A 72,089-nucleotide genomic window follows, 5' to 3' on the forward strand; every position below is an offset into this window, starting at 1 on the left:
ATCGGTAGCTCAACGCCTCGCAGCACACAGACCCTAAATGCCCATTGCTCAGCCTTGGAGAGCCTTATTGCACTAGAGAGTGATCAAAGAGCCATAGAATCAGTAAGGTTGGAAAAGACCTCATGTCCAACCCCAGCCCATCCCCACTGTGCCCACTGACTCCCATCCAAACGATGTTGATGATGTTGCAGCCATTATCAAAGCGTAACAAGTGTTTAAATTAATGTCTGAAGCCTCTTTCTGTTTTGGGGGTCTTTGAAAGCTTAGGTGATGTATCAATGACCAAAAGTAATTGCTTGCTCTAAAACACGCCTTTCTAAAAGGAAATTTGACTTGGGTGTGTATATAGTGATGGATTTAATTTATGTGGAAGCAATGAGCTTGGAACAGGAGGAGGAGGAAAGGTGGTGATATGGAGGGTGAATTCATCTGAAGTTATGAATAATAGATAACTAACTTGGGATTATTTTTTGCTAGATTTAAATGAAATCTCATCAACTATGTGATAATTGGATATATTTCTAAATGAGCAAGGCCTACTCAAGGGGATTCCAATAATACTGCCAATAGTACATGTTAGCCATAAAACTGGGTGCAAGCAGAGCTCAGAGGGCACAGAGTGATGGAAGGCTGAAGTTCTGACCAAGAAATCCAAAGCTTGCTTGGATTTACTCTCTTGGTCAGGGAAATCTTTGAGCTGAGGGCCTCCTTCACACAGGGCTGCAGGAGCTGAGCATGGAGGTGATCTGCACAGCTCTGTGTGTGCTCATCTGCATGCAGGGACGTGCTTCCCCATAGCTTTAAGGACCGTGGCATTCTCTACTGATGAAAATGGTTAGATACTTAATTTTTTCTCTCCTACAAATTATCAGGTCATTTAAAAAATGAACTCATTTTAATCTAATTCTGCATGTGCAACAGTCTGGAGAGTTATTTTCAGCTCCAGTAGTTGCAGTTTGCAATTATTACGCTTCTTTTAAGAAAAGAAAAGTAACAGCTCTATATTTTATGTGAATTACTGGTGATCTTTCAGAACGACTTGTGTTTGGGGTAAGTAATAGAAAAAATAAGAGGCCAAATGAATAGCAATGTAGACTTGAGAAAGCAGAGAGGAGGTGGGAACATATGTAAAGATTACAAAAATATTAACATTTGACCACTTAGGCATGAATATTTCAATTAAAAAACATGCGATTTTTGTTGAAGTGAAACCAGCAGTCCCTTACCAACCATTGGTTCGGGTTGGAAAAAGACAGCATTTTTATCTTTGTTTGTTTAACTGCTGTGGTTCAGCTCAGTGATGTGATGCTCAGACATTCCTGCAGCCCAGCCTGCCCTTATGATGCTCTCAGTGGGGTGGCAGTGAGTGCCCCGTCCCCTCATCCTCTCCCAGCAGGGACTGGGGCTGCAGTTCTTCGTGTGTTTGCACCCAATGCTCTGAGCAGGTTGGAAAGCAGCACTGCCAGCACATGGCTTGGCCCAGTGCTGCCATTTAGACGTGGCCGAAAGTCCAACCTGATCCCAGCATGCTTTTAGGTCTGAAGCTTTGGGTGCCCTGCTTTTAGGTCTGAAGCTTTGGCGTATCCCCACTTGGGTGAAAGAAGACAGGATCTCAGTGGCTTTGTCGTGCTCCTGCAGTTCATCCCGAGATGCTGAGCGGGGTCCCAGCTCAGGGCAGGCTCTGGGTGGGCTCATGCCTGGCCCTACGCAGCCAACACTTGCTGACCAGGGGAGATGTCCACATTGGGGCAGCGTTCTGGCACTGTGGGTTAACTGAGATGGGATTTGGAAATCACACCAACGCCTCTTTGTGTAACAAAGCAGTGTGTAACAAAGAGGATGAAGTATTTCCAGCAAGTTGTTTCCACACGTGCACATTCTGAGACGGTTTCTGAAGGGACTCTGCTCATTGTCCTCATTATGTCAATTCCAGCCAAAAATCAAGGCCAGGTACTCCACAGCACGAATGTCAAGTGAATTGTTTAAGGACCACTTGTGTCATGTGTGAGCTCCTCCTGCATCCCTGACACGGCTCCTGGGAGCGGCAGTAGCAGCAAGGCTTGCTCTGAGGCTAAGGTGGCAAAGACAGGAGTGGCAGAGGGCAGGACGTGGGGATGCTGCTCTTTGAGATGCCAGCTCCAAAGGATTTAGGAAGGACGACGCCTTTGGTGTAGGGGTTGGCATGAAATCACATACTGAGGGCGAGGGAAAAGCTTCAGGGAGTTCAGCATTATGTTATGCAAAAGATGTCAGGCCTAACTTTGTGAATTTTGGTGACGCCATTTTTGACAAGCTTCAATTTTAAAATAATTTAATGATGACAGTAGAAAAGCCAACAATTTTGACAGCAACAGGAATGGTAAGGATAAGGCCAGACCCGAGGTGGGGAGGTGGCGCAGGGCGTAAGTGATGTGTGGAATCCTAAGTGCAGAGCTCCTGGGGAGGTGCAGAAAGAGCATCACAAAGTGAGAGTCCTTAAGGCAAAACAGATAATTGAACTGTGATGGTATGTGATTCTTTCTCTTACGTATCTAGGCAACTATTTTCTTTAGACCTAATGGCTATTATAAATCACAGACTGCAGTTTCTAACCCCAACACACGCCTGGAATGGAGCTGCTGACTCTACCTAGCTAATAAAGTGCATTCCTTGAAGCAAAACCCAGGTACCTATCGCTGTGTCACTCGCCCTCGTGTCGTGATAACAGCTTAAGCAGGGCTCAATTTAGGTCACCTTAGAACAGCTCTAGTCCTGTGTTTAGAAACAGCAAAAAGGTGAAGGAGCAGTGAACACATGGCATCGTGCAAACAAATTGTATCTACTAACTGCCAAATTTCTGAATGTCACATGAAGATCTGAGCTGGCTCCATCTCTCCCATTGCTTTGGCTGGGGTGACAGTTGGGGATGGGAGGCACACACACCTCTGAAACCTGAAAAGGAATTTTCTAGGGGAAAAAAAATCCCTCTTGCAATGCTGTGTATGCTGTACCATCATCTGGCCCTTTTAGGTCTGAATGAATTTTTGATCCACTGAATTACCATTTAGCTTTTGGGATCCATGGCCACAAACGAATAAAGCCCTAAATGGCACTGGAACATTGATGGAGCTATCTGAATTTAAGGGTATCAAGGTTTGGTATTTGGCAATATGATCTGAATTTAAAATACAACGACACGTGCTTTGGCTATTTGAGAAAAATAATGCTGTTTTTCCTCTTGTCTGCGAAAAATGGGTGACCTGTTGAAATGAGAGATTGCTGCACACTGCTGTACGTGTTTCTTGCATATTCACAAAGAAGCAGTTTTGAGGAATGTACTGCTGTGTTTGCTGCTGGAGGGAGAGGCATATATTAAAAATCCCATTTTTCCCACTGCTTCATTTCTGCTGCCGTATAAACGTGGAGCGTTTGCTGTCCTGCTGGGATTAGCTAATGTTTGCTCAAGGTGGGAGAGGTGTTTTTGGAAACAGGTGTTTTGGTCTGGATTTTCCCCCTAGGAACTGGGGAGATGGATGTTAATTTCAGATTGTTCTCTGCAATTTTTACTACTGGCTCTAATGGAGAATAGCCAAAGCAAAGAGGTTGTGCAGCAGGCAGTTTGCCTTGATCATCCCCTCCAGGCAACAGCACTGTCCTGTGTGTGCCACTGCCCTTGGTGCCCTCCAGGAGATCCTTCTCCCCTCCCTTCCCCATGTTGTATACTCCATAGATACTCCAAAATATGTGTTAAGACCTCACTCGATGTTGGGGTATTTTTTGACTTTTGATGCTGGACTTTGCTGGGGATTACAATATTACCATATTGCACTGAATGCTGTTACAGACAGGTGTACTGCTGGGATATGAAGCAGACAGCATCAGCGTTGATGCCATAGAAAATATTCCAAGAGAAATCACTAATTCCCGGCATGGCTGGCATAAATGCACAGCACAGCAGTGGGGATGGAGCAGGGCTGGCATGTCTGCTCAGCACCCACTTCTGATGGCCCAGCAGGCACACAGCTGCTCTTGGCTACTTATCTTAATTTTAATTATCAAGACACAGGAATGATGAGGTCTGGGTTACCACTGGTGTGCAGCACCTACAGATCTCTGCCAGCCTTCTTGTTGTTGGGACAAATAATGAAGAAAAATTAAAATTGCAGCCTTGGGAAGAGAATGTGCTGAGTGCCTCGTCAGCTGTGCATCAATGCAGCTCTGCTATGTGCAATGACAGCTTCTCCTGCAGAGAGGATTTGAGAAACGTTAAACGTATCAGTGCTGGTGGGGGGGTGGAGAAAAAAAAAAAAAAGAAGAAGAAATTATTACCATAATGATAGCCATCACACCAAAGAGCGAGGAAAAGTGCAGGGAACCACAGAACTGCTATTCCAGCTTTCAGAACTGTCTCCATGTTACAGATGGAAAGAAAAGCTTCTTGGAGGCGTGGGGCTCATTTGATGTACGAGCTGTCTGCAGGCAGCCAGGTGGGGAGGAGAGCTGCCGGTGCTGAGCACGGCTCGGTGCTTTGGGAGATGCTCCACGCCAGGGATGCGGGATGGGATGTGGCAGCACCTCTGTGAGTGTTGCTGCTTTTTCCCCCTGGGATCGCTTTGCTTGGAGGCAATGATAATTATAAATCTGTTCTGGTGCTCAGCCTGGGTGATCTTCCTTCTCTCCCGTTTCAGGAGAAAAAGGGACTACAAAGCTGATGGGGACACACTCCTTTGATCACAAATAGAGGGATGGCGCATGACAGTAATTAAATTTTTACTCTCAACTAATCTAATTTGTTAGCAAAATAGGGGGAAAGGCTTCACTGTGGATGGGAGGAGGCAGCTGCCTACACCTGATGTACTCACACGTTAATGGCTTCGTTAGAACACGGGCCAGGCTGGTGACAAAGTGCTCATTTCCATGGATGTGCTCTGGGAAACCAAGTGCCGGTAGGAGTCTGGCCTGCCATGCTGACACTCATTAAAACTAAGCCGTAAGTCTGTTCTCATGCTGCCTTTGTCACGTTATGAATTCATTGCTTAAATGTATTAAGACAGCAAATACAAAGAGAAGAGATTACTGAGCACTAAGGCAAAGGGCAGGGAGGGGGTGGTGTTCCACTGGGACCAATCATTAAGCTGGAAAAGACTCTGAGATCACCTAGTCCAACCATCCAGCTTCTGTTGGACGTGTGATACCTCAGTGCTACAGCAGCAGCCTACATAAGAAAGCACACAGCGTTTATTTTCCTCAGCTATTAGATCATTAGTGCCCTTGTTTGTGTTATTGCAAAGCTGCTAGTGGAAGCTGTGGAAATCTGTGCTGGCTCAGCTGCACCGTGCAGCCATTTCCTGAAGGGAATGGCATCCTTTCTCTTTCTACCTGTTGATAATAACATTTTTATTTCTGTTTGTAACTATTTTTCTTTACCTTTATTTCTCAAATCCACTTCAGTTGTCAATAAAACCCACAGCCAGTAGCACTGGAAATGTCATTTTCACGGCAGAAAACATTCTGCCCAAACGCGCTGTAAAATTAGAAGGGATGCATTGTTTTTTGAAATACTCAGACATGAAATTTGATGGTAGCACTTCAAGCTTCACTCACCTCATTCTGGGCTCTGCTAGAAGTGCCATTAATGGAAGATGTTTTCTGAGCAGCTCTGTTCCTTGTTTTGGTGGGAGTGGTGGAGGGATGCTGCAGAGCACGGGAAGAAGAGAGAACGCCATTGCCCACACCACATCTGTCCTCTGCTGAGATGGAGGGAGCTGCTCCATGTGAGCCATGGGAGATACAGCCCTAGCTCACACACACAGGTTTCAAGGGTCTCGCTGGTACAAAGGCAGTTAGAGTACTTTGCCAGACTGGTCTCAAAATTGTTATAAGATGAGGTATGATGCAGCAATTTACCCCCCCAGACTGAAGGCTGGCAGTAGTGAACACAACGGTGTTTACCATTCGCAGCCTCACAGAGGAATTTGTTGGTTTGCAGAGCACTTAAATTGATTTTATACCTTTATGAGCACACAAAATAGCAATTAGTCAGTGGTGTATATTGGATTTTTGACAGGTATAAAATTATAGTGCCAATTATTTTATCCAAGTCAATGCACAACAGCCATTGCAAACAGCAGAGGTTTCAGAGCAATCTGTAGGACGACACAGAGAGCAGAAGCACGGCAGCTCACAGAGGTTCTCAAGGTGCAACTGCCTTTCACCAGACAGCATTGTCTGTGGTGCTTCACAGCCACATCTCTGCCAGCCTTTATCATCATGCTGGCTGCTTCTCTCGCAGCACACAGGAAAAGGGGTTAAGTACTAATTGTTTGAGAGCGGTGTAGCAGCGTGTGAGGTCTGTGTGGTCTTTGCACTTTGTAAGGTGGAAAGAGAATTGAGCATCCTCAGTAAGAGAAATAACGTGCATCACCTGAGCACAGGATCTCTCCCCGGTTGCAGCAGCTGTGAGCTCTCAGGCAGCTGAAGCGTAACACTTAACTCCACAGCAAGTATAACCTGCCTCCTCCGGAAGGGTTGGGACTGCACAAAGGCTCAGTCTAATTGGTATTTAATGCCAATTATTGAATCTATTTGCTTGTCAAATGAGAAGACGACAAGCTCAACCAGCAGCACAGCTCGGCCCTGCGCATGCCTGGTGGTGCCGGACAGCCACCAGCTGCACCCCCAGCCACACGAGAACAGAGTTTTTAAAACAGAAATACTTTCTATCGGAAGCTCCTGAACTTCTACACCTCTCAATAGAACAGCCACATCAATTACAGTAATTTTGTAAATTACATATTTCGGAGATTGCCTTCAAAGTTTGCTTCTCTGAAAGCGGAATTGTGAAGGAACACGGCGTTCTTCATCGGCAATATTCCTCTAATAGAAGCATGCAAATAATAGAAACTGTTATAAACATGATTCCTGTATAATTTGGAGGCCTGGCTGAAGCAAATTTCTTTTATTGCTAACAGGGAAGATGCACACCGTGGGTCATGATGAGTACAGCAGGAAATGGGTTTGTTGCACCTTCAGATGGAAGCGCGGCTGTGTGCTGCAGATGGAAGTGGGGCTGCAGGGCCATGGGTGGAGCAGGCAGGTCGTGCAGGGCAGTGCTGCTCACAGAGCTGGCCTTGCCATGCACCAGCGTGACTAGGATGACTTTTTTCCCCGTCTCTTTTCATGGTGATGCCAACAGAGATTGAGGAGCATCGTGTCACCAGCATGAGTTAACAAAGCTGCTCAAACAAGCTGGGGTCCAGCTGCTCATCTGCCTCGGGGCACACATTTAACTACCTATGCGTGCAGGAAATTCGATCTGAAAGGCTTTCCCTTCCTAGCAGAGCCTTAATTGGATAGCAGTTCTATATTTATTTTATTTTTCTGACATAGGGATTAGGGCAGTAAGAAATGATTTGGCAAATTTGGAAAAAACACAGCGTATCACTTCTTTATTAATCATTCCTCTCCTGAGGTTAAACTTGGTTCTATCAGCATTACTGTTAAATAGCACAGAGTTTCATCACCAAAAAAGTTTCAGACTTCTATCGCAGCTTTGACTTCTGGGATCGAACTGTCCCAACTAATGGCATCATCACTTTTTGCAGACAAATGAGGACATTAGAGGCATGATTTATCATTTCTCCAGAGAGTTCTCCCAGACAGGATCTCTAACCGCATCGCCTGGTTTTTAGAAACTTCATTAGGTTATAGGCAATGCATCTGTGAGGCTGAGGGAGACGAGAAGTATGATCTCTTATTCTTAACTGCCATTGTAAGTGTTTATTAAGGCACGCATTTCCTGGTAGGGCATTATGTGACAGAAATATTGAAAAACAGCAGGCATCCCACAGGGCAGGGCTTGGTAATCAAGATTGCATTAATGCTAATGACAGTGGCTGCACAGCTTATTTCCTGAGAGGCAGAAGTTGTTTTAACCATCAGCTCTTGAGATGGAGGTGGAGATTCGGAAAATTTAGACAGCTTTTGCATGGATTCTGGTATATTGTCTGGGGAAGGAATTCACTCAGAATGAGGAGAAGTGCTGGTGGCAGCTTCAGAGTTCTCTAAGGATGGAGAGGAACCTTATGGGGTTCAGCAAGGGCAAGTGGGAAATCCTATACCTGGGGAGGAATAACCGTGTGTATCAGTGCCATGTGGGGCTGAGCTGCTGGAAAGGTGTTCTGCAGAGATGGACATGAGGTCTTGGTTGACCATCTGGTGTGTCCCTGTGGCCAAGAAGGCTGATGGCACAGGATGGGGCCAGTAGGGCAGGGAGGTGCTCCTTCCCTCTGCTCTGCCCTGGAGAGGTTCAGTGATACCCAGATACAGATCCCTTCCAACCCCATTGCACAGTGTTGTTGACTCCTGTCTGGTTTGTGCCCTATTCTGATCCCAGGCCATTCTGAGCAGCACTGCTGCTTAGCCTTGTTCTCACGCTCCTCATTCTGTATTTCTATTTTATGAGAAGCTAACAGGAGAATTTTGCACTTGTTTTGATTAAATTTTATCCCTTTCATGTTTCTTTTTTCTCTTTCCCTTTAGGCTGTTTTTGATGTTTGGCAAGGTCACTTTGAATTCTGATCTTGTCTTTCAGCATATTTGTAGTCGCTCTTAGATTGCTGCCAACAGGAAGTTTAATGTGTGCTCTATCCCTTCAACCAAATCGCCAGTGAAAATTTGGAGCAGTACCAGGTGCCGTGCAAACCTGGTGGGCTCGTTTTGGTGGTGCTGGCAGTGAGCTGCTCATTACTGCTGTGTGTGCATCCTGAGCATGGGGCTCTGCCCTCACCCACAGCAATGGCACACAGCACAGAATCAAAGCCTCCATCCTTTCCCTGTCCCCTCATCCCAGTGCCTGGCTGCAGGATGAAGGCAGGTGGGCCTGATGGAATTTCTTCTTAACCAGCTCACATCAGGTGCAGCTCATGCTTTGTTTTAGCTGGAGGCTCCTTAGCTGGGTGTTCCCACAGAGGCAGAGCAGAGGCTGAGTGGCTGCTATGTAATGTCCCAGAGCCAATATGTGCATTTCACTGCCTGTGGGCCCTGTTCTTTCTAAGCAGTGCCTTGTGTTTTCCTTGCACAGGTGAAAAACCCTTGTGGGTTTTCAGAGGTGACTGCTGAAGGTGCACATACCCAGCTCATACCCAATGGGGTACTTTTATCTGACCCAGGCTGAATGTAAGCATTCAATTCAGAGAGGCATTTCCAGATGAGAAATAAGGACAAGAAAAGGATATGTGCAAACCAGCTGGAAAATACTTCCATATGAAGGTGATGACTGTTTAGAAATGAATGTCACTCTGATTTGGCATTGGCTGCTTTGGTGGGAAGGTGATGCTCCATCTAACACCAGCTACTGTTTTTCAGATCAACTTTTAGTTTTAATGAAGTGGAATAAATGATTTTGAATTAGTTATGCTAAAAAGAAGAAAGAACATGGAAGTCAGTTGATTTGACAGGTCAGGCAAAATATCTCACAAATTAGCAGCACATTTAACTGTAACAAGATGTGATGAGTCAAATTTCTCTGTGTATTGGTATCAGCTGGAATGGGATTACAGCAGCCTGTGCTTCTCAGGGCAGGTTGGCTAAAGCTATGTGGTCTTAAATTCTTCCAAAAACACAACAGGATATAAAAGCCAGGTGCAGGGGGGTGTTTTTTCTGAATTAAAAATTAACCTGATTTGTGTGGGAGATCTTAGCATGCCTGGTTTGCAATAGTTTGGAGCTGTGCCTGAGCCAGGTGAGTGCAACGCTTTGTTTGTGTTCATCTGCAGTGCTATTGCTGGGATGGGGACCAAGGAATTAGAGTTGTGCTGCTTTGTTCATGTTAGCAGTTTCCAAGTGAAGCTGTTGGGGGATGTGTGGCTTCTGAGTGAAATCTTATTGCTTACCTGTATTTTTACATCTGCTGTGATGAAGTTAGTTACCTAACATTGTTCCTCCTCTGCCCTTTGCTAAAGCAAGGCAGTGCTTGAGATTGAAAGGTGTTCTGTACTGCTTAAAATATTAACTTGTTCAAGATGTGCATGCAACAGACTGTGGTGAGAAAGGATAATACAGACACCTGCTCCCAACCCACCCTGCAAGAAGGTCCTGGTGGCTTGTATGAGGAGCAGCTGCCCAAGGAATGATGGAATCATAGAACAACCTGGGTCGAAAAGGACCTCAAAGATCATCTAGTTTCAACCCCCTTGTTGTGAGCAAGGTCACCAACACCAGACCAGGCTGTGAGCGCTGCCTGGCTCCTTGAGGAGCAGCTCTGCTGTCCCCGAGTAGCCTGTGATCCCCATGGCTGCAGGGTTGATGGAAGCAGTGGGAAGGCAGCTGTGGGCCTCTTCCATCCCTGTGTTGGGGTGCCCCAATGGGGGTCCTGCTTCATGTGCACTGAGGTGGCATCCAGAATGCAGTATGTTTGTGCTCGGTGTTGTTGCAGCCGTCTGGTAGCTGTGTGTGCTCCTGTGCAGCCCCTGCATCCCAGCGGATGGGTGTCAGCAATCTGCAGCTGTTTCCTTAACACAAGCAATCCAAGGCACTTCCAGTGAATGGATCCCATGAATAATTAAGGATTTCTTCTTTGTTGTTTTCAGAAAGCAATGAGAATTTGAAATGGTTCGACTGAACGCTTAGATCTAATTAAGAAACAATTCAGCAAAGAAAAACCTTGATGCTTATTTTTCGTATTTGACTCTGTACAATACGAATTAAAATGTAAATTGTGCTTTGGAATAGAATGCTTCCATGGAAAGCTGAGAGCATGTTTTGTGTGCTGAGTGTTTTGCAAATGGATTAGCTCAGACCTGGGTTTGTAGTTCCTGCAGATGGGCTAAATTCTACCTTGGGGCTTACGTTCCTGTTAGTCACACAGCTGTTTGTATATTTTTCTGCTCTACATGTTGTTGATATAACGGAGTGATTAAATATGAAGTACATATATACATATTTTCCTGCAAGAGATCGTGATTAATGTATTTAGTTTTGAGTTCAGATGAAAAAATGAGAAATAGTTGGAGAACCAGTGGGTGAAGGGCTGTTACGGTCTGAGCTGTTATCAGCAGCACTGAAGTGCTGAGAGATCTGCAGTGCTCTGAGGCTGAAGGATTAGTGCTGTCTTCAGCAATCCTGAGCAGTTCTTGATCTCAGGTGATGAGCAGTGCTCAGGGCTGTGTTTTCCAAGTTGAGAGCAGAGAGGTTTGGCTGTGCTCAGCGTGGTCCTTCAGAAAGCTCACACATCTGACTTGTATTGGAATGCCTGCTTCTGCCCATAAGGCTGCCTGTTGGTGTTCTGCCTGAAGTGGCAGCCTTATTTCGCCTGGTCCAGCTCCCATTGTGGGTCAGAGTAATACCTGAATCGTTTGTGCGCTGATAAAAATGGTATTGGTGGTAGTAGGTGATAAAGTGTGCTGTCTTAGCTGGAGATCACTGAACCACTAATGTTGGAAAGGACCTCTAAGATAAAGTCCAAGCCCTTCAGATCCCCACCATGCCTGCCAAGGCAAAGAGCTGTCCCAAAAATCATGACATGGCTGTCATTTTCAGAGACTTTTTTCCAAGTAATTAAGCTTCTGAACGAGTTTCAGAAAAGCTATGAGGCTTATGTCTCTTCAGATGCAGGTCTCTCATAAGCTTGGTTGTGCATGGACACCTGGAGCAGATGCGTTCTAGTCTGGCTGTGGTAGCTCTGAGCAAATATTAAGAACAGATGGGCCTTAACTAAGGTTGTGAAGGAGAGGAGCTTTGAAGTTTGCATAGCTTCCATTCCATTTTCCCACATGACTGTGCTTGCAGCAGGCTGGAGGTGGGCTGCCATAAGAGCGACCCAAATGCCCACCGCGTGGCTCCAGGCAGAGCTGTGCCCCTCCAGCATTTTGGGGCACGAATCTTCCCAACTCTTCAACCCAATGGATGGTTTGCCATCCATTAATCAGAAACAAGGGCTTAGGCAGAAGGACTTAAGGAAGTGTTAGAGTATGTGGTTTTCTGGTAGAAATCAGCTCTCTGCCTCAGGATGGAGTGTCTGATCCCAGCCAGAGACCTCTCCAGGAATGCTCGCAGCTGAAGGGTGAGGCTAAGAGCTGTGTTCCTCCCCAGCAGGGCTCAGACTCAAAGCTTCCAGTCCCCGTCATTCTGTGGCATTTAAGGTTTGGGACATCAAGTCAGCTTGCTTCTCTTATTGACTGTTTAACAGAGGTACACATGGACATCAGCTACTGCTTGACGATTTGGGAATTGCCTTGCACTGTCCTGCAACTGTCCTATCTTATTTATCTATCATGTCTGAATCATGTTGCCCTATAAGGTTATTATTTTTTTCCCTTCTGCTTCTAGAAACTTTATATCCCAGGTTTGGCATCCTCTTTTCTGAGCCTTGCTGTTGTATTCTGGTAATACTTCTAAAGGATGTGCTCTACATCCAGAAAATAAATGCAGTGATGGAGGGCGCTCATGTGAAACAGTCCTGCATCTCAGGTGTCAAAGGTAGATAAAATATGTACCGGCTCCTGACAAGCATTAGATTTTGTCACTGCGTTAATGCTGGTTACATATCACTCAGATAGGAGGAATTCTTGCTTCTTGATTTATGTTCACTGGCAATGAAATGTCCACGATGATTAATTACGGCCCCGGATGATAGCGCCCTTACTCATACCTCCCTGCCCTGAATGATTGAAATTAATACATATATTTGTATTGCTGTGGAATTTGCCATTAGCTGTTGAAATATTTGCACACTTGACAGGCTGTGAAGGGATTTAGTTGAGACTTATTTTTGTAATCAGTAACTTGCTACTTTTTAATCGTGGTTTATAGCTGGGAAAGAATAAGGTTAAGGATGAAATGATGGAAGTATTTACAGAAAAATTGTTATGACAGCTTTGGCAATTTGAGTTCTTAAACCATCATTTTCTGTGAGCATTCTTAAAGGCTTTTGCCTTTATATTTTGTCATAATTAAGTCTATAAATTGCCCTTAGAGTCTGTATTTCTGAAAGATCAGATCCAGATACTTACCTGGACAAAGCGGAGGACTGCTGCCCTGTCAGGAAAGCATGCAGCCAGCAGAGCATCCAGAAATACCTCTGTTGCCTGTGCAGACGTGTAGCCACCTACATTTATCCATCATTTGGGTGATGCTTTTTTTTTTTTCCTCTATGAAATTCATTTGTTTTGAGAACTCAGCCGAGAAGGGGTAGAATCGTACCTGGTAACGGTCTGAGATAGTTTGTATTAACATTGAGCAGCTGAAAAAACATGGGGGAAAATCAAACCCAACCCAAACTCCCTTTATCATATACTCATAGAATGGCTTGTGTTGCAAAGGACCTCAAGGATCATGAAGCTCCAACCCCCTGCCACACGCAGGGCCACCAACCTCCCCATTTAATACCAGCCCAGGCTGCCCAGGGCCCCATCCAACCTGGCCTTGAACACCTCCAGGGATGGACGGGGCATCCACAGCCTCTCTGGGCAGCTGTTCCAGCACCTCACCGCTCTCTCTGTAAAGAACTTCCCCCTGACATCCAACCTCAATCTCCCCTCCCTCAACTTCAAACCATTTCCCCTTGTCCTGCAGTTATCTACCCTGTCAAAGAGTTGACTCCCCTCCTGTCTGTAGGCTCCCTTTAGGTGTTGAAAGGCTGCAATGAGGTCACCCTGCAGCTGCCTTTTCTCCAGGCTGAACATGCCCAGCTCCCTCAGCCTGTCTTTGTAGGGAGATGTTCCAGCCCCCTGATCATCTTTAGTCACATTGCATCTCTTTGCTAAACAGGAATGTGGTATTTCCCATGCCTGGAACAGCCAGCTCCTCCCTCTGATTCTGTGCATTCTTTTCAGTTCTTCATGTGTTCTTACTCAGAGGTGATGCTTTCTGGTTTTTTTTTTGCTTTTGTTTGTTTGTTTTTTTTTTTTTTTTTTTTTAATTTGGTTTTTACTGGGACTAAAATGCTCCTCTGAAGTTCCTGGCCAGCTTCGGTTCTGACTTTACCTTCCCTGCCTCAGTTCCCTATGTGTGAAGTGGAGATAATGCTGCTGCCTTGACTTGTCAGCATAATTAATGCCATGAAGTGCTCAGGTAGTGACAAACAGCAGAGAAGAGCCCGAAGGAAATGAAAAATCCTTCATTCAGAGCAGTGTTTGGGCAGCAGGCAGGAGATAAGGCCTCTGACATACTGGAAATACTGAATACGTGCTCAGCGAATGCAGTGCACATCCTGTGTGCGAGGAGGTGGGAGCACATGCAAAATGCTGATGGTGCAATGGAAGGCATGCAAATAAATGGGATGCATGAGGTGAGGGTGCAGGGGCAACAATGCCAAGTGTTTCTGTGTTCCTTGGGTGTCTTTCTGTAAAAATGGATGTGTTGAAACGGCTACAGCAAAAACGCTTTTAATAAAAATGGTGACCGCTTCAATTAGAAAACTATTTCTTTGGCAAGATCAATAGAACTTCTCATTACTTCTGAAAGTGTAGCATCTTATGGATCACAGGGCCAGGTGTCCTATGAGGGCATCGCGGAATATCCTGAGTTGGAAGGGTCTCATAGGGATCATTGAGTACTGTTGCCTCTGGACTTAATTTGTAAGGGGAAAAAAAGGAAACTTTCACTCCCCGACGTGCCTAGAAAGGCACATGCATGAAGGTGAATTGGATTTGCCATGCATACAGTTCAGTCAGTGGCATCACGGAAACCATATTCAGATCTCTGGGGCTTCCAGAAGGATTTCCAGAAGCTTCTCCTTGAGAAGCTCAGAAGCATGGAGGTCCCATTGATGCTGGGAGGACAAACTGCACCCAGTGGAGGCCCCGGCTGCTGCTTATGAAGGGCTCTGGGAAGCATGCATGGGGCTCATTGCTGCCATTTGAGTGTTACTGAGATTGATGGCAATGCGACTCATCCCCTTCCCCAAATGATTTTTAATTTTCTTCAAATGGAAGCAATTACAGCTTTTTTTTTTTCTTTCCAGGAGATCAAATGTCTTTGAAATTCTTTCAGATATAGAGTCAAACTGCACCCTTAATTAAAGGATGTACAAAGTCTGGTCCGTCATTCTGCTCCCAAATTTAAATTAAATATCTTACTGCAGATTTCCACCTTCTGAGCCCATTGCACCTTTTTCAGCTGTTTGGGGACAGATGGTGACCTTCTTCACACATGAAGGCATCGTCCTGTTACCGCCTTCTATCATCCTTGCCAGCTCTTTCTCATTTACATCAAGGAACATGAAAAGTGATAAATGTTAAGAGCAAAGCCCTGTGTGAGCAACGTGGCATTGCTGTCACCAGAGAAAGAAAACTCTGCGTTTAGAGAATATCTCTGAAATGTTAACGAGAAAGCCCATATAAATCTGTACCTGCTTAAAATGCGCCTTCGTAAAATCATTGTCACAGATGGTGAGGAAAATAATTTAAGTACTGTATATATGCACAGGAGTGTGCTCATTTACATGGCTTTCTGCAGCAATAGATTCTCACAGCTCTTATGAATTTCACCGGCTTCTGTATTTGCAAGCAGATCAAAACAAACCCATACAGCAGCCCCTGGATTGCCTTCAAGGAGAAATTTGTTTTCTGTTGAAATGATCATTTAAGAGGCTAACAAAGTAGTTAATGTGATGCCAAACATCTTTGGCAAATAACAGCTCCTTCTGATGTTTATTAAATGGATTTCCTTCAGCTCTTTAGATCTTGTGGTCAGCCAGATGTGCTGTTCCAGTGGGATTTGTGCATGGCACATGGATGAAACCAGCCCACAGTTTTTCCTCTGACACAGAATTGCTTGGGTTGGAAGGGACCCCAAGGATCATAAAGCTCCAACCCCCCTACCACAGACAGAGCCACCAACTTCCATATCTAGTACTAGACCAGGCTGCCCAGGGCACCTCCAGGGATGGGGACACCTGGGAATGCAGAGCGTGGCGAAGTGAGATCTTGCACTGGGTGCAGTCACTGTGCATCTCACTGCAGCTGTGTGGTGTGCGGTGTGTCAGCTCCCAGCCTGCCCCTGTGCCAGCACTGGTGGGTTGTTCCAAGCACTGTCTGCTTTACTTGCTGGTTTGCTGAAGGTTTTCAAAAGTTGTTAGGAGAATGCGAAGCTGCTGAAGCAAATGAGGTGGCTGTGTGCTCTGAAGAAGCACAGGGCTGCTGGAGAGGGTGCAATGTGCTCAGCTCTCTGTAGGCTGGATTTAATCTCTTCTCATGGTTACACTGGAAAATTGCATTGAAAGGGGGCTGGGAGACTGTGTTTAGCTTAATTACTACCCAATGAAATGCACAGTGAAACCTGTGGGTTGAAGGATAGGGGAGCACTTGGAGCTGTTCTGCCACATATCTCAGTGCTCCACTCCTTAGACTCTGTGAAGTGGATCCTGCTGCTTTCTTTATTTCTATTTTTAAGTTGTAAAGTCTGTAAAGTAGTGGGGTTTTTGTTATTGAGTTATTTTCCCCCTCTCCTTGGTAATATGGACACGCCTCTGGTGTCTCCAACAATGGTTCCTTGGTTCCAGTTGTGTTCTCAGAAGGGCAGCGGACAAATCTTCTACTGTAATACTGCAGCAGGTTTCTTTCTTGCATGTGAACTTGTGCTGTGGGCTTGGACTGGGATCTTAGAGCAGAAATACTGTTTGTGTTTGGGAACTGTTTCTGAAGTGAGCTGAGGGCTCTGACTTTCACCAGGCTCTGGAGAGGTGGGAGATGCGTTTGATGGTAACTGCTGCTTTCAGGTGAGGTGTGCCTGACAAACAGCTCAGCGCCTGAGTTTTACAGCTCACTGCTGCTTCCTACACTCAGCATTGCCTTCTCTCCCTGTGTTTGCATCGACCCTCTGCACTGATTTATTGCCATTGCTGATCAAATTCCTTGTGAAAGAACAAATTCCTTGGCTTTTGACACAGAAACCTTTTAATTATAAATGAGTTTGAGAGGGGCAAATCCTGCACAAGTTGCAAATTCACTAATTGCGTTTCTTATGAATGATTCTGTTGGAAATGTAATTGCAGAGAGGAAGAGATGGTTCCATAGGTGTCATAGGTGAAGCTTACAATGACTTGTTAATTCTCTCTTGTATCTGATGTGTCAGTGAAACTGCGCTTGCTGTCTTTATGGATGTCCCCCACAAGCTCATTTGAGACACATGCCTATAAAATTCCTGGTGTGCTGTATAAGTCTGAGGAACATAACTCATGTTGTTCTGAAACTTTTTTAAGTTCTCCAGTTCTCTTGTCATAAACTGGCATCACCTGGTTGTCGATGTGCCTGGAGATGGGGATGGCAATCCGGAGCCCAAGGCTCCAATCCTTGGGGTGGAACTGCAGCAAAGGCACAGCTGGGGGGGGGGGGGGGGGGGGGGGAGTTATGCTGCATGAAAGTAAGGCCAACAGTAACTTGGCATTATTTAATCTTGAACTGATGTGCCAGAGGTTTAGCACGCTGCTGGAAGCTAAATTCAATTATGATTTCGTTTCATGCATAATTACTAAATATGGTTTAATGCCGTTCGCATAGCTTCAAATTAGCTGTGCTACAGGATAGGTGAGGCTCCTGCCTGCTGAGACAGCACTGAACCCATCGTGCTGCTTAAAAGCAGTTGTTCTCATTGTTATTCACCAATAGTCACAGTTGCCCTATGCAAACCCAAGGATGGCTGTGAATTCTCATGGCTTAGCACGACATTCATAGTTAGATTAGCACCTGCTCTTCCTTCTTCAGGGAAATCACAGAAATCGCAGCTCCCCCGATTGGTAACATAGATGCTTTTCCAAAAACACTCCGCATTAAGATAAAAAGGAAAGATCCCTTTTACAGCTCGTTACCGCGTGCCTCATAAAATTATTTCTTAGAACCTTTATCCTCTGGAGTTTCTTCTCCACGGAGATGATCTGTAAGCTGAAATGCTGTTTGCATGGCGAAAGGGGAGCAAACAGAGAAGCGGGCGGAGCGGACAGCAATGGGATTTGAGCTCCGTGCTGCTGGGATGGGTCAGGGAGGGCCGGGGTGAGGGGGCTGGGGGTGTAGGGCTCCTCCGGGGTCCTGATGTGCCCCTCCTCCGGGCACCTCGACCTCCTGGAACTCTGCAAATGCTTCTCTGCTAAAGACGGAACGGACTGCTGAGATGCGAGCTTTGTATCCTGGACTGAGGTGACATTTAGAAAATTAATGAAAACTTATAAACCAGAATGATCAGTGCCTGGGGGCAATGGGACAAATGATGCTGGAGCTTTTCATCTGAACTAACGCTACTTATGGCAGCAAAATATCCACGTGTGCGGGCTAAAGGGGATTTAACAAAACCCTCCATACAGCTTTTCAGAGAGATAACCTGTCCCGTTGCAAAGGTTACATCTCTCACTTTGTTCTCTTCGTACAGCAGCCCAAGGCTGGCCTACAGCTCGCTGCTGTGGCACAAATAACAGGAAAATGATGGTGAGATCCTTCAAGCTGAATAATAGAAGTATTTGTGGGCACAAAAACGATGACTATATTTAATGAGCTAGAAACTGTGTGCTGCTAATTTATTTCCGGAGCTGTTTCAGTGATAGAGATACAGCAGTGTTAAACTTCTCTCTACATTCCCCTTCTAATCTCAAGTAGCAGTAAGTATGGTAATTAGCTTTTACAAAAAGTAGGTATTCAAGGGAAGCTTAATTGCATAAAGTCAAGTGCATCGAGGCGCTGATAACTCGCTTACACAAAGCCCTGTGCAGGGCAAATATTTGTGGTTTGCACGGCTGTGGCACCGGGCGGCGGGGCTGAGGAAAGAGGCTCACGCAGCGCCGAGGATAAACAATAAAGCAGAGTTATTCCCTGCCGGGGATTTGGAGTCATAGCTCATTAAATTCTCTGGCATAATACAAGTTATTCCTTTATTGTGCACGACGCAGGTACTGCTTTGTTTTGGGCTGATGGATGTGGTGCACGTTGCTCGTCCCAGGGGCTCTAATTGAGAGCAGCTCGTCAAAGCCAGAGTTGTGCTGGCACTGCCTCTGAAGCTGCCACGTCAGAGCCCGCTGGGTTATCCTCCTTCTTTATTTCACTTTATATTTTGCTTTATATTGCGGCTGATTATCATTAAAAAGATGGATGTTTTCCTTGGAAGATGAATGAATACAGTCAAATGAGATTTAATTTTAGATTTTAAATGCAGTTATTGTCTTCTGGCTTCTATGACAAACAACCAAATACCTGACTCCTTCCCAGACTGTGCTCGTCTCCCCTGGAGACATCAAGCATATCGATATCCATATTTTACTCTAAGGTATAAGAACCAAAAAGGCCCCACAATGGCTGTAGTGATGCCATAGGATGTGACCAGCTGCCCCTGGCCTTGAAGGTTAACCATCAGCAAGGTGAGATGCCAGCAGCCCTCCTTCTAGCACTAAACAAGGCATGGGCACATCTGAGATAGCAAGGCTGCTTGGCTTTCTGTTAGAAGAGCTTTAACTCCCCTAAGATCTGCATAGAGCATCTCACAGCTGAAATTCTCTCTGATCTACTGCACAGATGATGATCTAATGTCTAATTTGAAGGTGAACAAAGAGTTGGTTAGAAGTGAAACCTCTAACTTTCTTAGAAGTACCTGTGGTGTCTCTCTTCATTCAATGCTATCATCCACCAACAGTTAGATCTGAAAGAAGAGAAACCCACAGCTAACCCCAGCAGTGGCCCAATCCCGATGTGCTGAGGAGTGCTGCTTCAACCCGGTGGGAGGCAGGTAGACCTTGGTGTGGCTGCAAATGTGCTTTTCTTCTGAAGCAAATTTTGGATCATTTCAAGGTATTACCATTTCTGTCACGCTGTTAAGTGATTAATTAACAGACAAAAGTGTCTACTTTATCTTCATCTTCTCATAATTACTAAATGCTCGGATGGAGCTGATTCAAACCTTTTTATTACGGCTTTTTTTCCCAAGTTGTTGAGAGATAAACACATGCATTACTGTAAACCCACAGCTTTATTCTAAACGATAGTTACTGCTTTTTGCATCTAAAACTATAACATTTGCATCTTCAGTAAATGGTTACTATAAAATCCAGCATTATTTTTCTATTTGGGATTTATATGGTACATAATACGTGATTTGAATTGTCACTTAGGCTGCAGAACACACGTGCTATGTCACACTTGATGGCTTCCTTTGAGATCAACTGAAAGAGTGAAAGAGAAGAAATAATTGCGTTTTGGGTCAAGATAGCAGTGCAATGATTTGGCTGTTGCTCGAGGGTATGGCAACTTCAGCATCAATAATACATAACATGCAGTTATATGAATAAATCTCTGCTAGCATTCAGTTCAGTGGCTCCTCAGCCTTAGAAGATCACTTCTGTATGTGCGTTCTGCAGCGGTGTGGCAGGTATGGTCCGTTTATGGAGAGCTCCTGGTGGGGTTCAGTGGTGTGCTCTGCGGTACTGTGTGAGATTCACTGGTCCTGGAGACAGGTAGCAGGGTCAGCAACCCTGACTGACGTACTGTAGGGTGAAATGGACTGCAGGGCTCACTCCTCTCATTTTGGGGATCCTGTTGGCCTGTGAAAAAAGTGAACCAAGTTCCATATTTTATGTTCTGTCTTACATCTGAATGATATGAAGGTTGGGGGTGAACTTGCATTTTATTGCAGTCGCATTTACTTGATGTAAGCTGCTAAAGCATGTTCTTTGCTTTATTAAAGGACTCAAAGAGTGCTTTCTGAGATAGCTGTGTGAAAGGATCCCTTAATGAGCCGCTGCTGAAAATCCAATCGATCACTTCTGAAACATCAGCATATACAGAGTGGTCATACAATGCCAAGTGGGGCAGGAGCCGCAATCTCTCCCAAACACAAATAAATCATGATCAGCACTCTTAATAAAACTGGATTCCACTTGGCAGTGTGACCTGAGATAGGGATGGCAATTACTGCTTAGCACTGCCAGTTTTTGGCTGCTATGCTGGTTGCAGCCTGGGGAGCAGTGGGTGTTTCCTCCTCCAGCTCAAGGACTTACTGAGCTGACTGTCAGACCCTTGTACCCCTCCTAGACTCCCCCCAGGACAGCTCACCAGCTCCAGCTCTGCTTTGCAAAGTGCTGCAGAAATGTGCTTTACTCTAAACTGGCTTCAAAGCTGGGATTCTTTTTCCTCTTAGGAGTTGTGTGGTCTTCTCATCTCATCTGCAGCAGTGCCAGGTTAGAAATATTTTGTGGGAGATGCTGCAGCAATGTGCAAATGTTAGTGGGGGTGTGGCAGAAAAAACTTCAGTTTGTTGCTGATTGCCTTGAAATGCTGTGTGTGGTGATAACACAGCTTTGTGGTTCAGTGTCTGCCTTCATTATTCCTTCCCCAATCTTTCAGAGACTCATTTGTCAGTTGTGACTCTGCTACTTTTCTCACTCTCTGCACTTTGGAGCACTGCTGAGGCTCACAGTGCTCTGTCCCCAGTTCCAGGACACACCTATCCTCATGCTGCTTATTTAGGGGAATGCAATCTCTATTCAGTATTTCATAACCTCTCTAAAGGTACTGTGCACTTCTTGGAATGCCATTCAGCAGCATTCACAGTGTTCTAGTGAGATATGTGACGCAGGAGCTTTTCCACAACAGAGATCTTGTCGTTCTTCAGCCTCAGCTTCACACTGAAGTGCCTCTTCCAAATTCCATGTGGATATTGAAATAAGTGCCACCGCAGCAATCAGATGCTGTGTACACAAAGGGCAGAGCTGGGACTGACAATTTGAGCAATAATTACTTACCAGCAATGTTTCCCAAACCTAGTAAGCCAGAGGTGATATTTCAGTCCTAAAATATTTATAGAAGTGTTTGGAATAGAATACTAAGACTATTCTTTAATAGTGACTTCCAGTGAGAAACTACGGTCCGTGATAAAGGATGCAGTACAAATGCATGTAGGGTTGAGTAACTCATGGGGAGGTGCATCTTCTCCTCTCCAAGCACACAAAGCCATCTGATGCATCCCATTCAGGCTATAGAGTGAGGGGAAGACTTCAGACAAAACTTGGTTCTAAATCCATTCATTACAACAAAACAATAGGAGATATTTTTGAAAGTGACAGCAGCTTCTGAGACTTTGGGTGAATGCATCTGAAATGAGGGAACAATATTTTAGTTCATGGGCTAAAGAGCCATTTTAAATTTAGGTGAGATTTTTACAGGAAGAACATGTCATTCCCTTCAGACTCCCTCTAGAATCATTGTTAGCAGAAATCCATGGAGCATTTGTCATTAATCTGTGATGAAAAGGTGAAAACTAACTCTGTGCTCATCTCTAGGCTTAAGAAAATGTGGGGTGAAATGCCAAGCATTGTTATCACGTTGTGTCCAAAGGTGTGTGTGTCCTGAAGGGTTTGCAGATTCAGAGCACATTGAAATGGTTTGGAAGTCGTATTGCAAAATGCAGGAATCTGATTTATGAATAGGAGGAAATTAAAGTGATATGGCATACCTAATTATTTTTGTTTTTGACTTAGAAATATCATAACTGTCATAAAACCAAAATTGTCTTTTGATTGTAGTAATATGCATCGAAATAATGTGTCGGAAAGTTAATCTTCTGAATCTTATGAAATAGCTTATGAAATAACTTTTTCTTTTTTTGTACCAAGGATACATTTCCTCTAAAAGTTCTCGTTTGTTGGAAGTACCGTTAGGAATGAGATGAAGCTGTGCCTCTCACAGAGACCTGGCGGGTTGTCCATGTGCAGCAGGAAGGCTCAGCTCCTTGCTCAGGCCTGGCTTCACTGCAAGGGTTTGTTTGTGGGAAGTCCTGTGGCCCTACTGCCTCTGTGCCAGGAGAATGAGCCGTGGAGGGCAGCCCCATATAGCGAGGACAGGTCTTTGAGTAGTTTTCCTCCATGGCTTTGGGCCAGTCCCTTCACAGAGTTATAAGATCATAGAATTGTTAATGAAAAGATTGTTGGGAAAGACCTCTGAGATCCCCAAACCACCCCCACCGTGCCCACTGCCTGCGTCCCTCCATGCCACGTCCCCATGGCTCTGGAACACCTCCCAGGACCCACCACCCCGCAGGCAGCCTGCTGTGCTCAGGATCTGCCCTTGGGAAAGCCTGGGAACATCTCTTCATAAGGGCTTTTGTTCTTTTGAGAACGTGAGAAGAACATCCAGGAAAAGTGGGGCACTATGTATGAGAGCTTATTGGGATGCTGGAGAAGCAGAGCCCATCCCAGTGGACAGCCCTCACTGCAGGCTGACGCCTTACAGCACAAGAGGAGCTTCACATTTTCCATTTAGTGCACTGTTGGCCAACTCAACATTGACTGATTTATATTCAACAGGAAAATTGGATTTCAAAGTACCTCAAGGAGTGCTGCAAGAAGGCAGCCAGCCTAACAGGAAGATTATTCTGCAATATCAATGAATAATGTAGCTAATGAATTAGATCTAACCACCTAAGGTTCAATCTGTTCAAGATGTGCAAAAATGCACATGAAAATGAGTTTTTGTATTAAAAATACCATAATTCAATTTTTTTTTATTTCCAACAGAATATACATTACTTGAGTACATCATTTTATGTACAGTTGTAGGGTAAATGTTATTACACCATGCGAATTTAGTCTAAATAGTAAAAGAAATATTGAGTTATCTCACATTTGTCATAAACCTGTTCTTTTGGTTATTTGTTTTTGCAGTGCATCCACACCAGGCGTCATAGGAAAAAACGATACTCAATATTTACTCCATTAATAGGAATATTAGTCAGAAGTGTTGGATTATTCATGATGAAGAAGAGCATAATTCTGACTAACATCAGTGGTCACCGTTATCCATCGTTTGTCTTGGAACACTTGGGGTCATTCTGGTCGCCTTGAGATCCCGCTTGCAGTGGCTTCTTGCTGGTGAGGTGGGTGGGAATTCTGTCATGGATAGGAATCATCTTTGAATTCCTGCACTTTCTCAGGTTTTTTCCTTCATTGGTAAATATTCTTAGCTTGACATTTTATGCACAATAAGTTTAATTTTAAGGGAATTTGTCATTTTGTTTTAATGACTCATTAAAATGCCATTTTGTTTATGGCTTGCCTTCACTTGAGGCAGAATTTGGGAAGTTTTATGATTTATAAAAATGAAGTTACACTACCTTAAGCTGAATGATTTCTACCTATGAAATCTCCATGAGGAAGGTGCAGTGATTGCTGGCAGCTCGGTGAGTATCCGACGTTTGAATGTGCACAGGCATTTTTCAACAAGAGTCCCCTGAAGTGTTCTTCTGTTGTTTTTTAACTTCTTAACATTCTGTTTTAAATAGAGAAGTTGAAGGCTGAAGTGGGATGGTGGGATTGAGATGGCAGGCAGCAGCAGCTCGGGGTGATTCAGTCTGACTAGCAAGAAATGATCTTTGTATAGAAATGGATTCACTCACTGAACTTTCACAGCTTCTTCCAAAAGCTGCTCCAGCTTTCAAAATTAATAAGAATATACCTTTAAAAATCATCAGTATAACCAATGTTTAAAAGAAAGCATGTGCATCCATAGGCCAGGGAGAGCCTGGTGGGCTCAGGTGCCACCCATCCATGTTGGGGACCACTGGCAGATTCCAGGCAGCATTTGCCCACTGAGTGCCTTCTTCCTTTGTGCCCTTATTCCCAGTGTCAGCAATGCCACGGATAACTGCAGTGTGTCCTTGAACCTTTTTCTTTCTGGTTGTGTTTCGTGACTAGTGAATTCAGTACTAGGGAGTTGAGGCTGTTGTGCCTTCCATGGTGAGATGCAGCAATAGGCAGAGGCAGGAGTTACTCCTGGAGAGATGAAAACAGAAGGAAAAGTTCATCTATTTCAATGAGAGGTGAAGTAGAATATACAGGCTGAGGCTAAAGTATGCCAACAGGGCTGGCTGTAATGAGGCTATATGTCTTACAAGCACTAACAATTATATTCCCATTACTAAAGCACACGTAAGCAATGAAGACAATTGTGCTGCAGTCGCTGTGGGGCTGTGTTACTGAGTGCACCCAGGAATCAGTCATGTATTTCATATACTGACAGCTGTACTTCAGCTCTCACCCTGGCACATATCAGGAATCTCTTCTGAAATCAGCACAATGAGAGGAACTGGAAGTCAAGAGAGAAAACAAGCAAGCCGACCTACTGAGTAGTATTTGAGGAGGGGATGCAGGATAAAAGCATTCCTTTGCTAACGATCAGCAGCTTGGTAAATCCTGGCTTGCAGCAGGCATCCCAGCCTGCCCGAAGTGCTGTCCCAAAATCAGTGCGGGCTCAGGTATCCCAGCCAGCACAGCCCTGTATTTCCTCAGGCTTACCTTTCTCCTGGCTGTCATCTGAACTTTCCTGTTTTTTTTTTTTTTTTTTTTTTTTGCTTTTCAGAACAGGAAACATATTTTCCTTCTGCGGCTGTGACGTTTACTGCATAATGAAGCCACGGTGCGGGACTTGAGCTGCAAATCACTCGATAACTGCCCAGTTACGTGGCTGCAGGAGAGGATCTGTGCACACACGGGAAATGGATTTTCTGGAGGGCGGGCTGGGAGCAGCATCCCTGCTCCAATGTAGAGCTGTTGGGTGGAGCATGTGGCAATGTTGTGGCTTTGTTTTGGTTTTGGTGATTTTTTTTAATACATTTTTTTTTCATTGGAGGGTGCCACCCACTCACTTTGAATCTTTATACATAGACTAGATGAAATCATACTCGGTTTTGTTGATTTAAATTAAGCCTGTGTATTGGAACGTGATGTGTATGTACTCTGTGCTGCCCTGTGGCTGTTCTACATGGTGCTTCTGCAAGCTTTCAAGACACAAACAGATGTACGTGCTTTATAGTTACGCTATGATGCAGTGTGATTGCTGTGTTTCACTTCTCAGCAAGGGGAAAAATCCCTCGTTATTCTCAGGAACTTGTTTTTATCTGGAAAATATATATGTTAGCACAACAACATCAGCGACCTCCTTGTGCTGCTTTCACAGCTGGGTTTGTCTTGTCTTGGGGTGACGGTGGCCGAGGAGAATGGGAGTGCAAACTGGGAACCTCATCTCAGTGCGCAGGGGAGGCTGGGCTTTTAAATTCGGAATTGTATCCATGTGAGCATTACTCAGATGTTATCATGTACTTCAGGAAACTTTGAGCTCTCAACCATCCTCCCTTGGAGAAGCTGCTGCACGCCTGCCTTCTGGCTACGTGGGATATCTATTGTAGCACCCAGTGTTTGTTTTTCTGCTTTGGCATACCAAAACATCTGCCGCGTGTTTGCCACTGCTCTCCTGTCTCACAGCTGCCCTCTGAAGCAGCTCCAGGCTGCACTTCCATGCTGTCCCCACACGGTGGGTGCGTGGATGCGCCCGGTGCTTCCCTGCAGGAGGAGCAGCTCTGGGGCTGAGCTCTGCGCTTCCACCGTCGGTGCGGCCTCAGTGAAGGTATTCCCCCGGGGCTTTAATCCTTATTTAGCGTCCGTGGGAAGAGTTCAGAAGGTTTTTGTTTCACGTGAGCGATGGTTGGCTGCATTCTGTGTGACGGTTGATTACCACTGAGCATCTTCAGCAAAGTTTCGTTTCTAATTAACTTGGCTGCCAGGAGACTTCTCCTTGTCTCTCAGAAGACGTGTATTCAGACCATCAATCCATCTGTTCCAGTAAAATGTGTGCCAGTGTGTACACAAATAAGAGAAACAGAGCTCTGACTTATTACATTTCTAGTGCAGGCCTTGGTGTTATAAGCTTTTGATCAGATGCAGCCTTTTCTCGAGCTCAATGCAATATTCCTGGGTGGCAGCTCTTTCTTCAGGCTTTTTATTTATCATTTATTTCTTTATCTTAACCCTTCTTGTTTTATGCAGTGCTTTCCCATCAGTTTTCTCCCAGCAGGCTCCCCTGCTTGGCTCACACTGTTGGAACTGTAGGTGCTGTGCAGGAGCTGCTCTTGGGTCAAAGAACAGCTGGGTGCGTCTTTAAAAGCATATATTTCCTTTCTGCAATCAATGTAATTAACTTAGGCATAAATGAGTAAATTGATTGTATAAACAAACGACTCTTCTCCAAGTCCCACCAGCTCATTAAAATAAGATTCCGGAGAGGCCTTCTCCCCATGGAGGTGTCTGTGCTGCCAGGTCACATTTAGCAGAGGTGCTCGGTCTCACCAGGAGGATGTGATCTTGCACAACACTTTATTTTTATTGAACAGCCGTTCTGCACGTAGCCTGCTGTGGTGTTCGCTCCAAGGATTCCTTCTGAACCGGGTCCTTAAAGATCCATATGCAGCTGGAGGTGCAAGCAGAAGTGCCAAGCTGCCGTGGAAGTCAGCTGGAATTAGGAAATCAATTAGCACCAGAAAGCGTTACCACTTCGCTCAACAGTTCGCTTCTCTGCCTCTTTTTATTCTCTGTGGCTTCTCCCATCTTAGATGTGCAGATAATTTAAGTTTTAATTTGTTACCCTGTATTAGCACAACAAAAGGGTTTCTAAATTCACCAGAGTTACCTTGCAATTAGCTCCAGGCTGCACTTCTGCATAAGCATGGAAACCCAGCTGCTTTATGAGGAGTTGTTCTTGCATAATAACTTACTCGTATGTGTGTCTGAACTCTTAGAAAATTTAGCCTTGGGGACTGGCTTTCTAAATGAACCATGAAAATCCTCTTTGTTAGGCAGGAAAACTGGAATGTGGGTCCTGTCCTCAGCACACCTGGGCAGTCTGGACAAGAGCTCTGGGCAGCCGCTCAGCCCTGGAGCACGGGGATCAGGAGCATCATCTGTGTGATCTGTGTCTGCTGAGTCTCCTGTGGATAGGTTAATGAACCTGCCTGCATCTATTTCTAACATTTTTAAGTTTGTCCATCCAGGAGCTGGAATTCCAGAAAGGCCCTGAAGGTGTTGGAAGGCCACACATGGTTCCACTCAGCGGCAGTCCCAGCATCTCTTCTCTGCCTGAAGTCTGGAGTGGGATCTTCAGCCATCCTGGGAGATGACGTTCCACTGGGCATCCGTGGGGCTTCCACACTTCTAATGACTGAAATACCTTCAGAAATCCCATCCTTAGCATTCCTCATTGCTGTCTCGTTTCCAGAAGTGCTTAGCAGCTTTGCCTGAGCTTTACTGCTGGATATCATTCGGATGAAATCTCAATCTCCTCTCTTAATGATGGTAAGTGCTGAGGACACTTAGAACCAGGGCTGACATTTGTGGATTAAATCTTTGAAACACCTGCCAAAAAGCACTGAGTAGAGATGAAGCCTCCTGCTATTCCAGCATTCCCCTTTGTCAAGCATTCCCTGTTTGATCTACAGGATCCAAATGAATGAGCGTTTGCCTGTTTTATCCGGTGTCTAATTAAATATGAAGATTACAGATGTACTCCAACTGAAAAATGAATGCTGGTGTTTTTTCATTGAGATCTGGATTTATAATGAAATGATTACTTTCAAATTAGGAGAATTAGAAGTTGCAGTGTTTGTACTTGTGATTGCTACCAACTGCTTGCATTTGCATCTCATGTTTTTTACACAAACTCTACCCCTCTTTTGTAGAGAATTGCTCTGAGATGACGATGGTACCCTTCTGGGGTTTTGTTTCCTGTACCTTTTGACTGAGTGCAATGCATAAGGGAGAAGCTGAGGTTAATGTGTCACGTTTCCAGTTCCAGGAACTGAACTCCATCTGAAGTCTCAAATGCCATCCTAACAATAAGATTTGGGGTTGTTACAGCTGCCTTCTTACCTACAGCTTTAATTTCTAATGAGTTTCACAAACTTAGCATTAATACATAGTTTGATATTTTTCCTTTTGAGAATATTTTTCAGTCACTCCTTTGGTTTAGAACATCTGTGGAAGCCTTCAGCGATGTTCTTCCATCCAAATGGCTGCTGATAAAGATAAGGTGAGATGATAACCACCTGCAAAAATCCCCATTCCTCTGAGAAGAGGGAATAATGGGCAAAGTCTGCCACCTGGTAAGCAGGGCTTCATACTCTGCAGCTGGCATGTCCAAGCAAGGAAGCACTGCTCAGCTGCTTTTCATGGTTCTTAAAACAAGAAAGCTTTGAGGCAGATGATCCTTAAGGTCTCTTCTGACCCAAGCCATTCTATGATTTCATGAAGCAGGAAAGAGAAATAGTTGCAAACAGTGATGGAAAAGGTCTTCTGCAATTCACTTGGTATGCAGAGCCCAGAACAGCTGAGCGTGAGCAGAGCATGGTGGCAGATGGAGCTTTGTTTCCTGCAGATGAAGCAGAATAGCAGAGAAGGAAGGCAGGGCCACGCTGTTTGCGGGCAGAGCCCCTTGGTTAGAGCATTGGCTGCTACTGTGAGCCTTCATTGTCTTCCAGGAAACCTTGGGTGAGCTGCAACCAGAATTACTGGCACTAGAAAAGACTTTGCAGGCTGGTCTGCCTTGACTCATGCACGTTGTCTTCAGTATCGAATAGATATTTGACAAATTAATGGAAGGAAGGAAGAGATCTTGTTCATTTAGTTAAGACCTATCTTCAGAACATCGTATTAATATGGGGGGAAATGTCTGCAATCTTTATTGCAGGCTTACCATAACTTGGCATAAAAGTAATGTGCAATATAAATGTGTTTATACATTAGTGTATCTTGTTAAACCATTTAAAGTTAACTAATGTTTGGCCTTTTTGAAACTTTAATTAGCATTTAACAAGAAAGCAACGGTATAGCCAATTAGAGATCTAAGCAATAACACACACATACATACTTCAATTTTCTAGCAATTAATTGATAACTAGTTTACCGTGGGCTAATAATTAAACGAGAAAACATTCTGAGCAAATTGAAAGCACTGATGCAAATGAGTTCTGCATTTATTCTTTTCGAATTCACTGACCACATTATCTAATCTGTCAGGAACAGAGAAATCCTGAATTATGCTGAGCATTTACTCAAGCTGAGTAACCAACCCTTATGGCAGCGCTTGTCGCTTTCTGGAAGCTTTCATTGCCCTGCTGAAGGAAAGCCTTAGAGTGCAGCATTGAGGCTGATAGGGGAGGGGAAGGTGGGTGCTCAGCTCCTGCCTCTGCACCTTTCCCAAGGAGAAGTCATCCAGCCAGGCCTGAAGATGAAGGGATCGCCATTGCAGATGCGCTGTGCTGGCAGCACCGTCTGTGTTCTGCCAGTGGAGAGAAATAAATGACAAATTTGACAAAGAGGGGCAAAAATTGGCAGAATGGTTTGGTACGTTCTGTCTGTGAAAACTGAAGACGTTTTTCTGCAAACTGCAGCAGTGATCATTGGGAATTGCTCCTCACCAGCAGGAAACGTCCCCATCGTTCCTATTTGAAATAGAGCAATCTCCTGCACGTGGAGGATGAAGGCTCGTTCGGTCCTGAGGTTTGTCTATTTGTGATATCTCCCTCATCTGAACAGGCAGCGAGGTGAAATTGCCTGAGCTCCATTAAGTTTAAACGCAAGCCATCTGCTCAAGCAGAACGTGCCCAAAGACTGTGGTTCCCAGCTCCACCGTCGCCCCGAGCGCTGCGAAACTGCCGTGTCAATGCGCTTAGCTGTAAACTCTGAGCACTTCAACTGCCTTCCCAGCACTGGAACTGGAAAATAACGGGGTATTTTAAGAGGCTTATCTTCACAAGACATGAAGCAATATTTTCATTTGTTTACCTTATCTTAGTTAGGAGGTGCTGTTTCATTAGTGTGACATTGGTACGCGGGGCATCGTGGCATTGCTTAAATAAGTACTGTGTGAAATAATTAGTGTTCAAATTTTGATGTTTTGTGCTTTCACTGATGGGTTATGGATGGGAGAGTACCTGCTATGTTCAGCCCCTCCTTGAGAGCTCAGCTCTCACCTTTCATGCATGCGTGGCCTCAGGAGAGCAACCTTCCCTAGTGCCAATAGGGGGTCACTTTAGGAAACACCTGCTTTAAAAGCTTCCAAAAGCTTTTCCCCAGTTTGAAATAGCTCCAGCAATAGGGAGAAGAGCAATCTGACCTGTTGTTTGAAGATCACACTGTAAGAGCATCTGCTTACTTGGAGACTTTCTAGTATTTGAGTGCCCTCTTCCTCTGGAGCACTGTATGCCTTAGTGTTGGGCTTAGCAGTGTTAAGGAATAAGGGCAAGGCAGACCTTCCCCTTACAAACCTTATTCATTCCCAACAGCTGCTGCTAACACAAATATTATCATGCTATATATATATATACATAGCAATAACCTGACATCATGCATAGTGCCAGATTTTACTGGCATTTTCTGTACAGACATAAATGGAGCTAAAACTAACTGGGAAATACAACAGTGGAAGGTTCATATCTCATGTAGGTGTCAGTGCTAATGCAAATTTATTTTGGTCTGATTAAGTATTGAATATAATTATTAAATATATAGTTTCATGAATAAACAGTTCATGATGTAGTATCTAGAAAAAAATTATCTGCCAGGGAAAATGTTATTTATTCAATGGGAAATAATCATATCTGATTATTAAGAGGGTTATTTTTCACAGTTAGGAAAAAAAAAAGTCCAAGTTTCACACTACAATCCTGGACATTTCAGGTAAAAAAATAATAATAATAAATTATTCCTCAATGGGCAAACTGGAAGCTCTGAAATTTGACAACGTGGTGATTTGCTGTAGTGATTGCTAAGTGAGTTTATTTATGGAGTTTCTCACCTGCTTGTGATTGGTTCAGATCTCCCTTTGAAACTCGTGGCTGCATGCGAGGAGTGGATGCCATGGCTGTGCCTCCCGTGGTGCATCTCAGGCAATGACCTGCATTCAGCTCATGTATCAGTATGATAACACTGCAGTAGCTTTTCTCTGTTTCCAACTTGCTGGTTCCTCCTGGAATTGTACTGCAGACTTGGGGCAGTCACAGTGTGCAGCACTGTTTTCAGGATCTAAATGTGTCCCTCAAACATTTCCAGGGAGCATCTGGGACAATTGGGTATTAAGGTGATGCCAGGGATGGTTTCTGTTGGGTGGCACCTTGGGCAGTGAAAATGTTTTTTATTACTTATTATCAGTAACATGATTTCCCTATTATCATCACTATTTTTATTTATGGCTGCTCTGTGGCTTTGGCTGTGCTCAGCATTGCAGTCCCTCTATGCCCATGGTGGCTATGTGGAGAGCAGCCTTATGGGGCTGAGGAATCTGGAGGTTCCCAGCCTACCCTGCTGCAAATAAGAACACCCCTTCAGATGGGCAGCTTCTGCCTGAAGTATTCCATAGCAGGCTGGGTTCGATTCGTTGCTGTGAAGCTGTAGGTGCTCTTAAAAATCCACAAAGCTGTCAGATGTTGTGAGCCCTGCAGAACCACCTTTTCATCCTCTGGAGTTTCATCTAGTCCTGTTTGAAATCAGGGATGGAGTGCTTTATAAAGGCTCTTGTCAAGCACCACATACTGCAGGTGTCCTGGGGTGAGAGGCAGCAGTAGGAGGCAGTGGCCCCAGGTCAAAGCTGGCTGTGATTGATGGTCGTGGGTTGCCTGACCCCGGCTCACAGGGAAGGCAGTAAATCACCACTGCGTGTCCTATGGAGTAATCTTCTCTGGTTCTTCTGCTCTGAAAGTCAGGGTGCTGTGTGTCCTTGGCAGAAGTCCCTAATTGAAAGGAGAAGTGTTTTGCTGGCAGGGTTGGATATCAATTAAAAAAAAAAACCAAACCCCAAACAAGTGAATAACTTCTAACTGGGCAAGCTGAGCACTGTGGTTTGAGTTCAGAAAAGAACTTATTTGGAATTTTTAAACCAGGAGGAAGAAAACCCTCAAGAAAACTAACATGGAGAACCAGACGTAGTGTTGTGATTTGCAGACTGCCAGCTCAGTCAGCTGTGTCAGCCAGGAATGACAGCAGGAGTGTTATCAGGATGTTCCCCGAGCGCTGGCACAACGTGAGGCTACCACCTCTCATCCTATTGCTGTTACCTGGGAGCAGAGACCCTCACCCACCACAGCCTCAATCCAAGGAGTGCTATGGAGCAACCAGGTCTCCCCTCAGCCTCCTCTGCTCCAGATTTCAGATACATTTCCCTGGCTTGTGCTGCTCCATGTGTCCAGTCCACGGCTTTCTCTTCTCCTCATCAGTTGCTCACTTGCTCTGTTTGACTATCACAGGATTTTCTCCTTTTCTCTGCATTCACACCATCAATGACTGGTGCATGGTGTGAGCTGAGAGCAGCATCACGCTACCTGATGCCTGCGGTCGATACGTGTCCATGCTTTTCTTTCGGATGGATCAGTGGATAGTTCAGGTTTTTGCTTTTTGCTAAGCCACACGTTTCCAGGGTTCTCTGCAAATATTGATTAACCTTTTAGTTTGCAAGATTTCAACTGTGATCTTTCCTTTTATTATTGTTTTTAATTTCTCTGCATTTTCCTGAAACCTGGCAGGGCTGGGAGCTGACACGGAGACAAACCTCGCTGTGCCAACCTTGGTGCTGCCATCTACACACCAGCTACGAAACTGCTTTGTATGTTTGTATCTATCTTCTGTTTCTTACCTCCACTCAAATGTTCCAGCAGATCCTACAGTTCAGCAAGCGATGTTTCAGGTACGTGTGGTGTGGCTCGATGCAATTGTTAGAGCAATGCTTGATGTAAGTGTCGCTTTGGGCTGAAGGAACAAAGCCAAATGGGCTGCAGCCAGGCAGGGCTCCCAGATAGGTGCAGAGCAGAGCTGCTCCTTGTACCCACCCAGCCACCACTGGTGACTCCCTTTCTTCCCACTTGCAGGATTTCTTTCTTTCTTCCAGCAGGGTGCATTGCAGTAGTGCTCTCTGAGCCTTAATGCTAACCCTGCTTTTTTGGGGGTTTGTTTTGTGAGTTGATGGTAGTGTTGTTTTTGCTTGCCTGTAGGGTTTTTTTTGTTTGTTTTGCTGCTTGTTGTTTCACTTGCTTGTTTGTTTGTGGTCTACTGCTTTCAGGGAAATCATTACTTCGAATGACATTTCCCACAAGTAAAGAACAGACAGACTATCCTTCCCATAAGGTATGCACAACTTAATCACCTGCACAGGGATCAGCCAGAGCTGCTGCTCCTTGTGCAGAGGCGTGGGGAAGAGCTGTGCCCTGCAGTGCTGCTGGGAGGGAGGACAACGGTGCGGGGTGCAGCTCTGCTCTGTTGCTGATTTGCAAACCTCGTGGCACTGCAAATGTGGCTGATGGTTGTTCGGATGTAGAAAACCATTCCTTTGTGGGTTTCCATGAGGAATTTGCTTGTTAACTGATTGTATTTGGTGAAAGTTCCCAGCTCCCGTGTCAAAGGATATCCAGGGATGTTGTTCTTTATGGTTGTCTGCCTTAACAAGCTTCTTAACAATCTTCATCTTGCCTGGTGTCACAGAGTATGAAGGCAGGAGGGACCACCTCTGCGGTTGGTTGGAATCCAACTCATGGCTCTGTCATTAATAGACCACAGAACCATCATTCAGGTCAGAAAAGACCCCAGGATCCCCCAGCACAACCCACCCCATCCCCACCATTCCCACTGCCCGTGTCCCTCAGTGCTACGATCCCTCCTGGAACACCTTTGGGGATGGTCATCCTGCCAGCCCTGCCCCTGAGCAGAGACAGGGAGCAGGACACCGCGTACATGCATCCATCCCAGATGGGTGGGAGATGTGGACAATGCAAATGTGCAGAGTCACAGCTGATCTCTGTAAGGACTTCTTGCTTTCAGATGGGATGGGACAGATATTTCTGTTCTTGTTGTGGCATTGATGTATGCTTTGACCAAAGCCTTCACCTTTAAGCAAGGAGAGGCTCAAGGTCAGCTGCTCCCAGATGTTATCCTAATAAGTGCTTTTGGAGCCTTCCTTGTGCTTTAAGCCTTTGTAAGAACCTACACCTTTGGTATTCTGGCCTGGATCTTATCAGCTACTGTAATTCTGTGTACAGTGAAATTATTTGTCTGATGAAAATTACATGTGTGCTGAAGTGCTCTGAAAAGCTGGGGCCAGCAGGAACTGGACCGGTACAAGCCTTCATTTTTCTATCACCTTTTATGTCATTTTTATCAGCTTCCGAAGTGAATCTCAGCGAGAATCTCTTGAATCTCCCCTGGCCAGCACATATATTTATCCTGAGTTTCTGAGGCTGTTTCTGGGCTGCTCATTTAAGAGCCTTATACGAGGTGCTTTTCTTCACTCCAAGGGTGCAATGAATTTCCAAGGAGTGGATTTTTAACATGATTTACAGATTTGTGTTCCACATCCTCAGTTTTTTTGCACGTCACTTGCCTCTGCATTTAGAAGCATGTGATTATGTGCATTGTGGTGCTGTGCAGTTCCTGTAATGTGCTCACGCCAAGAGCGCCAAACTGTCCTTTGCTATTTGCTTTGGAAATGCTGGTGCATAATAAATGGCACTGCATGGGAAGAGCTCTGGAGATGTAAGATAGTTGGGAATCCCCCACCAGTCTTTGAAGTTGAACTCGCAGGCCTCCTCATCTACATCCCATATGGTTTCTGCTGGTGCTTCTTGGTGTCCTGTGCAGCTACTGTGGCATAGCAGCTCTTGGTGGCAAGAGCTGAGGGTGGTCTCTACCCCATGCCCACAAGGGTGTTTGATTTAGGAGTGCAGCACATGGTCCACATGCCCAATAAAGGTGCTGTGCCCACCTATGCCTACGATCAGGCATTTGCATGAAACAAAGACTGTACAGAAGGGAGCTTTGGAACTGCAGAGCAGGTGCTACTTGGGAATGGCAGCGTGCAGCTGTGGAGGAGGCAACGTCTGCAGCTGGCTTATTTCACAGGCCAACTTCGGAAAGTGTTCTATAGAAAAATGTTCACTTCATTTATGTTGCATTTCCATTTCGAACAGTTCATTTATAGTGACGTCAGGTATACATCAAGCAAATGGCCTGGTAGAACGAAGCTGTCAGGCAGTGATAAATTAAAGAGTTATATATGCAGTTTAATGGTTTCTGCAACTTGTAACACACCTAGCAGCTTTAGCATGGTAGTCTGGCTCATAGTAGCATAGCAGCTGATAGGAATATGTTTTATTTTAAGAAGTATGTATATTAAGAATCCCATTTGCAGTTCTCTTCTCCTTTGGTTTTTGTCTTGGAAACAAACGAATGTGAAACTTGGCCTTCCTTGCAACTCGCTGGGCTCTGCCACCATTCACTCACTTCTATTTTCCTGTCCAATTTATGTCACCACTGCTCATCCTTTACCACTGCTGCTTCAGAATTGACATCTCAAGGTCGAGTGTGAGGCTCTGATGGCACCGTGGGGAATATGGGGCCAAGCCTCCTGCATGGGAACAAATCAGTGCCAGTCGCTTCATGGATGAGATAAAGACCAGAGGTGAGCTCAGGCTTATTGGAGTCAGTCTGGTGCCTCTTAGCACAACAGTGACAAAAGTGTGGAGCTGACAGCTGGGCTAGCTGAGGTTAGCTTGAGACCCTGGAGCTGCCGTGGCATTTCTTGGGATATTGGTTGGAGCACAGCAGAGAGGCTGGGAGCTCTTCTGGCCCCACCTGCTTCCAAACCAAGGCTGACACATACATGGCTCCCTGTGGATATTAATGAGTACCCCATGATGTCTCCTAATATAAAAAATGACTGCTCTCATAGTCCTGGATTCCCATGAGAAAATGCACTTCAGGATATTCTGAATCCTCCCATGCACTCAGGTTTCTGAATACAGATTCTCTTTTTCTTCCCATTTTTATTTATTACTGTTTTTCTTGTTCTTGAATCGTGTTTGTGCTGGCCCTTCGATTGCAGGCAGTGGAGGTCACTAGAACATGATTAAAAATGATAAATAAAAGACATTGTGGAGAGAAAAAAAATCAATATAACTGGCTGAAAATATGGCAGAGGAGAAATACTGTGCCCCAGTGCTTTGCAAGTTGTTATCGGCCAGCACTCCAGTGAGATTCCTTTCCCACTGAAATGGTCTCCTTGGGTGGTGCCTATGATGGATTATCACTGGGTTATCTTGATAATGTTTTAAACGGCTCTCGCTGAATTTCCAAAGGTTTAGAAATAAAAAGGCTTGCATTCCCAAGTCGTTCTCCATCTTTTATGATGAGATGAAGAACTGAAATGAACAACATGCTTCTCATAGTGATTCCTGCAGGAAATGTTTAGAATCTAAACGTTGAATGATCAAAAAATCATAGAAGAATTCTGGGATTGAAAACGTTACTTTTATTGAAAATCAGAACTGTTCCAACCATATTTTGACTTCTTGCCAAGATTGTTTTTGAAGTTTTATTTGTGTTTGTTGAATCTGTGAGTCTTTGTTTCAGACCAACATTTTATTTAGCAAACTTGCATTAATAACATACACTGCAATAATAATGGGTAAAAAAAATGCTTCAAGAGATACCTGAAAGCCCAGCTCTTCCAAGCCCACCATGGCTACGATGATGGTCCAGATGGAAAGGATCAGAAGAAGTTCCTTTGCCCCAGGTTGGACTCCATGCTTCTTCTGGCCCCCTTCCAACTGGAGATTTCTATGATCCTATGTGTGCTGCCCAGCCCCAGTGCTTGGAGGGAGCTCTTCTGAAGTACTCCCATGCTGTTCAGCACAAATAAAAATGCTGGTGGTGAACACACCAATGCTTTCCGTGGATAGGGTAATTCTTTTAAAGCTCAGGAGTGAATCACTGCCGCTGGGAAGTGGGGGAGAAGATCATGCCTGTAGCTTGCATGGAGAGAACCGTCCAGTTGCTTGGCATTCCCCCATGCCTGTACTTTGTGCTTTATTTCAGCAGCTTGTGTGTATCACGGAAAAATGGACCTATCAATTGCTGTGGGCGTTTATAGACCTCCTTCCATTCCTGTAATATCCACTGTATTTCAGCCGTTTATGAGCTGCACTAAAACCTGGTTTGTTCAGGAAATATTTTTGGTATATCCTTACAACGTAAATTGCAGCTGATATAGTTATAGAAGCACAACCTTCTCTGTAAACTTTCTCAGTCAGGAGTGAAAATATCTTTTCAGTTTAGCTCAGAATTTTTTTATTTTTTTTGGAAAAGCATCTTTGGAGAGCTAAGGTCTGCAGATGTACCAAGTCCTGGCTGCTCACCTTGAGTGTCACATGGCTGATAGCCACAGTCCTGCACCCCTGGCTGTTTGCCTGGAATCTGGGCTCCCCGGGCTGCAGGTGAGCAACTGCTGGGTGGTGGGACTGCTGCTGTGCTTTGGGGCTGGCCGCCTCTCTGCTGTTGGAGTCTGGCATTTCAGAATGTTGCAGTACTGCCCTGAGATGATGGTGAACCTTGTCTCGCTCCTGAGATGGGAGTGACTATGGAAAAACTGCCAGAAGTTGAGCAAAAGGTGTGAATGTAGGGTCAAAGCGATTCCAGTGCAAAGGTAGGAGCTGAAAACGTGTGGGTCTTTACACACAGCCGTGAGAGGAGGAATGAACTGCTGAAGCTTTGTTGTCTGCCTGTGCCGTGCAGCCCTTCAGATGCTGTCTTTTCAGCAGCTCTGAATTATGAATGGCCTTTGCTTTTTCTATCTTGCAACACAACAAAAGAACCAGGAGAATAAAGGGAGAGAAATCCCAATGGAATGGGATAGGACTGCAGCACTGCGGATGTGTAGGCAACACGGTAGGCTCGTTTCCCTTGTGCTCATTAAGCTGTTTGTACTGCTGTCAGCCAGAAGCAGTGTCCATGGGCAGCAGGAGCAGTGCAGTAGCACTCCTCAGTGCCCCTCATCGTGCTGCCCACCAGGTGCACACAGAGCCCAACAGCTTTGCTGCACTCTTTGGAGAGCTGTGCTGCAGAGGATTCACCGAGAGAAAGGCAGTGTAAGCTGCTTACCCTTAAAAAAGGAATCCTTCATGATAGGAATGAAATCGGTGTTAGCCTTCTGTCTTTGCTTTAAGCTCCATGCCTGCTGCTGAATGCCTCCAGGATAAAAGATGCGCTTAAGATGAAGCGGAGAGAAGCAGTGCATAAAAGCATTAAAACTCACCCTCACGATGCTCAGCAAGAGCCAAGGGATCTTTTATCCCATTCAAAGTGTTCCACTTAGTGGAAAAAGTGACAAACTTATGGTTGAGTCCAGCACTGGCCCCAGTGAAGTTGCCAAAGGTTCTGGAGTGCTGGTGAGCTGTGTGTTGGGTCACTTAGGGTTTGGCTGCTTGCAACAAACTTGCTGCTCTGGATGTTTGAAACAGTTCCCAGGGAAGTTATTTAGAGGCTGTAGACTCAATCTGAATGCCTGATGTAATGCTGAAGGCAGTCCTTTGTCTTCCATGGGATCATCTGTGTTGTGAAACTGCTGAGGCTGTGGGATTTTCCCTGGCTATGGGATTGTGGCCATTTCACATGCAGGCAGAAGCTCAGTTACACAGCACATACAGGTTGCTCACTGGAGGCAGCAATATGCGTTGGAACAGTTTCCCCCATAAGCATACTTGTTTGTCTTCCACCTTGTTTTTTTGAACCTGATGTTTTCAATTTTCCCCATAGCATCCACCAAACTGCATGAAAACCGAGCCTAGAGAGGCAATGTTAGACAAAGTGCTCTTGATGAAAAATTGGGATGTAGTACAGCTTGTGTAAAATACAGAGATGTGCTCAGGTAACCGTTTTGCTTCTCAGTAAATATAGAAGCCCAAAGCCATCTGTGTCCCAGTGATTCCCTGGGAAGAGGAATAAACCAAGGGCTGCCTGTATTCCATGCATCCCTGGTCAGGCCTGCAAGAAGGAAATTATAGTTGATACAACACAACAAGGGGAAGGTGAGTTTTTTGACACTAAATACTTCTGTACTTTTATTTTGCCTACATCTAATTATGCTATTTTGGTGTGCAGTAGAGCTTAAAGCGTTTTCTGCCCCTCTGGACTGGTGTTGTCACACATTTCCTTCTAGGACAAAAAGAAATGTAGATTTCTGATGCTGCTTCAGCTCATGTGAAAGCAGTAAGCTGTTAACGTTAGTGCTGGGGCTGGAAATGAAGCGCAGTGAGCTGGCCATCAGCCAGCAGCTGTATCCAGATGTAATGAGCATTAAAGCCGTGGGACTGCAGGAAATGGAGAAAGGTTTGAAATGGTCACCATAGTAATAGAATGTACTTAGGCTTTAATTGAAATAAAAGATGTATTAAACTAAGGGAGATTTATCAGTCTCTTATACTAACATTTAACTAGAGAAATGAATTTGTTCAGAAATGTGTGTAATTCAGATCCCTCTGTCAACCCTCTGCTTCTCTTTCAAAGCTGTTTCAAAGGCTTCAAGATCTGTAGTTAATGTAATGTTTTTCCAGTAAATCTCACTCTGATTTTTGCTTTGAAATTAGAGGACGTTCCCAAGATCATCCAATTTTGAGCAAAACAAACATTCCTTCTTGGCTTGTGAACATTTCACCCGAAAATACATGGAGTCATAGAATGAATACCCTTAGAATGGATAGCTTGGGAGGAACTTCCTGCCAGCTGAGTGTTCTGAGGATGTTGGCCCCAGTGCGTAGGCATAAATAGGACTGGAAGTGGATACATATGGCCCTTCCTGGAATGCCAGTGTGTCTTCTCTAAGTACCAATTTATCACTCTTCCATACGTTTTTTTAAATCAAAAGGAATTATTGTGACTCTACACCCAGATCTTGTGCTAATTTGGGACATTCTGTGCCGTTACACTGCATCAACTTCGTTTTCCTGCTGCCGTAATGCTTAGAATCAGAGTTCATCAGAACTGTGGAATGGTTTGGGTCGGAAGGAACCTTGAGGATCTCATGGTTGCCACCCCCTGCCATGTCTGGCTCAGTCAGTGAGTCCCTGCAGGTGCTGCTTGAATGCCTGTTATCACCCACTGTTCTGATGCAAAGGGTTCTGATCTGAGCCATCGAGCAGCTCCAAGAGCAGCCCCACTGATGTCTTAGTGTGATTTTCAGCTTATGCTTAATAGTGTGGAGTAATACTTAAGCAATCCAGTAGGTCACAAATGGTGAATAATTACTAAAAAAGTAATTATGGTTCAGTAACAAAATCATGGTAAGAAAGATCTGCATATAACTGACCACTTTAATCTCGTGCTGTAGTATAAAGCAGTTGTTCTTCCTTGTTCTATGGTCCATAAAACAAATGTCCATTCTGTTTTCTTTGTAGAAAAATAAGTGTAGATCCCCACTGGCTTGACAAGGATGGAATTATAATTTTATTTCCCTTAGGCTTTCTTTGAGCAATGCCATAGGTGTAAAACTAACAGCTCTTTGGTTTACGTTCACAACTCTCACAGAGCCTATTGACTTCTGGGATTGTTTTACTGGAGCGTCTTATTATTTAGATCTGTTCCAATCTGTTTCTGATTCCACTGTCAGTCTCTGAATGGAGCATGTTTGAACTAAAAGAAGAGAGGAGGAGGAAGAGGGGAGAAGGAAGAAAAAATAATTCCTGCTGGGGACATAACGCAGAACTCCAGCAAAACCCAAACTCTGCACGTTCCGGTATTTCTGTTATCTCAGATCACTCTCCAGTGGTAGCTGTCAGATTGTTAAGACTACAGTGATATTCTGTATCTAATTCTGTTGCCTCATCACAGGTTGCTGCTTATTTCCCCAATATTTTACTTTCACTTGCAAGGCGGTGGAGCAATTTTCTCTTAAATAATAGCTGAATTGTCTGCAATGTGGTGCATGTCAAAGGGAAGCTGTAGGGAAAGTCCTGATCTCAAGAGCTAGCTTCACTCACTGGGGCTGCCTCCTGGCACGTACAACTTGTACAGAGGAGACACAACTCCTAATGTATCCCGAGAGCCTTTCAGGTAAGCAGTTCACTGAAGATGAGAGGGATCAGGGGACATCTAGAAGAGATGCTTTGCTTTGAACACACGATGCTCAGGTTCTGTTTTATTAATTTATCGTATTCCTTATTAATGTGGTTTTCCATTGGAGGGATGCTGATTTTTTTGTAGTGGTGGATCACAAATCTTCCTGCTCAACTGGCCCTTTGGGTAACCTGTGATTACTCTGAGGTCTTTGGAGTCAGTAGTTTGTCCTCTCTAAAGCCATTAGTTGCCAAGGAGAATGGTTTCATGGAGGCAGGCTGTGGTCTTTACTATTATTGCCTGCCCTTGTTCTACACTCTGAAGTTCTTGCCAAGCCAAGTTTCTTTTATAAAGTTAGACGTGAGTGATCGCCAAGCTCTGGGGAGCCTGATGGGCACTGGGAACAGAGACAGGGCACAGGTGGGACCTCAGCTGGTGACCAGGGCCAGGAATGTTTCTTCTGGCAGACTTTGGCCTTTGTCTGCACAAAGACTGCCTTAATGTGGCTCTATACTTACGGCATTAGCATCTGCAAGACTTGTTAACAGCGTTCAGTAAACGCTTTTCAGAACTAGGAGCTTTCCTCTGCTTTGAGGCTCTTTCTTTAATTTTCCCTCTGCACTTCATCTTTTCAATCTACAGGGAAAAAAAAGCAGTAAGTTGGGTAAGTCCGCAGACTCACCACGTTCCCTGCCTTGCTTTCGTTTATTAAACGTTTTGTTTTTGTGAGCGATGAATAGGGATGAGCTGCGTAGCAGAGGAGAGAAGTCAGGTAAAATTCACGTTGGTTTTAGTGCTTTTGCTTTCCTGTCTGTGTGTGGATCTCTGGTCAATCACTTAACAGCTATCAAGCAAGTCACACCACGTTCTCCACTCAGTCATCAGCAAACTTGTAATTCCCATTTGTGTGTGTAGGCAGTGAGACTCCTAAATAAGCTGCTTGCTGAATTTAGGTCTGGATATGACATACGTTACTTCCTCCTCACCAAGTAAGGTAACAAGGCATTGTCATGGTAGAGTACCAATGGAATGCCACCCTTTCCAATATTAGACTGTGATATACAGATAAGCCATACCATCTCTATATGTATTTTTGTGAAGCCTATCTTTCAGATCTGTTTGCTGTTTTCTGTTCCGTTTTGGATACATCACGCCCAACGTTCTCATAACAACCTTGCAAGGAGAATATTTTTCCTCTGAAGTACCTTGGTAAAGGCTGTGCTTGCAGAACACCAGGTGGGAAGGCTGGCCAGCTTTTTGGTTTTGCTGTGACCAGGAGATGGCTGCTGTGCGCACAGGTGCTGGTTTCATTCATGCTGTCTAAAACTGGAGTGATGGTACTGATTTAAGGGAGTTGCTGCAAGCCTTCGCCCTCTTAACACAGAAGTGCAACTGCTCTGAAGTTCCAACAAAGGTGAGAAGGCAGCCAAGTTCTTTGCCACAGAGGGAAATACAAAATACCTGCAGTACCATGTAGGTTACAGCAATGAGTCACGGTAAACAGAAGATATTTTTACACCTCTCCATATCAATACTGCTTTTAAACCAGCCAAAATTTAAACGATTTTCAGTCAAATGTATCTGTGACAAAGTAAACGTAATGTAATTATCGAATGTATTTGCTCTGTCTGTCTGCCTCCTTCCTGAGGCTTTAATTGGCATACTCAGCCTATGCACCCTGCTTGGTAGGTGACAGAAAGTCTGCTGGTAAACCTGAGAAAACCTCTTTACTTCACAGTGCTCCAAAGATACATAAGCTATGCTTTTAAAAGAAATGTGAAAGGGATCATCAGGAATTCCCATTGCATTTAGAGGCCTGGAGGAAACAATGACCAAATTTAAGGCAGGGTAATTGTAGAGTAGAAACTGGAAGAGAGAACCTCTTTCTTAAAAAGGGGAATTTTTTATTTTTTTTTTTTAGTTAAAATTCTGGAATGAATTTGGACAGTAATACTTAAACCAGGAGAACCTCAGTGGGGAGAAACTTATTTTGGGAGGAGATTTAGGTTGAACTGAAAGCTACTGAACTGGTTAAATTCTCAGTAGGCCTGGTGCGCCGGAACTTCTATTGAACGGTATATTTGCACCTAGTTTAATTTGCAGAAGTGTTTGCTGAAGGAGCAAAGTGCCTGGGCACTCCCCCAAATACCACTGGGTGCTTAATGGAACACTTGCACTGGTTGGATAGCTGAGTTTTATGAGCATTCCTGTTGAATCTCAGTATGACAAGTGCAGCTGACAGTGATCACTTCTGAGCACAGTCATGTTCTTGGTACACTCAAGTACGTATGATTCATGCCAGTGCCACTATGGGCACTTCAGCTTTCAGCCTGATTTCATATTCCCTTTTTCCATTGCTGCTCAGTGAAAGGTAAATTACATAAATTACTCATAAATTGACATTACTCAGTCAATTAATCACCCTTGAACATCGGTCTCTCTATAACCTTAGTTTTGTAATAAAGAATTAATGTCATCTTTGCAGTTAGTAACAGACACCTGCATTTTGGCCTTGTTTCAGTGTAGCGGACCTGCTAACGTGTTCTGATCTTTGGTAGCACTTCTTAAAGAAGGAAAGCCAGCAAAAAAATCTCTTATCAGAGTTTTCTCAAGTACTTCACTTGCTGTTGAATATTTCAATAAAAGGAGGTTTTCGTACTGGAGTCAAAGGTTGTTTTGGAGATACTGCTCTCATTTTAAGACATAAAATGTAGCAAAGCAAGATTTCATGATCAAGCAGTGATGCAGTGGATTCTCATCCCTTCTGATGAGCAAGAAGAGGAAAGAAGAGAAAACTCCTCTTTCTGCAGATGTGCCCTGGAACAGTGAGCTGCAGCACACCTGCAGAACTGCTCCTGGGATCAGGATCCTGCCCAGCACCGGAGTATGAAGGCAGTGAGCAAGGAATGGGCTCACAGGTAATTGTTCAGATCTGGGGCACACATCTTCATTGGTGCATAACCTGCAAGAATTGCCTTAATTCATCTCTGCCTCTGAATGGAGCATGAATGGAAGCATTGCTCTGCTAATCTGAAATAGAGTTAAATTGACAGCCGGGGAGCAGCATTGTTATTGGCTGAATATCATTAATTTTGATGTGACATATTTCTTAGTAATGGGAACATTTATATTATCTCTATTTTCAGAAAGTAGGAGGGGAAAAAATTCCACCACAGCAGTATCAATATTTCAAGGCGAAGCAATGCAGTAGGGAACACTCTAGCTTCTGTAACATTGCTTTTATTGATTACTATAGGTCTAAAAAAACCCATTTTCACCTTTTCTTCTCTACTTCTTCTCCCTTCAGAGACTGTTGAAGTGTGTGAGGAGGAAAAATAACACAATGAGGAAAAAATACAAAAAAGCAACCGGTGCCATGAATAATCCTAAAATATGAATAGATATACTGGACAAAGTGAGTACTGCTCAGTATAAAACCCTCAGCAGGAAAGCAGAGCTTAAAGAAGACTTAGGGACAGCAATAGCTGATGTGCAGTTTTACAGAGGAGTGATGTGATGGATTGGATAATGTGGAGCAGAGCGAGCCAGGACTGAACTGAGTGATGTGGAACGGCACTGGATGGCACTGGTAAGGATGAAGGCAACAGAATTTGGCCCTCCAAAATGGAATATGTTGTTCAGTCAAGGCATTTTTCTTGTGGTGCCCAGCAGCACAGTGTGGTGAGTTCCCCTCTTGCACAACCTGGTGGCACTGAGTAACATGGTGGTTCTGTTAATGCTGGCAGTAGATTTGCTCCCTGCTCTTTCCCCTTGTAAAGGAAAGTAGGAGATGACTCAGGAAAACTCTGAAGATGCTTCTGAGTCACCGTGGGGAAAATGAAGATCAGTGTTGGGCTGGAACGGAAAGGGAGCAGCTGGGTGAGGAGTACATCGTGCGCTCTGTCCTGTGAGGCTGGCCTTCAGTGTAATGGAAGGGAATACAGAAAGAAAGCAAATATACTGGAAAAAGAGGGAAGAAAAAAGTACTGGTTAAAATGACTATGAGCAGCTCAGCTGCAGTGCTCAGGGCAGCACGTGGCGAGCTGGGGCTGTAGGCTTCTGTTGGAGTTGGGCACATGCTGTCTGTTACACCTCTCATAATCAAGGAGGTGGTGCAAATGCCCTGGGTAGGTTTGGATTGGCTCTTTACATAAAACATTAAACTTGAAGGAAGGAGAATAATGGGGTAAGCAGAAGATAAGCTGGAGGATGAGGGCTCTGAGTCTGTAGGGGTATGGTGAGGTACAAGAGCTACCTTCCCTCTGCTTCCCTCAGAGAAAAGCTTTGTTTTATTGAGCAAAGGTTATGGACAAGGAGATAGGTTTAAAGCTACCTAGAAATCCTGGAAGGCAAAGAGCTGAATTATTTTATCTTGTTTTTAAAATATAATTCCTGGTAATTGGTTTCTGGATTGAGAATAGGCAAATATTATACAATCAATCTCATATGATACGTTTTTCTGTGCTGATTTTGCAGAGCTGAGGAGGGGGATAAATCAGTCCTACAAGTCATGTTTCAGCACGATATTGCCACCTCAGCTTTTGAGGTTTGCAATTGCTTTTTGCTAGTATGAGACGTTTATTGCGACTTAACAACCTCCCCTGCCTCCCCACATACCTTTTGCAACACCCTGTTAATGAGAAATGCTAGACTTGAGCTTGCAATCTCCCCAAAACAGCCTGGAAGCTTTCCATGCAAGAGGAGCAAGAAGGGCTTTCAGGGCGATGTGAAGCCAGAACACTTCACATCATTTTGGTTGAGAGGTGAGCTATTTCATGAAGGGAACAACCTGGCTCCTGGTGCTCAGCTTTGTGCTCCTCACAACTCTTCCCCTCTTGATGGATTGTATGCACCAAAAGGCCATTTGTGACACCACTCAAGGAACTTCTCCTGTCAGAGACAATGCTGTGCTGTGAAAGCCTTCTCAGGATCAATACATGTGCTTTCTCTTTTTTTCCAGTCACAGCTTACCTAACTTTGGTTCTATTAAATAATGATTCTGAATTGTGCTTAAGCATGTAATTTTTAAGAGACTTATTTAATTATTGAACATTTCAAAGAGGAGATATTAAACCAATTACTAATTTAAAGGTGAGTAAGGATCCCAGAGAGATAATTACCAAGGTCTGGGGCAATTTGTCTTCTATTCGAAATAGATTTTCACTTGATTGTGTTGTATTTGTCATTTACACCCATGGCTGTTACTGCAAAGGACTGCATTATCCTGCAAAGTACAAAATGTTTCTGCAAAGTTGGCCATAAATACATGGGCAGCAGGTTAGCTGAACTCTTCATAAGGGCATGCTGTCTTCTAGGAGGAATCCATCCTTTCTCCCATCACAGGCAGAATTCACTCCGGTAAGTAGTCGTTCTATCACAGCAACAAGAAAGAACACTTTGTATGTGTAGCAACCGCACTAAAATGTAATTTTGCTTCCAGAAGACGTAGGTTATATTGAACTTCATGTGTACATAGAGCAATGTAATAAAATGCTTATAGTGACACTTAAAAGCTATAATGGCCAAAGGCAGCATAGGTGATGTCGACTCTTAAGCAGAATTAATATGTGGTCTGCAAGTGTGATATTTTTTCCAGCGTATGTAATGGTTGTAGATATTTTAACCCTTAAAGATATAAATGGAACGTCTCAGTAATGGGGAGATTAAATGCACGCTAATGCATTAATCTGGATTTTGTGTCTGTTCTACTGCAGAATGCTAAATACAAAGGATTGGTGAGTGTTATGAATGCCTATGCTTAAGCATGGTTGCAAATCATCTGTGAAATAGCTTTTTTGGACATTTGAGTCATAAATTCCAGTTTAATTACTCTGGAAGTGGAATTAATAGTGATGCACTTCGTCGTTAAACAGTTTCAGGAGGGCTGGAGGCCGTGGGTACCCAGCAGTGTGGTGAATCACTGAGGATTTCCTCTCTGTCAGCTGCCTGCTTTTTGATGAAGATTGTTGAGGGTATCGAGGATCTTTCCACTTTAATATGTTTTGAGAGGATGAAAATATATCCATGTTTTCCTTAAAGATGAGGTGTTCAGCGCATTCACCACAAAGAGGATGGATGCTCCCTGCTTCCCTTCCTACTCATGAAAAGATCAGCTTGACAGGAGAATGCTGCTGCTTGTGTTCAGTCACTTTTCATCTTGGAATTCAAAGAGCATTATTTATAATCTCTTTTTTTGGAAATGCATAAAAAATGCTTAATTTTCATTGCAGCTTAATTTTTTTTTTTTTTTTTTCAGTGCACCTATAAAAATGGTTAGGATGCCAATGCTCCCCCTATTGTTTCTCCCTAACCCTGAAAAAAAATCTGAGAATATGAACATTTCCTCTGGGAGCTGAAAGAAATGCTATTCATTAAGTCTTGCCGAGTGAATCCCCAGGAGGCTTCCCTGCATTGATAGCCTATATGAGAAAGTGCACTCTGTGCTTGGGTAGGAGGGATATGGGGTAGCAAGACGGCGTAGACAGATTGCAGGAAAAATGGAAAAGGGAAATTCAGAAGAAAGGTAAAACGCTGTAATTCTGATCTAGTTGCATCTGCAAAGGCTGCTGTAGTTCCTCAGCTCCAATCCCTTCATTATTGTCATTTGCATAAGGCACGAGCCTCAATACCTTGAGATTAAATAAGCTCTATTATCAATTGATCTCCTCACTAATGATGAAGTGATTATTAATAAGCCTCATCTCCTTTAAGAGGATGCTTAAAGGATATTGTGGAAGTCAGGCAAATCTGCTGACCTTTTTCTGCTGGACACAACGGTATCCAAAGTTTAAATCAACATCCCTGAATGACCTTTCCCACCATTAGGAAGGTTTTTGCTGAGCTCAACCTTCAGCTACGTAGGGGTTGCAGGAGTGAATCCAGAAGGGCTGCACAGCCCAAGAGCTCAGGCCTCATCTCAGAAGAGCCCCATATCCCAGGACAGCGCAGGCAGAGAAGTTAATGCATATTAACTTCTGCCCAGAGGGTGAGAGGCCATTGGTGATGGGGTTGGAAGTGTGCTCATGGGCCCAAAGCAGTGCAGTGGGCTGCCTAGGAGCAGACAGGCTTGAATTTCTTTAGGTATTTCTGAACTGAAGAGAAAATAGGGCTTACCTTACCTCCAAGGACATGCGATGTCCAAGGTGACGTGTATTTGAGTTTATGTAACCTGTCCGAGTGTATACAATGTGGTAAGCTCATTTTTGTTTTTTGATAGATGCTGAACCCCTTGGCATGACACACAGCCACGGCCTCAGCCCCTGCCCAAGGTCACCGAGGTGGGCAGGTTCCCCATGGTGGGCTCTGCACTCACAGCTTGCAGCGCACCGACAGCGCTCAGCTCCCACAGCGGTGAGAGGCGTTAGCTAATTAAGCCTTCCCTCATCTGTGGGAGGGAGGTAAATATTTATTGTCTCATTCCGGAGTTGAAGCAACATGAGATAAGGCAGCACAATGACAAACGATGAACAAGGGCTGCTGTGCTGCCCAGCCAGGAGCGAGGCCAACATGGGGACTGGCACGGCGCCCACCCAGGCTGAGCTGTGCAGGATTGGGTCTCTGCACAGAGCTCATACACCTAATTAGATGCTGTTTGATGTTTCAAATCACTTTTGCAAGCCTCACAAAAGAGATTTGTCTATCAAAGTACCTGTTTTGTAAATGGCAAGTTTTGGAAACACAGGTGTTTTTTAGTTTGCTACTGCACCTCTCTGCTTTAGAAAGAAATCTAACTTCAGCTTTCACTGGATGCATGTACACATGGCACACTTTGAAGCAATCCTTGCAGGAAGCATTCTGATCTGCCATAAGAGTGGTGCAGGTCCAGGTGCAGCAGGAGGCTGTGCTTTACACACACTGTGCTCACTGGGGAGGGCTATGAGATTGCTTCCAGGGAGCCCCCAGCTTGCAGCCTTCTTCCCTCTGAAACTACAATTGTATCATCATTAATACCGTCCCACCCTCTCCTCTCCTGCAAATCTGGGCTGAAATAGGGCTGGAATTTCATTCATCAGTGCTTACTGCTCAAAGCAGTGCTGCTTTCTCATGGGGTCCCCACAGACACATTGTGCTTTCCTGGGGATAGAACACTGAGACAAAATTGCATCCAGTCTTCAGAAAGACTGAGGTGTGGGAATGGGTTTGTGCTTTGGCTGCTTTTGTACTACCAGCTTATGAAAAGTAACAAAGCGAGCAGCCAAGTTGAGGAAACAAATAGGATATTATATAGTTTATTCATATGTGCTGCCTTCCATCCCATTTGTCACCATCCCACCTGCCTCTGAAAGAGATTCTGTGGCTGAGAGATGCCTTCGAGGTGTTGCTGGCGCTCTCACGCTACAAGTGAATATCAATATCTGTTTTGAATGGCCTAAATGTACTTTAAACAAGGCATTTCCAAATTATTACTGCATGACTGTGTGTGGGCTCTGTAGAACGCCAATTAAATGTCTGTCGGCATTTCAACACGATCCATTGCAAGGATTTATTCCAAGAAGAAATTTGGTGTGCGGTGACCCAGACTAGCAACACTTTCCCCCCTCTCTCTCCTCTCCTTTCTTTTCCTTTTTATTCCCAGGAGACAATATTTATTGCTCTAACTGCTGAGTAATTTAGTTTAAAAATTGCTCTGCATGAGAGGACAGAATAAGGCAAAGAAACGGGTGTTTCAGAGCTGTACGATGGCTCTTTGGTAAGCGTTTGGCACAGCCCAATGAGGTGGCATGCAGAGGAGGCTTTTGAGTATATAAAGATTCTTAATGAAGTTGACAGACGCTGTTTGGAGGAACAGAAATACCCGCAGTTAAGCAGAGCACCAGCAGTTCATCCTAAGGTTCTCAGGCCTCTGTGCTTTCCATGGGACAGGCTGTGAGGGACGCCGCCGCTGGGTGGAACGCAGTTCATGTTTGGATGTCAGGGCAGCCATGTGCGGTGCTGACCCAACACAGCCCCTTCGTGGTGTGCTTCCCCCATGGTATTGATGGCAGTGTTTTCATCTGAGGTCTGCACTGTTTACCTCGAGATCTACTGTAGGATGAATATTGCTGTGCAAAAACGTATGCATAATTTAGCGTAGGAGGACTCTCTAAAGTCACTGAGAGTTCAGTGCTCTTCAATGCAGTGGTAGCTGTGAATAGGATGCATTTCTGGGAAGTACTGGGCTCTGTGCAGGCAGAAGGATCCTTCTCCAGGCTGCTGGGTCACTCCAGAGGTGTTGGGGGCGGAGGCTAAGCTGGGAGGAGTTCATTTAAGAGAATGAATTTGACCTCTGCTTAGGAAAAGGAAAAGGGAAGCACCAGAGAAGGAGAAGGGAAGAAGCATAACCTCTTATGACGGAAGGCTGGTGGTTTTCTACTCGTTTGCTCATTTCTGTGTTTCTTTCTTTTTCTTTCTTTCCTTTCTGTTTCTGTTTTCATTTGTTTGATTTTCTTTTTCAAAGAAAACCACAATGGAGTAGAAGTGAGCAAGGTGTGCTGTGTTCTGCTAAAAGCAGCAGGGCCCAGTCAGGTGGTTTCAGGCTCTGAAGGCACAGACTGAGCAAAGAGCTAAAGAGAAGATTTTGTTGTTCTCATTTTAAGTTAAGGACATCTGCTTAAGCATGCCCATCAATGCTCTCCTGAAGCTGTCTGACTTCAGAGCAGATCACAGAATATCCTGAGTTGGAAGAGACCCACAGGGAGCATTGAGCCCAGCTCCTGGACCAGCCCTTTTTGAACAATTAAAGGAAGCCCTTCTTTGGCCCCATGCCCTTTCATTGCCCTTTTCGCTCTTTCTAACCCCAAGCACCTCAAGATACAAAGTCTCCGCTGGCTTCAGACCCGTGCTTTCCCAGCTTCCGCAGCCAATTCTGTAGCACTTTGCAAACAGATCAGCAGAAGGTGTTGCTCCCGGCTTTGTCCATGTTCTCCTCGCTGCTGAGCGACTACCAAAGCAGCCACCAGCACCAAGAGGGGCCGGCACTGCACTGTGCTGGGGATGCTGATGTGGGAAACCGAGCGCAGCAGGGCTGTCCTGGGCTGCTGCACGTCAACCAGGGGAGGAGGATTATGAGAGATTGCCTCTGAATTTCCTCGTGCACCACGAGGAAAAAGGAGGAGTGCTGGCTGCAGCAAGGTACAGCAGCAATGGAAGGCTGCTGAGTCAAACAGGGTGAGCAGAAGTGACGCATAGTAATGGTACATCTACAGTAAGTGTTCTGTCTGCTTTGTTGTGGCTGTGCTGCTGAGGTTGTTACACACCTCAGAATCAGATTTTGTTCTGAAAGCTGTGAAGTCTCTGATTGCAAGTGAATTAATATTGAATGCGGATGAGTACCAACATTTGTGCTTTTAGAGGTGGAACATCTTGGAGAATATTGCTATAAAAGATAAAGAAGGTTGTGTAAGTGATGAACTGATGTTCAAAAATACAGTTCCCCTTCCTTTACACGCTAAATTCTTGTTTTGTTTCCTAGCAATCATATGCGTTGTAGTCCTTAAGTGCCCCAATCACTGGAGGACTGGAGTTCCTGATGCCTGGTTTGGCACTTCTCTCATGATAGTTGGCATTCATAATCAAAATGATAATGGCTGTGGAGGACTGACATGTTTGGGTTTCTCTTTAACACATCTGAAACACCTCCTGCATACAAAAAGCCTTTACTTGCGTGCTCCTTAGGAGACTTGAGATATGCAAAGGATGTAGCAGCAGTTTGTGCCAGGTCATTTGGATTTCTGCTTTCTGTGATTTATGCTTGTTGACTTCAAACACTTGTCCCATAGAAAAGCTGCATCATAAAGCTATTGAAGTCAGACAGCTTTTTCTTTTACCCGACCCTTCAATCACGTGGTGGAATGCAGAGTGCTGCAAAAGCAAGATGCTGATAATGAATTGCTCTGTGCTCACTGGTGTGCCCAAGGACTGCAAAGCAGGCAGTGCAGATGTGGTTGCCAGTGCCCACGTGTTTACTGTTCTGGATATTCATTAATCTGGTCTCAAATTGGCTTTGAAATGTTGTAAAATAATTCCTTTGTGTTCTTATCACTGAATCATAGAGTGGCCTGGGTTGAAAAGGACCGCAGTGATCACCTAATTTCAAACCCCTGATATGTGCAGGGTCACCAACCAACAGACCTGGCTGCCCAGAGCCACAACCAGCATGGATGTTCTTCTTTCTGATGTTCCTCTTATTGTGTCTTATCAAGTACAGGCAATGGATCAAAGTTCTCCTGGCTGCAATGGCTGAAGACCCCATTTAACCTTTATATCCTTGAAGCAATTTCATAGGGATTAAAAATGCATTGGAATAAAAGGGAGCTCTTCATCTCATTGGCCTGGTGTTAAACGTGGGGGTTGGTGGTACGTGACAGGGGGGTTGGAGATTTGTGATCCTTGATGTCCCTTCCAACCCTGGCCATTCTGTGATTCTGTGATCTCTTGACTGTTTTTCTCATATTTGCATGCCACCAACTGGCATCATGTCCTATGAACATTGACCCCCTGGGGGCCACAGATTTCTGGAAGGACAAAGGTGGGTGTCTCATGTGAATGATGGCAGGTGATGTGGGGTACAACACGCAGCTGAGCTGCTGCAGGGATTGTACTGGGGACACAGTTCTTCCTGCAGCACTCTTCTCTGCATTTCCACTGCTGTCAGGCTGAAGTTCCTTCTAGCTTGCCTTTGAGTCATCTCTGTGTGGGGAAAATAGAAAGCAGTAGGTGGTCACAGAGCAAATAGAGACTTTAGAGGAGAAAACAATATAGGTTTTAGTGCTATTCACACTTATACGATTTAAATATCAGATTGAATAAATGGAATTTGTTGCAGAAGGTATTTCTCTCATTTAGGGTAAGGATTATGTAAGCTTTCTCCCTTTAGGAATGCGGTAAACATCGAGATAAATGTATTATACTTAATGGTTTGGAAAGTATTGCATACATCCAAGAGGGCAAAGGAAAAAGAAAACAGAGACAAAGGCAATAAAGCGTTCTGTTATATAAATGTTTGTGCAGAGTATCTAAACGGTGTCATTTTGAGACCTCCAGGTAGAAAAAACATTTATTATCCAGTGTCAGCTTCTGCCTCTGACCTTGGCAGTGTTACAAAGCCCAAAATTTCCCGTGGTTAACAAACTTCTCTAAAAAAAATACCTGTTTTCATGTTTGCTTTGCTCTCCTTCCCTTCAGAATGTGTTTATTTGTTTATTTATTTATCTCAGCTCTCTGAAGGGAAGTCTTCGTTTCTTACTGCGTTTGTTCAGGGCAACATTAAATGCGCAGAGGGTGTCGTTAGAAGAAATGGAACGGAAGAGCAAATGGGCTTCAGCCTGCTCTCACTATGAGGGCAATTAAGGAAGCAGTGAGTGTCTCCTGTTGTGCTTCTCTGTCTCAGCTAAGCACAGAACTGGAGGCAGAAGAGCTGAATCGTGTCCTTGTGCCTTGGAAGGCAGGGATGGAGGGAGGACGTGGCAGAAAGGACTAAAGGCTCTCATAGATCTCATTTCTGTCTCTTGGAGGAGGCAGCTATTAGCATCCCACTACTAAAGTGTTGCCATCATCGCTTCTTTTGACAGCCCTGGTGGTGGTGGGGAGGTCCTGGCAGCTGGCATTGGCCTGGCTGAGTCCTCCAAGGGGTGGGCAGCCCACAGGCTGGCGTGGCAGAGTGCTGAGCATGGGAGTTGGCTCCTGCTGGGAAAAAGATGGCATGGTCACATGAAGGGGTGGCAGGAAAAGAGAGAGCCCAGCCTCCGTGACTTGTGTGGCCTCTTAGGACAGTCACAGCATCATAAAATGGCGGGACGGAAGGGACTTCAAAGATCACCTAGTCCCACCCCAGCCGTGTCTGGGTGCCGTGATATCGATCTCGGAAGGCTCTGTGCCTCTCTTTCAGAAGTGCCTTCCACCTCAGCGTTTGCTCCTCCATGCCGCGCTGCGGCAGCTGGGTGGTTCTGCAGGTACTGAAGTGTTGGGACCGGGTGGACCTTTCTCTCTCCAATACATACGTGATTTTGAAAACGGAAATCTAAGTGTGGAAAGGGAGATTTAAAGCAGTTTTTGATCTTTATGTATAGTCTTTATGTTAGGGATGTTTCGTTTAGAATTCAAAAGGCAAACCCCACTTTTCTAGCGATGCAGCACTGCGAGCGCAGCTGTAAATTCAGTTTGACCCGGAGTATAAGTTTCAAAACTGTTGGACCTCTCTGTTTAAAATATGCTGGCTGATTTTCACAGATCACTGGGAAGCTCTGCTCTGATGTAGTGTCAAAACATATTTCAGATGAACAAATCAAAAAACCCTCAGCAGTGCACTGCATGAAAAAGTAATTCGAAGGGCGAAGGCCTTATACTGTGATGCTCCATAATCCTGTCCCAGTGCGTTTCTCTGAATAAATACTCCTGTAAAAGGCCTCTCACTACCCTGGTTTGTAACGCTTTATAATTACAAAAATGTAATCAATAAAATATATTAAGTGGTTAGTGAGTAGAGAGAACGATTAAGGCACAAGATGCTTAATTCACAGATACATTTAGAGCAATTTCCAGAATGAAGAGGAGTAATGATTTCAAGAAGTTAAATTCTAATATGTTTCTCACGAATAACTTTCCTATTTTACTTGCTGGTTTCCAGTCAGTCACTTGGGAATTTCTGTGTTATGGCAAAGAGGCTTTGTGATAAATCTTCATATCTGCTACATTTATCTGTAGATTCATTTTGTCAGTGCTCTGCCATCCCTTTGCCCCACACAATGGTATGGGGAGGGACTGCATGCAGACATACGTATGCTGAGTAGCATAGAGTATTTCACAGAATATGAAGTTTAGATGATGACTTTTCCCTGTTCAAGCACGAAAAAGGAGCACAGTGTGTTGCCTTCCTTCAGGTTTGGGATTTGCATGCTCCACAATTGTGAGTATTAGCTCTTGTATAACACCGGAGTATTTATTTCTGAGCAAGCAGCATGTGTGTTCTAGGGAAGTTGTTATATTTAGAAGGTCTCATTATTCCTGACAGTGATATCACAATTAGTAACCGTTCACAGAAATTGCATGTTATTTCTGTAATATGGCCATTCTGCATTGGCAGAAATACATTTTGGGAAAAGCTTTTCATTACCGACATTTAGTTATACAGAGCTGCTAAGTAAAATTTGCTCAGGGTGGAAAATCCAGCACTTGTTAGCTGGTAACAGGTTGTCAACCTGTATCTCTGACAGACACAGCATGCTATTTGCCCTTCAAAGCGTGCAAAAGGACTCAAATTAGAGGAGGGTGGAGATGGCTTGCAGAGGCAGCTGCTCCTGCAGTGGAGGCCATTCTGCTCCATCAGGTCAATGCCAGCTGCAAGGCAAGGGAAGGGGCTTCAGGAGTCTCAGCATGTCTGTAGGACACCTCAGCTCCTCTGTCGTGCATGTGTTTGTGAGCTACTTTCTCACACCTCCGCCGTTCATACAGTGCTGTGGGTGCATGCTGGATGTTCTAAACCATTCTGAATGTCTGACAGCGTTCTTCTTTCATAAGAGGAATTTCCAGCAGTGCTGCCCTTCACCAATGCCCTGACATCTGAATGTGAAGGAGCTTTATTTTACTAGGCAACTTTCAGATGCTTCTCATTGGTACCATTGCTTCCCTGGGAGCTGTAGTGCTTTGTTCATCCCGAGGCCCAACCCAGAGCTGTTGCCTCTGTCTCTGGGTGTTGCTGCTGCTGCTAATTGCTGCTTCTGACGTCCCTGCAATGCCACGAGGAGCCTGGAGAGATGAACTCAGCAAGGGAAGCTGTTTGTAAGGCTGCGTGGTGTTTCCACGTTTGTTTAACTTCTGCAGGACGTGCAATAAATCTGCCACTCACTGCTGGGAAGAAGCCCCGTGCCTGCATGATGCAGAAGTGTGAGCCTGGCTGCTGCTCTGTGAGTTACATGTGCTGAAGTAGTGAAGTGGATCCTTCAACCCATGGGCTGCCTGCCGATTCAAGATTACGACAGCCTGTGGTCAGGATCTATTAGCTAAGTCATTTCTTATGGAAACAAATACCAGTTCCCATTTCCTGAATTTTCTCTCCCCAGGCAATAGTCCCACTAACAGTGAATTCTGAGGGCTGATCTGCAGAGGACCGTGCTGCTGTGACCACGTGGTCTGATCGATCCGAAGATGTGATGAATTCTCTTAAAGTCTGAGCATTTTAGGTGATGTTTCCCATGTTGCCGTTAATGTTAATGCTGTACTTATACTAAAAGTAACATTTTATTAAGCTACGAGTGTTTAATGGATTTTACCTCAGCTTTTAAACTTTAATTAAATTTATTATTTGAACTTGGCTACATAGATAAGCTTTTCATGGTGCACTAATTGTGTAATGCTTTTTTTAGTGTCTAAAAACCTCATTTCCACCCTCTTAAATATCCTATCAAAAATACATTTATTCTCTCCCGGTCCTTAAACAAAATTGTGTACCAGGCAATTTTTCTCAGCACTCTGATTAGTCCTCTGGTAAAGTAAAGGTTAGATATTGTTTCTTCAGCCTTCCATCTTTTGAGTTGCCTGGTAGGAGAATGCAAATGTGGTACACATAAAGTGATCTTTCATCTTAATTCAACCTAGTGTTTTCAGGACAGTATAGTTATTAGCTGCTTGGTTTTTATTGCCTACTGTAATGCGGAACCTCAGCCAACAAGTTTGGGGGTGTACAATAACAGCAGAAATGCCTTCAGTGCCCGTCTCTGGGTGTGCTCCCAGACCCAGGCAAGATGCTCTCTTTTGCTGCTGGAGAGATTTAAAGCAAAAGCATTCTTGATCTTCAAAAAATGGGCTAAGACTCTTCTGGGTACAAAAGGGTTTCCAAATCTATCCCAGGTAAGAACAGAAGAGAAGGCTGCATTTCTGTTCAGTAAAAGGACATCCACCTTCACTTCACACCTCCTGCCTGGTGGAAAGCTACCTTAGATCTCACCTGCACCCCATCACCAACAGGCACTGCATGTGTTTGCTGCTTAGGTCTGTGGCCACTGAGTGTGAGCAATCACGTCTCCATCGAATGTGAGCTAGAAAATAAATGGACAATTTAATGGAATGCTATTACAGGCTATTTCCTACTTTGAAAACAACATTTGGGGTTTGTCCTGATGCTGTTTTCTCATTGAAGCCTGTGCTTGTCTTCAACCACAGTCTGGCAGGAAGTGAATATTGTGTTGAACAACACTGCAGCCAACAGATTCACTGCTCTCTTTCACTGTGCCCTCTCTATGCACCATATTCACATGTTAATATTTATTCATGATGTTACATCTTAATTTATTACTGTTCGCTAGCAGATACAGAATGGGACAACTTCAATGGTGAAATCAGCTCCCTTTATGGCTATGAGTTTGTTGATGTTCTCCATTTTTCAGGGAAAAGAAAACAAACCAGAGATTTCTTTCTTTTCTAAAGCATTTCTTTGTATGATGACTTCACAGCTGAGTGTGTACCTTAGTGAACCATTCTTCTCCAGAATGTGGCTGTGGGAATGAAGAACGGCTGATCTACAGCACCCGGTGAGTAAGTACCTGGTACAAACTTTCTCTTTATGGAGCCACACAGGGTCTGTTCACAGTCTCCTTGCAAAAGCTGCCTTGCAATTTAGGGAAGTATGTTATGCTTAGGGTTGGTTGGAGTTGTGTTCTAATAGCGTTATATGATTTTTCTCCTCGCTATTCCTACCTTCCCTTATTAATAGATCAATACATAATTCTGTGATAATCATTTGTATCTCTAAAGAACTTTATCTGCCTCCAACCTGTTCAGCAGCCCAGCACATGGCGTGTTATCTATGGCATTCAGAGGGTACTGCTGGTAATTGATAAATGCACTGCAAGTCCGTGGTAATAGGAATGTGGGCTTCTTGTCAATGGTCCACATGTGTGTTCTTTGGTCCTGTGGGAATGTCTCTGAAGAAAAAAATGTTGTTTGGACTTTGTTCCGCGTGCTGTTGGAAATCACAAAGTTTACTTTCCATCAGTTTAGCACAGATTATTCCAAAGGTTGCTGAGATCATCTGTAGTTTTTCATTGGTTTCAACAGGTTATGGATCCTCCTAAATCAAACCCCAGTGACTTACACAGCCTTGAAAGGTTTCTGTAAATTATAGCATCGTAGGGAGGAAACACTTAACTCTTACTGTAGGGCTTTATATCTGATTTATTTACCCTCTCTGGAGAGTCAGATAAGTGCAATGACTTTCATTTGCTCTTTCAAACAAGAGAGATCCCAAACTTTGAACTGTTTTGCTTTTTATGTACTTCTGATGATGATGGCAAACATTTTTAAACCTGCCTATGTCTCATGCCTCTTATCTGATAAACACTGTTGCGAAACAAGGATCTTGAACAAATTCTCTTCTGTTGAAAATTTTGGGCTGAGCCAACTTGTGAGCCACTGCTATAGGCAGCACAGCTTGCAGTACCATTGGGTCACTCACCGTTTTGATTTGATTTGTATTGATGAAGTTGGCCATTGTCTGTAAACAACGAGTTGCTATTAGCATTTACTCGTACTGCTTTGAGGTTGTGATGTCCTTTGTGGTGTACAGCTGCAACTCTTTTGTCCTCTGCATGAGAATCAGCATCTAAAATGTGCTGCTGTCCATGGGAGCACTTCCATCGCCACTAGGAATTCAGGTCCTTCAAATGGATCCCAGGTATTTCCTCGCCTATGATGAAATGTGAGGCCTTGATTTTAGTTATCAGCTTATAGCCATTCTTTAGTGGTTGGGCAGCTTGTGTTTCTGAGGTTAGGTAGAGAAAGTTGGTTGTGTGGTAGAGATTTGCAGACTATATGAGACAATGTTCCAGAAGAATCAGCAATGGAAGATGGCATCTGCGTGTGTTCAGAGCATTGCAGAACAAGAATAGCTGATCTTTCGTGGCATTAATGGAAATCCTAAGAAAAAGTGCATTGGGTGATTCTTCAGAAACACAACATTCATAACAATGGTTCTGTGTCTCTTTCTTCTTATGTAAGGTTTAAGGACAGAAAATAGTGAAAATATGGTGGATAACTTGGATCCAAATATTTAATGGAATATAAAATCTGTTCCTATAATGTAGTGCTATTTTAGACAGCTTATTAACATTTTATATAGTGTACAGTGTATGAAAGTAATGGTCCAATTATTTATGTGGCAAGACATCCCTAAAAATGTTCATATTCATTCTGAATGTTTTAATAAGGTATTAAAAAATACCATAATCCTCCGACACTAAAGGTTTTCTTGGTAACAGTCCTCAATTATATCCATACTACAGTTTACTTTAACATCCTCATTAAACCTACTTTTTCATGTTTTAAGCAAGTCGCCTTATTGCAGTTAAATGACACCATTAAATCTTATCCGATTTCTAAACATCCACTCTGACAATGAAAACTTTAGCAGCAGAACTGCAGATGACAGAGACATGCTGCAGATGTTTCTGTATGTGCTGATATATACCAAACATCTACAGCTGCCTATGTGCCAGTGTAGAACGTATATTATGTGGTTATATGGATGTATGTATGCATGATAACGTGTCTCTGAGAGGCATATTTATCCAGTGAAATGAGTAAATTCTGGATTTGGCCAGTTTGGGCCAAGTGTTGGATTCAGGGCATTTTTGTGTGGTAAACACGAAGAAGAGTTTTGGTGGAAGTATTCATATGATCTCCAGCAGCAGCAGTAGAACTTTGTTGGAAATGTGTGATCCTCTCTGGTCAAACACAGGAAAGCTTTAAGTGTTCAAAAGTGAACCCCATTTTTAAAACAGTATTTACAAGTTAATTAGATGACGTTACTTTGGTCTTCAAGATCCAGAGATTAAGTGTACTAAAAAGCAAAAGTGCAGATATCAAATGGATACGGACCCACCCCCAGCAGGCGATGTCCAGCCCTCATTCTCACCCCCCAGCTCCATAGAGCTCTCCCATTTTTCAGATGTCTCCTGCTTTCGTTGGGACTCTTACGAATTCAGCTTCTGGCACTGTAGGGGGTGTTGATTGATTTGGATGCTAATCCAAATGTGAGGCAGCTGTTACGCCCACTGGCTTCAGTAAAGTTAATCTAGCCCATGAAAGCCTTGTAAAAAGCCAGACAGTTCCACTGCAGTGTAGGAGGGATTTCCTGCGGCAAGGTGATCGCAGTGTGGGGTGTCACCCTTCTGTCCAGCACTTCCATGCTGTGCTGGGCCAAAAAGGTGGGAGGTATTTATAGCCATGCTCGAAATCTGATTTGTTGATATGAATGTTGTGTAGAGCAGTGGTTGTGCTGTTATTAAAGACTCATAGCTGCAGGGGACAGCTTATACAAGGTTATTACACCTCATAGCCATACGTCAGCCCCAGCCGCTTCCTGGCGATGGATGGCAGGATTCCTGCATCTCCAGGAGAAGGCCCTGTGATTACCACCAGTAATTATCACTGTCTGCTTCTCTCTATATGACATGAGCGTATCTGTGAGCATGGTCCTTTTCACTCCATCTAAATGCACGAGCATTCATGTGAGCACATATTAACTGCCAAACACAATATTGAACACAGAATTTGTTTCTTCATTTAATATATGCAACAGAATTAAATTAAACCTTACTATAAGCAGGGCAGACTTTAGTTATTAATCCTCCCAAGAGCAACTGTAATTATTTTTGCCAGCACTAATTTCATTTGCATACATATTGTTAAATTGCAAATCACAGTGAACCAAGAAGAGTTTCTGTATGCTTAGTTAAATTGAGCAGCGCTGCTTGAGTACATGGACTGTAGTAGCTAAAGCGCTAATTTTAAGGGGAGAAAAAAGCAGCAACACGCAGAATAAAAAGGCAAATGAACATCTCTGAGTGTTTTCTGTTCTCTCTGTTGTTTGCAAGAAACTTCCAGAGAGAGATTGCTGCCCCAGACATGGCTTGAGCCACTGGGTTTGTCCTTCGGAGCAGGACTGAGTGTGGCTCAGCACACCAACCAACCCATAAAGAACCATCACAAAACATGGGTGCCTCCCTCCTGCCCTGCTGAAGTTCTGCAATAGCAGTGAAACGTTCAGGCAGTGTTCTGGAGAGGACTGAGTGCTAAGTTAACATTAATCTGCATGGACACCAATTTGGAGATCCTAACTGTAGATCGGGCTTGCTGATAACCCCACTTGTTAGGTGTCCTGCTTTTGTTTTTCATTTGTTCCTCAGCTGCAACTGAAAAATAAGTGTAATAGGACTTTGTCTCACATTCTGTGCATGTTGTATTTAGCACTTATACACAACACAAGACTATCAGACAGAAGATGTGAGCAGATATTTCACTTGGGCTAGTTCCCATTACAATCTATTATAAAGCTTTGTTCTGTCTCTTCATTTCTTATTGCAAATGACTGTTTTGGCCTGGGCTGAGGCAGTGTGCCTTTTTCTTGTTGGCTGTAGTTACTGTTGGAAGCCAAAAAAATAAAGAGTCTGGCATAAGAAAACTGATGGTTTTTCCTTTCCCTCTTCTTTCAAGACCTAGTGCCAGTTTTAGCATTTGGAACAGTCAGGTGTGTGGTTAGAGACTGTTGAATGGGACAACCTGGACTTTGGATTTGCTTTATGTTAGGAAGTTTTCATCATTTTTGTTGGGATTTGCTGAGAGAATTAATATGTGGTGGATGATAAAGGGAAGAAGATGGGCTGAGTAATATTTGTCTGGGCTAGCAGCAGTGCAAAGCCAACTGCTCCACAAACAACAGGGCACTGCTTCATTGCAGTTCTTCTGCATAGAAGAAATAATCAGCCTCACGTGGGGTGTGAGAGTTGGACTTCTTTCCTTCCTTTCAGTGGACCCATGAGACTCACCTGGGTGTCCCTTCAGCTTTCCTGATGATCTTTTTGACAGTGAGCACTTAGCCCAAGGATGGCTGAAAGCAATTAGGAGGATAAAAAACTGCCATGTGCTGAAATGGAGATGACTTGTGTTTGCTATTGCAGTGTGCCCAGCAGTGCATTACTTTCGCAAAGTACCCAAATGCATCCCTGTGAGACTGTTAAACCGAGATAATTTAACCTGGAAAAATTGAGAAAACAGACCTGTTAATAAAGGGAAAGTTGCCAAGAAGTGGGGAGGAGAAGGAGGACGTGGCTGTATCTCAAAGCCACAGCTGGGAACTGCACAAAGCTTTTCTCCTTCTCAACAGGCAGAGTGAAATGAATTGGTTTTATTAAAGGAAATCTGTTTGGGTGTTTTTTTTTCCCATAAGAGGGCTCAAAAGGCAGAGAACAATAAAAAAGAAACGGTCAGTGTAATTTCTTAATGCATAGCATTTAAAACGGGTTCTTCTTTACAAATAACAAACTGAGGTAACATCCAGAGAGCAAGTCTGTCGGTCGCATCCTCAAAGATGCTGTGCGTGTAGTCAGAAATGATCCGACTGTTCTGCCTTTGAATCAGAGCTCTCCAGTGCCATCCAACCTTCTAAGCTTCACCCTGACCTCTTATTTCCCAGCTTATTTCTGAGCAAGGTTTACCTGTTCCTTTCAGTTACTTACGTTAGATTTCTATAAGTTGCTGAAACTCACATGTGGTGCACACTTTTCTTGCTTGAAGAATTTATTGAAGCATAATGTTGCTAGCGAGAAAAGAGCACAATTTTGGTTTTAATGAAAAGGGTATAAAGGAAAAAAAATCCCATTGCTCCCTTGTCATATTTGCACTTTCTGTGAAGTGCTGCATGTCAGATTGACCTTGGGCTAGAATGGGGAACGCAGAGCAGTTATTAACAGTGTGGGCATCCATGTAATCTTTCATCAAGAAATAAAGAAGGAAAATAAAGTCCTTGGCTTAGTAGGGTTTTATAAACACACAGAGGGTTACACGCTGTAACTCTGCAGATAAAAGCAAGTTAAGGAAGGACATCTCATGGAGGGTTTTATAACCAAGCAAGAAAATGCTGTAAGAAATTACATATGTCAAGTGAGAATTGCATGTGTTTCTTCCAGCTCTGCCAGCAGCTGAGCTGCAGACTGCTTGGGAGGAAGAGGATGAGGGATTGCCATTAAAAATACATTGCAAGGAAGCAGGAGAGTTGTCATGGGGATACAGGTTTGTGAAAACCCACAGCTGTGTGCAGCATCAGCCTGGCTGAGAGCAGCTCCCTGGCTGGGAATGCAGGTGTCACCCAGCCCTCCAGGGGATCACGGAACAGGAATGGGAAGCAGCCCTTGCTCTGCCTGCCCCTTCCATGGCTCCACGCCGTGGTTTGCAGTTGTACTCAATGCAGTAATCACAGGTATTTGTCAGCATGATGGGAACTTCTGGAGTGCTTTGTTTTAGCAAATATGAATGTAATTTCTCACTGGGAATCTTCTGCATGATCCATGCTACATGAACTCTTTTATGATGACAGTACCACTGTCAGTGTCTCCAGAGTGTATTTAAAACTTGGTTCTTCCCAGAATCTCAAAGTTGAAATGAAGCATTGGAGCCATGTGGATTTTAAAGCACTGTTTCTTTTCCAGATCAACGGCAATGAAGTGATGGAGAAAGAATCCATTAGCAGCAAACTTTGTATTTGTGTCTGCCACTGCAGAAGCAGATGCTGTTGCAGCCTTGCTGGACTCCTGCTGTTCTGTAGGTATCACAATATGGGGTAGGAATGAGTTATTTCATGCAGTTTCCCAAATCAGTAATCCTCAGCATTTGAATGCAGAAGTCTTCTATTGCTTTTATCAGTTCTGAACTTGCTCACGAGAGCAAGCTTCTGCATGGGGTACTTGTATCACATTCAATCCCACGTAACCTTTTTTCCTTTGGAAATATCACGGATGGATTTTTAAGTTCTTTCTGCTTTTTCATGGAATAGAATTTTTTTGCCTTTGCTTTCTGCAGCAAAAAATGTTATGGCTGCAGATGTCTTCAGCCCCACTGCAGAAAACAGTTGACAAAGAGATGTCCAAGTCTGTAGCACAACCTCTGAACGAGCAGCATAGTTTGTGCTGCAGTTTTTGTGAATTGAATTCTTTCTTTCTAGATTTTGAATCAGAAAGATGTGCTTTAATTGCATGCGCTGTTCTTGTTTGTTTATTTGCTTGTTTGTTTTCATTTCTTTTTAATTTTTGGTTAACTTTAATAATAAAATAGGAGGAAAATGTATTGAATGTGTAGATGTATATATCTGTTGTCTTGTGCCTTTGAATGTATGGTCAATTTTGGATGAGTTTTGCACGAACTTACTTTGAGATTTTGGTGAATAATGCAAACTTCATTGGAAAAAAGAGCATCCCTTGAATCAGGGCCATGAAGATAGCACCTGTAAAGGGAAAAAATATGGACAGTTGCTTTAGGAGCCAAGTGTTCAAAATAGGAGGGAGGTAGGTTGGGTGTCAAATGGTCGTGCTGTTTGAGTCCACTGAGCTATGAACTTGTAGCTGCTCTGTGGGCAGTGCAAGGCTCCAGTAATACGTTGCAGGATGTTTCAGTAATACCTTTATCCCATAAATGTGCTCAAAGCAAAAAGTCTAAGTTCTGGAGAACCTCTGTTATTTAATTAAATATCTCTCCTTCTGTATTTCTACGTGTAAAGCAAATTCAAAACTTAAAAAAGGGTAACTTTAATTTTGTCCCAGAGCTCTGAATGGTTTCTAGAGCCTCTATCTTTTAAGTGTTGTGACACCGGGGAACCAATTATAACATCATTAATCGATGTGTTTGAATGGGGTGGGACATAAAACCTGGCTGAGAGCAGCTGAGATCTGAAGGAAAGGAGGATTTAAATGCTGGTGGAGAGTGCTGGGTTCCCCTTGCTCTATTCCCTTGCTTGGCTTCCTATAGGTCTGACTTTGGAAGTGTTCAGGCACCTGAAGAAGTACCTGGAAAACCCAGCTCCTTCTGAACACGAGGGAAGCCGATTTGTGCCTTAAGCTTTCATGCCTTTCAGGTGTTTAAGTGCTTATACTCATGGGCTGCTGGCACTGTGAGAGGTTTGCCTGCACTTATCTGCCCCACACGACCGGCTGCTCCCAAGCAAACCTCGGATAATCCCAATTGCTTTGGCTGTGCAGCCCATGTGCAGTTGTGTATTTAATTCCCATTGCACTTTGCTGAGTGCAGATTTGTTCTCATTCTGCTCCAGGGAGGATTCAGTGCTCTCTTCTCTTTTTTACCCTCTTTGCACGCAAAAGATATTTCACAGATAAGATGATACGTCCTGAACAGCTTGTGAGGAGCTCTGCAACAAGCACTGTGCTAAGCAGCCATGCTGTGACATCCTATTGCTCACAGTGACATTACAGCAAAACTTTCCCTGACAAAGGAGCCTGCAGCCAAAGGAGCCCATTCTGCCTGTAGCAGTTGTCCCAAGAATCACTAAATACATCTTCAAGCACTGTGGGCACTGCTTCATCCATGGGCTGGTGCTTGAGCCCCATTCTGAAGAGGGCACAAGAAGGCTCTCACCATAAGCAAACTGCTCCTCTGACAGCTCTTGGCCAGAACTGCAAATGTTCCCTCCTTGAGGTGCTTGGAACCTCCACCAGCCATAGACCAGCTATGGAGGAGGCTGCAGTGTGCGGTCACAGGGATTTAATTCTCCCACAGTAGAACAGAAGGTCTTTTAAAAAAAGGAAAGCCTTTAATCTGGCTGAAACCTTTGATGGTTTGAATACATGGTGCCTCCAGATGAGAGGTTGCATGTGTATCTTCTCTGTTTATTCCTCCAGAAGGTGCAAAAGCCCTTTTTACTTCTTAAATGGGAGTGTAAATGACAGAGAGAGTGCATCTTCTGTTGGCAGGCCACCATAATCCAATAGGAGCCTGAGTTTAAGTGGCATACAGATTCCACCCACAGTGAGCCCTTCCTCACACAGCATCCCTCCTCCATCTGCTCCTGAGGGAGGGGATGGCTCAGTGGGTGCTGCACTGCTGTGCTGCTCAGAGCTGCAGGGGGTTGGGCTTGGATTGCTCCATCATAGACATTCTCCCCTCTCACAGCAAGTAGAAGTCCTTTTCTTTTTTAACACATGGGATTTAATAGCGGCTCGGAGACAGAATGCTGGCTACGTGCAGCTGTGGGAGCACAGCTCTGATGGGGACTCCAGTGTTCCCCAGTGGGAGCTCCAGATGCCCCACTATATTGGGCTGCATACAGGTGGCATCTCGGTTACATGTGAACATGCAGGCTTCAATCTGCCAGCATGGCGTGCTGCCTGGTCAGAAGAAACCCTCTGCAGCTTTGGTCCTGAATATTGGGGTTTCTAAGCCTCATTTACTCTCTGGATGGGATGATTTTGTCTGAGGTGTTTTTTTGAGTCTGATTTCCTGCCACGTTTGTGTCTTTTTTCCAGTTATTGCAGCACATTCAGATGTTATCACTTCACAAGTTTAAATTGCTGATGAGTAGACGGAGGGATTTCCTCCCACCTGTTGTTCTGTTAAGAGGAGCAGATGTTGGTAAATTCCAGAAATATAATTCTAGAATGGGATTCTTCATTCCTTTTCATGTTTCAGTCCTCTGAGAAATGAAGTCAATGCGGTGCCTTGTGACCCAAGTGCTTATGCAGGAAAAGAATGCCATTAAACAACCCGGTGCCCCAAGACCGCGTCCTCTTAATTGTAAACGCCAACTAATTTCTCTGATGGCAGCGGAAGAACCATGCAGTAATTGCAGTAGGCCAAAAGGAAATATTACTGCTAAGTGCAAAGCTGTAAAACTGTCCCAAGCATTATTTTTTCATACCACAGAATCTCTTGTACTCCATTCAGGAACAGAGAAGCCAAGTACCCCACGGTAATTGAATTGCATATCCCAGGAAACAGAAATCTTATTTTTCTCTGTATGCAAATAGCATTTCTATTACAGCAAGGAGAAGCATGTTTTGTTGCTTCTTTTTTCCTTCTTTTAGCTGATTCAGAAAACAGTTGTTATAATTGCACAATTTATGTAATTACTTATGCAACTGTAGTAATTGCACATGCAAATATGAGATGATTCTCACATTATAAAACTTCTGTGAGCAGTTACAGTGCATTCTGATGTTGTTTGGGCACGTAACTGTATGAGTGTATTGCACCTCAGAGTTCCATGCAGCATCCTACCTGCTTACTTATTTGATAACAATGCTGTCACCTAATCGCAGAGTAGATTTTTTACAAGGTAAGCAATAAAAATAATCAGTTCACTACTATATTCAGGGCTGAGAAAACATTATTTCTTAGCTGTGGTTTATTTTATGGGCAGAAAAAGAACCCTCTGCTAAAGGTGAAACCTCATTTAAGCTCCAGTTGTTTGGCAGCAATCAGGGTACAGAGTGCTTTGCACGCTCCTGAAGGGAACACGCTGAGCAATTGCTCAGTGTGTTTTTTAAACCTGCTGTTGCTAATAACAGAATTTTAGTTGTAATGATCTTTTTTTTCCCTCCACCTTCTTTACCTCTTTCCAGTTTTCTTAGGATGGAGACACATGGCCTGCGGACAGGTGGAGTGCAAGAGTCAGTGAGTGCTGTGACACTTTGCAGCCACAGAACAGCAGTGTTCTGACTGCCAGCTGCAGGGCAGTGCAATGGAGCTGCCTGCACCCAGGTGAGATATCAGTGCTTCTTAATTCCTCCTTCAGCTCCTTTCTCTCCCCTCCCTCAGCGTCTGGCATAGGACACTGGCTGTGTGCTTTGATGGTGCCATCAAAGCTTTCTGGGGAGCTGGTGGGACCAGACCAAAACAGTGGTACAGATATATTTAATTAATTACTTTTATTGACTTCTGCCATTCTAGAGCTGGAGCGATCTGAAGCTCCACGTCAGCTTATCAAGGAGTCTCAGAATTGATGAGGCAAGTAAAATCTCAGATCAGAATGTGGAAATAGAGCACAAGATCTGGTCTTGGAGCTGGGTGGGGACACCTGAAGGGCTGGCAGGTTGCAGCATGCTGCAGGGAGAATCTCTGCTGCAGATAGGGGCAGCTGCAGGAAGGAGGGAATTGCCATGGTGCAGTGGGGTTGTGTGCTGAGCTGGGACAGCGTGCACAACCCCCAGAGCATCAGGTAATCATAGAATGGCCCGAGTTGCAAAGGCCCACGATGCTCATCCAGCTCCAACCCCCTGCTGTGTGCAGGTCACCAACCAGCAGCCCAGGCTGCCCAGAGCCACATCCAGCCTGGCCTTGAATGCCTGCAGGGATGGGGCATCCACAGCCTTCTTGGGCAACCTGTGCCAGTGCCTCGCCACCCTCTGGGTGAAAAACATCCTCCTAATATCCAACCTAAACCTTCCATGTCTGAGCTTAAAATCATTCACCCCAGGCCTGACAGCATCCTTCTGTTTAGTTCTGCCAAGGTGTTTGTGTGGGCATAGCTATGTGCATGTGTGCTCTACGTAATGCAGCTGAACCTGGCCACCACGTTCTGGTGAAAATTTGATTTATCATTTAATTACATACCATACCTGTACTAAGAAATTATTTGCTGTTAACTACAAAAAATGTTATTTTATTCTGATACTGGTGGCTTTTCTTTCTCCTTGGTCAGACCAGTTCTGTTCTCTGTGCAGAGACGTCACCAAGATTTACTCCATGCTCCAAATAGCATCCTACCAACCCTAGCTGTAAATCCAGCGCTGGGGTCACGTTCCACCCTGGGGACTGAATCTGGCCATTCACACAATGATTGCAGCCCTGCGGGTTTCTGTTCAAGTCCTCAACTATTAATGTGTGAAACGTTTAAAAAAATGACCCTCATACCAACACTATTGCTTCCCTTTGACTGCAGGCAGTAAAGGGTAGAAGTATAAATTTCCTTACATATGGAAAAGCTGGAGGGTGTAAAAGTCAAGTCCTTCTAAAAGGCTTATTAGGATAAAAGAATTCAAAGTATCCCTTGGGCCAGAGGAAGACTAACTTAAAATCTGTAGGCCAGATTCTCAGCAGCAAGGATCAATATAGATCCATTGAAGCGTAGAGAATGTACTTATTTATATTTATCAAGTAAACACCTGCTCCTATATTCGTTTAAAATACTTAAGCTAGAAGGATACTTGGTAAGGTTAGAAGTATCTTATTCCCAACAACATTCTGAGAAAAAAAACCAACGCTTTCCCATTCATAAGTTTATGGCATCAGAAATTCACCTGTCAGAGTAAGCCATCATTTTGATTCTTCTGGTGCTCTGACCACTTGGTGCTGTAGATAGCATGATTGCTCCAAGGAGGTGGAGAGGCTACTTTTTTCCTCAGATCTAAAGCCTTGTTCTTGGTTCAAACGGCACCTTCCTAATTATAGGAAAGTTACTGGGACTCTGTTGGGACTGCATTTAAAAGAAAAGGGGAAATCTGTTTCCCAAAAACTGTGCTTCCTCATAAATTGCTGTGTACACAGGGTGGTTTCTGTATCAAACAACTCTACGAGTTTCTTCTTTGAAAATGTATTAGCACTGGGATGCTGCCAGTAGCTGGATTATCTGGGTTTTTGGCGTGATGCAGGCTGGCAAGTCGTACTTTGAAGCAGTGCTGTGCAAACAGCAGAGGTGCACAGAGCCCAGGCAGGGATGTTTGCTGGTGCTGAGCTGTGCCAGGTGGGCGCCTCTCGGTTGGCTTTCAGCAATGCTCTGCCACCATCTGGATGAGGACAGGCCCTTCCACGTCCCATTTGGAGCAATGGTGCATCTGCTGACAGGAGCTGTGCTCTTGGCCTTGCTCTCAGCACAGTGTGGTTCCAGGGCTGCCCGGTGCACAGGAGCTCACTGGCAGCATCCTGGCAGGTCCAGCCACAACTTCCTGCCTGCCTGGCTGCCCACCCGCTCCAAGGCTGTGGCAGGAGCTCCCTCCCCTTGCTTTGTTTTCTCATCCTGTATAGGTTCTAATTGCCCTTTCTGAATTTCAAATTCATGCAGATGAGGTGGATGCCATCTTGAAGCCATGCAAATGGTAAAACGAGTGCTCAGGTAAAAGAGAAGTTTTTAACTGGAGAGAAATCTACAGAGCTGCAGGTTACTCAGTGGGGCAGCGCCCACATGCAGGGCAGTGAGGGGAGCAGGAGGGACTACTCTGGTTCTGGTCATCCAGACAGGGCACAGCTTTGTCTCTGTCAGTCCTTTGAGTCTGACTGTAAGGAGAAGGAAGCTGAAGAGCAGCATCACGTGGGAGTTCTCTGCTTACCCATTGTGTGCAGGTGCAACAGGTGCTACTGCATTATGGATACTGAAGTTTGTAAAGGGGCAAAATGAGAAAATGTAAATTGGTGACAGAAGTCTCTGAAAGAATGGAGGTGGAGTGTTGGTGGTTTTAGTGAAGGTGCAGAAGAGTTCAAATTACACTGTTCCAAATGCACAGCGAACTGCTTGTAGCTCAAGTGAAAAAATCATGTGTTTGTAGTAAATAGGTATTTTTAAAGAAGGTAATTACAGCCCTAAGATCTCATGGCCTGGAACAATTTGTGCGTAATTACTCCTTCCGTGGTATCATGGCTCCTTCTCTGACCTGCTGTCCTGTCCCATTTAATACAAGGAGAGGATGCTGCAATAAGATCTATTTGCAATAAACCCAAAGATGATCCTTGTATTAAAACCAGTCCCCATATGGTGGCAGCCTTTTGAAAGATATGGGAGAAAAAAACCTTCAATTTAATGCTTGTTTTAATACAACCAGAGGAAAACATGCTCAGTGTGGAATGGCTCCTCTTATTTTGCTGGGGAAAACCAGCAATCTGTAATTCACTTTCACAGGAACCAGTAAGAGATGGATGTAAAAGAATGCTAACAACATTATTTCAAGCCTAGGCCTTACTTCAGCAGTTGACTATTTTTAGTCATTCCCAAGTGCTTAAAATAGGCACTGTCTTGGATGAATAATACAGGCCCTGCTTTGATCACCAGTGCTGGTGCATGAGGATGGGCTGCATGGAGGCTGCCAGAAGAGCTTGCTCCTCTCCTATTCTGCTCCCATTCAGCCACCTCCAATGCCCAGCACTCTGCAGTGCCCCTGCCAGCAGAGGAATGATGGGCACTGTGCTCCGTGCTCCCCTCTGTTGGCTGCTGCTGTGGAGGACATGTGCATCAATGCAGAGAGAGCAGCAGGCAAAACCTATTTGCCAAAGATTTAAATGGTAAACTCTAAACCATCTCTGGGAAATGTGGGCTAATTCCTTTAGCTGCTCATTAGACTTGGCTTGTTTCTCCTTAAATTGTCTGGTTGCTGAAGAAAAGCTGGTTTCTGGGGAGCTTTGCCATCATCGGATCTTCTGGGAGCTTCTATACAGCTGGCTGGCAAACAGTGCTGGAATCCAGAGAGGGTTTCCACTTTCTTTGGATGGATATGGTACAGGGAAGGTAATTTTTCTCTTCCATTTGTGGGTGCACAGCAATGCTGGAAGGCAGGAGGAGACCCTGACACTGTTTGTGTGCTGCAGGAAAGTGCAGCCTTTTTGGCATCCAAGTGAAAACATTGGCTTTTGAACGCAGGTTTGGAAGTGCTGTTGTTAGATACCCTTTCGTCTTTCTTACTGCTCAGAGTAGGACTGCTGCTCTGCCCTGCAA

At 44.3% G+C, this 72,089-nt stretch overlaps 1 long non-coding RNA gene across 1 annotated transcript; it reads left to right on the forward strand.

Moving 5' to 3' along the window:
* Positions 1 to 9,637: 9,637 nt before the first annotated feature.
* LOC122185288 lies at positions 9,638 to 25,840 on the forward strand. The gene is made up of 4 exons (XR_006180832.1): positions 9,638 to 9,721; positions 19,591 to 19,745; positions 23,612 to 23,823; positions 25,305 to 25,840. It is a non-coding gene; the product is annotated as an uncharacterized LOC122185288 (long non-coding RNA).
* The last annotated feature ends 46,249 nt before the right edge of the window (positions 25,841 to 72,089 follow it).

This window comes from Lagopus leucura, unplaced genomic scaffold (genome assembly GCF_019238085.1).
Source record: "Lagopus leucura isolate 7727_CA_CO unplaced genomic scaffold, USGS_WTPT01 Super-Scaffold_100028, whole genome shotgun sequence".
Classification (NCBI taxonomy): Eukaryota; Metazoa; Chordata; class Aves; order Galliformes; family Phasianidae; genus Lagopus; species Lagopus leucura.